This window comes from Pinus tabuliformis, chromosome 7 (genome assembly GCF_031772625.1).
Source record: "Pinus tabuliformis cultivar Carrire ecotype Pingquan chromosome 7, CPIR1, whole genome shotgun sequence".
NCBI classification, from domain to species: Eukaryota; Viridiplantae; Streptophyta; class Pinopsida; order Pinales; family Pinaceae; genus Pinus; species Pinus tabuliformis.
Window position 1 is genome coordinate 1,934,753,522 of NC_142293.1, and position 72,089 is coordinate 1,934,825,610.

Here is a 72,089-nt window from a genome sequence, read left to right on the forward strand (position 1 = left end):
GTCCAGTTGTGACTCCAACCCTCAAAAAGGCATCTTGTACACATTGAGTCTAATAGGTATGATTCCATATAGAATTCTGATGGTTGGTCTTGCTCCAGATTCTTTATTTCTTATATGTTTGTTTTCAGTGATGAAGTAAGGATGCTTGTCTAGTTAAAAATATTGTGCTTGGTAGCAACAATGTATATAACAGGTACCCAATTTTCAAGAAAGGTATCAATATCTGACCTGCCATACAACTGGTTCATCATCGCAACCATATGTTTGTAGACCTTCCTCAATCCCTCTGTCCTCAAGACTTGATCAGACTTAACCCAAAATTTAGAGGGTTATTGCCACCATGATTGTAGGATGTTCTTAGATTCACCACCAGAAACTATGACCTCCACCTAGCACTGAGGGTCTCCTCCTTCTCTGATAACTTGTAATAAGAAGCAATATATGTGGAAGAAATAGTGGAAAAGGCCTCTCCTGTGTGGCTCCTTATCACCCATCGAATTATATATGTATTCTTCAATATCTAGTCAATGGTCTTTGCACATGGGAAGATAGGATGATCCACGACCACTTTTTGAAGCCAGAACCTCTTGATGTTAATGTATACCCTCTAGTCTTCTTGATCTTGGGGAATGTTCTTCTTGGAGAACTTGGAATACATATCAAACCATGAACTTTTAGTGGCATTATTGATGTTGCATGTTGTGTCTCGGTAGATGGGTTGTGTCTCGGTAGATGGGTGGTGGTGGCCCTTTAGAGACTTCTTGGGCACTGCTCTTGACGTTCTTAAGGGAGGACTTATCCCTTGGAGGTGCCATATCTCCAGAGAAAGATGATATTGATATGCATTCTAGATTGAAGTCACCTAGCATTTCAAACAAATATTCATAAGATAAGAGTGATGACATGAATAATATAAATCAAGAGAAATATCATTTACCAAGCTTCGAAACACGGGAAATAAGATTAGAAGTCTTTGGCCTGGTTTTAGTTTTGAAGGACGTTATTGGTCACATAGCACAGGAGGTCATGAAATGTGAGACTATAAAATCAGTGACTTGGAAATTGGAGGTTACTAAGTCGTAGACCTGGGTAGGTTGCGAGGTCGTGAAGGTGTGGAGGTCGCAAGAGTGTGGAGGATGCATAGTTGCGAGGTTTGACAGGTCGCAATGTTGTAGGTATAGCCATATCATGATTTTTAATGGCACAACCTGGTCCTCTTTGGTAGCTTGGAAAAGAAAAACACATGGCTCGTGTTGTCCTCTAAGATAATTCTAGGCTAGGTAATTATGCCAGGGCATCTAAAATATTTTGGTTGTTTTTAAATTTGTGGAAGACCAATGTTTTAAGATTATGTAAATAGATACTGTGTCCTAATTTCTCACAACATAATAAAAGGGTTTCTTCTTCACTTCTAAACAGTGATTTATCTGTAAAAGATTTGGAATGAAGATTTCAGATAAATATGAGTTTTAAGTATTCATATAGAATATTTAAAATAATCAAAAGATGGATGTTAGTAAGCTATGTTCCCTAACCAACAAAAATGAATCTAAATTCACGAAGAATTGGAAATTAATTGATGTAGAGGAGTTTATTTAGACAAATAGCCTAATAAACTAATCTCTATAATTGATTATAACTTTGTAGGAGATTTAAGATAGACTGATATTCAGTTTATATCTTACTCATATTTCTTCATAAAACTAAGTACATGTTGAAGTAACATAATGGAATGAATAACATGAAGAAAAATCACAAAGATAACAAGTTGGTTGAAACAAATTCAAAACCCTTTTATTGATATGAGACAACTTCAGGTACATGTAATTATGCTTCAAATAAACTTAGCCCACGGGTGCAATCCCTTTACAATTCGAATTGGGAATTATTTATACAAAATGTTCCCAAATTATCTAAAGTAAAATATCAAGATAGATTGGAAAAATATCTAGATCTGTTTCTAAAAAAATAGTACATAAATATAGAGAAATTAAACTGATGAAGTTGTTGTCTCTAGGTTCGAGGATTCTGGTGCTGATGTGGCTAATAAACTATCTATTCTTCTGTGGAATCTGATGATGACTGTTGTTGACTCATTACTTCAGTAATTTGCATAATTCTTCCCATCTTTATTCTTCTGGAATATGGTATTAGATTAATCGTCTATAAGTTTCATCTACCTCAGTATATTTTTGAAAAGTTGGTTTTACCACAAATAAATGATTTATCTCATGATTGATGAGTAAATCATAACTAAGGCCTTCACTAAACGCTTTACCTGTGATTGTGCCTTTGATCTTTGCAAACCTGGATTTATCATTGGCAATTGAACATAATTTTGTTTGATGTTATTCTAAATCAATTAATTTATTTGCCACTCCCTGTAATCCAAGCAATCACTTTTGGTGTAAAATTGAAAATTTCCCCTGAAACCTTTGGATACTTGATTCGAGGTTATCACACTTATTTTCCAACTAAAACATCAAATTATTCTTAGTGAGAACTCTTCTCACTTCTAGTATGGTCTCTGTCTTGTCCTCTATATCATATTCCTCCACTTCATCTTTGGTTTTGGAATTCAAAACCCTTATCAATGAATGTGCTCTTCCTAGCTTTGAACCCAACTCTTTCTTTACATCTGCTATGACTTGGTTGGCCCTTTGTACTAGTTCCTCTTGCTCAAAGATTATTTCACTTAAAGGCCATATCTCAGTGATGGATTCATTTATCTGGATCCAGATACATTCTCTAGTGTGATAGTATAAATCGTAACAAACTGGCCTTCTATGAATTGAACTCTTTGTGTTAGCTTGTATGATTTCTGTGACTCGGCTAGATAAGCATTATCAATATTTATTTTTTGTTCCTGAAAATTGTCGAGATGGCTCCTTGTTTTTTCAACCTCTTTCCCCTAAGTGACAAATCTTCCATATCCTCTTCCAATTCTATTGCTAGATCAGTAGATGTAGTCCCCTTTGTTGTTGTAGTGGCTGATGTAGATGCTAGTGTTGTATCAGGTGTTGGGGTTCGTTGTTGTTATTTTTCCTTCAGGAGCTTTTCATAAGCAGTCTCCATCTTCTCAATCTGCACATTTTTTTTAATTATGAGAACATATTTTCTTTCTCTATTTCTAGCTGACCTATATCTTTTTCCTATGGATCTTCTCTATATGGCAGCTTAAGTTGTTTTCTTAGAGCAGTTATGTTTGCATTTTTAGTCTTGATAAGTTCTTTTGCTACTTTTACATATGTGGGATCGTATGCCAATTTTATCACTGAATCCTCTATGGATTTGATCTTGGTATCTTTTGCTGAAGAAGGAACTTTTTCTAACTTTAATTGAGATTGTACATTGTCTAATTACTTTGAAGTTTTGATGCTTTCATAGTTGAACTTGTAAGGGAAGAATAGATCATTTTACCACATTTCTCATGTAGGTCCATTGGTTAATAGGATGAATCAAATTTGTATCAAAAGTAAAAATAGACTTGGTCTAATCATCAAAACTCCTAGGATGAGTGACTTTGGGCTTTAGAAAGGTTATTTTCATCTTTCCCTTCTTATTGTTGAAGGTAGAAAGTAGCATGTGTTGAGTACAGGACTTTTGCTTCCAAAACTATGTGTAAGTGGAAGCCTTCATAGCTTTATTCCTCTGCTTGATTTCTTTGTAAACTGTGAAGATACTCTTCTCTTTCTATTGCAATTGTCATGTCTGAGATGATGACACATTTGCACTGGATGAATATAAGGGAGAGATTATAACTATTTCTGCTCTTCTAGAAGATGATGATATGAATGGGCCTGCTATAATAACTGGGTGCTACTATGTAGTGTCTTCTGAATGTGTATCACTTGTACTAGTCATCTTCTGCCTTTTACTGTAAATTTAAATTCCTATGTTGAATTGTTGTTTCCATAGGAGAAGCACTATCTCTGGGCATTTTATCCTATTTTTCTTCTCTTAGGGGATTTTGTGATGGTGCAAATGTTATAACCTGTCCCTTTGCTTCCTGAAGTGTGTTTTCCTTCCATTCATCCTAGTTCATAATTTTTTCTATCTTAGGCGTATGAGTTTGAGTATATGGGGTAGTTTTTTGTTCTACCCTTAGTTTTGAAATTACTCTTGGGGGATCATAAGACCAAGTGAAGCTAAGATTAAATTTCATCTATCTGACGAGATCTTCTGCTTCCTTTCCTGCTACTCTAGCATTACAAATAAAGCGCCCTACTTGAGTTTTAATCTTAGATTGAGAATTTTTCTTTGTTGAAACAAAATGTAGTTGATCCATGTTGATTATTTATCTGATATACTCTAATGAAAATGTATGAATAGGAACAAATTTAGGTAATTTGAATGGAGGTAGCTCACATCCATATATCCTAATATCTATACAATTTTGATATAAATGCCAATCTCCCATTTTGGTCTATTCACTAAGATGAAGGATTTTCCTTATCTCTCTCCCAATTCTTGGTTTTGCATAACTATTGAATAAATATGTAGCAACACATAGGAATTGATATACAAAATCACTGAATGTGAATTTAGTTGTGTTCTTCCTCACTAGGGAATTCCAATGGATGACTGAGTGTGGATTCCCTTGGTTGTCCATCTTCTGTAGGGGAAAATAAGACCTCTCTAACTGATTAAACAAAAAAAATATACTAAAATAGAGGCATACTTGAAAACTCCTTATTTAGGAAATTTCATGAACTGATCATGAATTGACTCTGCTAAGTATCCAATGTAATTGAAAATCAAAGAAGGCTTTTCATTTGTGGAGAAAATTGATAGAGAACCTATTAAGACCTCATTGACCCACTAATCAAAATGATAACCTAACAGACATGAGGAAATGGATATAATATTCTTGGTCATTTCTGGAAACATAGATAATTGATAAGGTGGCTTCGTTTTAGGTAACTCGACATCTTCTGGTGAAAAGGTTTCAAAATTTTTGGCTCTCTGGGGAAAGTCAAGATTTTTGTAAATGTCCATGAGGGATTCTAGAGAAAATGGATGCAAAGGTTCAGCATTTTGAATCTCCAACATTAGGTTGATTGACTCAGTAGTAATGGTAAAGAGAACTTCATTGTTTTTACAAACTACTGCTCTTTTAGTGGGAATATACCTATCATGAAACCATACAACAAAATATCAGAAACGATGGGTCTGTGGAATACTGAACTGGGGTAAGGAGGATTGCCAAAGGTTTATTTCCTCACTTTGGTCAATGAATTTATGTTTTAACCAACTATGGAGTTCATAGAGATCGAACTCATAGTTGGTTTCAATAATTTTAAAGTATTGGTTGATTAAAGGTTGATGATCTAAATCAATGGAGGGGGTAGCATGGGGTGTTCCATAACATTTGTTTCTTTTTAGATGCCATGAATGCAAAAAGAAGGGTGAAAACAATTATTTGGAAAGTTGATGGTTTTGCTATTGACTGATAGGTAGCAATGTGTTTAAATATTCATTGATAAGTTGGGAAACAGTTCGGCCTTGTATTGGTTACAATTGATTGATTTCTAGTTCATCAGGGTAGGGGATGATAGTCATCTAGTCAGCTTCAAATAAAACAAATAAGAAGATCCTTCGGTTTGTTAAATCTTTTTATTGGGTAATACCCGTTAAATGGCACAGGAGGAGAATTTATTTGCAACGATATTTTTTTAACAGGTTTCAGAATCGGCGTATGAGGGAGTGACAAGTGGCGGAATAGGAGTGGATGATGTTTAGTTTGAAAACAATGGGAGAAGAAGAGTAACAGTTGTTTGAATGTAGAAAGGTGGATTTTGGGGGGGTGGTAGTCGGCTGTATATGGTTTTGGAGTGGGGGGGTGCGAAGTGGTTGAGCGAAAGGCACATGGAGAGGGTGGTTTTGGGCTGGACCACTTCCCCTCCCCCCTGTCCCCCCACTGATTAAGAGTCGGAGGTTATACGGGGGTGCGGAGTGGTTTTTGTAGAAATTCCCACTGTAGATCAATAGGTTATGTAATAAACTAAATACAAGATCTACTTCTACAACACTTTGCGGAAGCTTAATCACATAATCAAAGGCCTCTCTCAAACCTTCTCCTCTGCCCTCCAAGTGTCCTATTTCTTTGCACAATTTTTCTTGGGGTCCAGTGAAGCCACATGTGTGAATTGGCCTCTTCACACACTCACTAACCTCTGATCTAACTGCGCAGTCCTAAAGGAGATAAATCATCATCATGGATGAGCTTCCTTTATAGGAAAAATATTCATCCAACTGATAGTACACTGTCCCTTCTCTGATCTCAATTGGGTCTTTGTCTGAATTGACATGCATAAGTTATTCATGAGAGAATCTTCAGTTATCTGAAGTGCAGCAGTTATAGGCAAGCATGCATTAACTAACTGAACTTACTTAATTTAAACAAACTGTTTAAATCAATTATAATTGGACTTGACTAAGTTAACTGAGCCAACTAATTACTACTAAAACTAGAACTCATCCTTATCTCTTTAACTGATGGATAAATTCCTCAATTAATAGATAAATTGTTGCATGTCCTCACATAGACTTCATGTTTGATTTTTCACAACTAATTAACTCATGGAGAATTAATTTATTTATTTTCAAATAGTTGTTAAGTTCAAATTCGAATTTTACTTCCTATTTTTAGTCCAAGGACTGACTAAAATAGGAATCCATCCTAAACTACTAAAAATAGAATGTTATTTTTAACACTTCCATTTTTCATTCCCTGTTGCTCAATCCAACACTGGTACCCAAACTGCTATTTTTAGCACTTCTATTTTTAGCATTTTCTTTTGTCACTTTTCAACACTCCCTCTCAACAATAAAGGCTTCAACTCGAACCCAATCCATACCTATGGAATGTTCTGCATGCAACACTCCTACTAAGTGTGGTTGCTCCAGCAACTCTTGAAACAAAAAAAAACTCCCAACTGACCTCTCTGTTGGGATAGAAACATACTTTGATGCTGAAGCTCTACCTGCTACTGACAAGTGCTCCTTCTCTGACATCTGAGCTACTGCAACACTCCATGCATCTCACACCATTTCACACCTCTCTGTGCCACATGCACTAGTGCAACACTCCTGTGCCTCTCGCATTGTTGCAACCTGCTAGCTACAGACAGTCCTGGGACTCCTGCACTGTAGCTCTCTTTGCCGCCCCATCCGCATATGTCTCTACCAACTTAGCTAGTCCTGCTACTCCTCGTCGGGGCTCCTATAGCAAAGTCGAATCAAAGAGGTTGGGTACCTCAAAGATCCTGCCCCTATATCAGCCTCTATGGGATGATCACTCCACATCGCCCCACTTCCTACCTGGAGGTATGGTTGTATGTGATCCCTCTACCCACCTAGCTCGAAATCCCCTACTGGAGGTCTCTGCATGAGTGGATGCCTCCACTCGGTCTCCTCTCGGCTTCTCCAATTGTGGCTGCTCCACAACCTCCTGAAGCTGCTTCACCAATCGTGGCTCCTCCACAATCGTCTGAGACTTCTTTTGACGTTGCATGTTGAGAGGTAATGTACTCTTCCTCTCAACCACCAAGTATATAACCTTTTCCTTGTTCCTCAAGGCTTTGCATGCATCTTGTACCTCAAGTGCATACAGGTTCTTGGCTAGCACACCAATTTGTTTCATCTTTTCCGCTGTCACGAAATTTTCTGGAAAAAGAGCTAATTTTAAATCAACGATATCTCCCTCATCCGAACTTCGATTCAGCCGATTTTTTTTTGAATTTGGGTATTTTTTTTGCAAGGAATCCAGATATACTATTTGTTTCTGAAATTTTTTCACAAAAGTTTTTAGATCTTCTCTGAAAACTTGGGGCCCAAATTTTTTTTTTATTTTTATTTTTTTTTATTTTTTACTTTGAATTCTCTTCTTCGTGTATATTGTTCTCTGCTTTGATCACCTTTGCTTTGATACAATGTAGAAATTCCCACTGTAGATCAACAGATTATGTAATAAACTAAAACACAATACAAGATCTACTTCTACAACACTTTGCGGAAGCTTAATGACATATGAGCAGTATCAACCAAGAACATATATAATTGAGAATGAGAAGCAATCACACATAGCACAGAAGAAATAACCCGGGGAAAGCCTCAGCCTAAAACCCCAACTCTGTATTATCATACAAGAGGAAATATAGTCTGGATTACAAAAAGAATCAGTCCACAAGATATCCTTCTCTCTCTGCAATCCATCTGCTGCTCATAGACAGTCAAAGGCCTCTCTCAAACCTTCTCCTCTGCCCTCCAAGCCTCTTATTTCTTTGCGCAATTTTTCTTGGGCTCCAGTGAAGCCACATGTGTGAAATGAGCTCTTCACACACTCACTAACCTCTGATCTAATTGCGCAGTCCTAAAGGAGATAAATCCTCATCATGGATGAGCTTCCTTTATAGGAAAAACATTCATCCAACTGATAGTACACTGTCCTTTCTCTGATCTCAACCGGGTCTCTATCTGAACTAACATGCATGAATTATTCATGAGAGAATCCTCAGTTATCTGAAGTGCAACAGTTATATGCAAGCATGCATTAACTAACCAAACTTACTTAATTTAAACAAACTGTTGAAATCAATTATAACTGGACTTGACTCAGTTAACTGAGCCAACTAATTACTACTCAAATTAGAACTCATCCTTATCTCTTTAACTGATGGATAATTTCCTCAATTAATAGATAAACTGTTGCATGTCCTCACATAGACTTCATGTTTGATTTTTCACAACTAATTAACTCATGGAGAATTAATTAATTTATTTTCAAACAGATGTTAAGTTCAAATTCGAATTATACTTCTATTTTTAGTCTAGGGACTAACTAAAATAGGAATCCATCGTGAACTGCTAAAAATAGAATGCTATTTTTAGCACTTTCATTTTTCATTCCCTGTTGCTCAATCCAGCAATGGTACCCAAACTGCTATTTTTAGCACTTCTATTTTTAGCATTTCTTGTTGCCATTTTTCAATAGTTGTGGAGCTGTTGATCTCCACGCTCGAGATCTTCAACCGCCAAAAACCTCGTGAACTTTAACGAGAAACAACAAAGACATGTCATTATTTATTTACACATAAAAATTAGTTTAGGTTTAATCAAATCGTGCTTAAAATAAATTAAACATAATTAATAAATAAATGAGTGACATTTAAACTAGCATGCTTTATTCTTTGGGATTTTGATTATTTTCTCTTTTTTCTCTTTTCTCTCTTTCTATTTTTCTTTTCCATTTTTGTATTTTTTCTTTTATTCCTTTTTTTACACTATCTTTTATATGTATTTTTTTATATATCAAAACAAATAATGTTACAACATTGGTCCAACTGGGGACTGCTTCCTCCTGTAGGATGTAGAGAACATGCAGATCCAAGTGCCTTCTCCTCAGGCTAATGGAGTCTTTGTTGAAAAAATAATCACACTTGCAGAAAAATGTAACAAACCGGTAATGTACAAATGATGAATGATTAAAGCAATCTCAGTACTGAATGTAGTGTTTCAAATATTTTCCATTGACTGGAAATGAAGAATATTGACCTTCTAAGTTCTGCAAAACAAAAGTATTGTTTCCTTTAACCTGTGCAATGTTGAAAGGTCTCAACTAGAGATTGTCAAACTTTCCATGCTTTCCCTTTTCTTCTCTTCTAGCATCCCATTTTAGTACTAAATCTCCTTCCTTGAAGTCCCTTTCTCTAGCCTTTCTGTCAAATAAGCTTTTCATTTTGTTCTGATATTTCCTAAGCTTATATTGGACTTCATCCCTGTCTTCATTAAGTTCTATGATCTAATTGATTCTCCTAGAAAAATCATCAGGCTCTTCATTTTCTTCTTGTAAGAATTTGACAATAAGAAAATCTAGTTGTGTAGGAAAAATTGCCTCGGTGCCATAAACAAGTTGAAAAGGTGATTTTCCTGTTGATCTTTTTGGTGAAATTCTATTTGCCCAGACTGCATACTTGAGATGGTTGTCCCAATTTATTTTGTGATTTGAAAGTACCTTTTTAATGACCTTGACTAGACATTTTTTTGATGACTCTGCTAATCCATTTCTTTGAGGACAATAAGGAGTAGAATGATGTAGAAGAATTTGATATTGGCGAAATTCAATCATTTTGACACCATTGAATGCCTGTGCATTGTCTGTAACTATTTATTGAGGATATCCAAATCTAGATAGAATGTTCTCTTCAATGAATTTAATAATAACAATATCAGTAGCATTCCTCGCTGGTATGGATTCTAGCCACTTTGTAAAATTTTCTGTGGCAGTCAAACTCCAACTATGCTAATTACTAGAGGCTGGGTGAATCTCCCCAATAAAGTCTAATCCCCACTGTAGGAAAGGTATTTCAACTAGAACTGGAGCTAGAGGAAGTGATGATAATGTTTTCTTTCTAGCAAAAAAATGACATGCTATGAAAACTATAACCTTTTATCCTAATTTTGAAAACAATTTGGGCCAATAAAACCCAACTCTTAAAATTTTGTATGGTGTTGCACTCCAAACATAATGACCCCCACAAATACCTAGATGAAACTAATCTATAACTCCTTCTGTCTCACTTTCTGTTAAGCATAATAAAAGGATGTTTAGTGGATCCTTCCAATCGAGATTTTCATTGATGATGCAATATTTTATGGCCCTTAACTTGAGGGTTTTGCATTGGTTTTTTGTGAATCCAGGTGGATACTCAAAATTTTGAAGAAAATGCACAATATCAGTGTACCATTCAGAAAGAAGGAATTTTTCATTGATGTGGAGTGGAAGGGTAATGTCATCGGCTAAAGATGGAGGTTCTTGTGGATTCTCCTCTATTGGAGAAGTTTCTTGTGGGTTCATCTCAGTTGGAGAAGGTTCATATGGATTCTTCTCTTCTCAAATCTGCATCACAAAATTTATCCACAAAACTTTACAATTTAATTCTGCTAATAGTTTGGCTAAACCCTAACCCTCTACAAACTTTGTAGTTTTGATAATGAGATAAAATTATAATATCTTGGAGATCCATCTTCCTCTTCGACCATCTATATCAGGTTGTGATAAGACAACTTTAAGAACACTGTTTGGAACATAGGCAATAATGGAAGAATGGAGAAAATATACTTTGAAAGCTTTGAAGGCTTGAACTAAGGCATAGGCTTGTTTTTCAATAATGTCATATTTTAATTCAGCATCTCTTATGACTTTACTGAAAAAGGCAATAGGTTGGTCATCTCCATTTTCATTTTTTTGCAAAAGGATAGAAACTAGGGTGTTTTTAGAAGCAAAGGAAATTATTTTAAAGGGTTTAGAATAGTCTGGACTAGCTAATACTAGGGCTTAAGAGATGGATTTTTTAATTTTGTTAAAAGAAAATCTTTCTTCACCTTTCCATTTTACGTCATGGCCCTTTCTGAGTATATTAGTAATATATTTAACTATTTCATCATAGTTAGGTATGAATCTCCTCAGAAAGGTGATTTTCCCAAGAAAAGCTTGAACTTCCTTTTTATTCCTTGGTAATGAAAGTGCTTGGATGGATGAAACTCTTTTTGGGTCAATGACTACTCCCTTTGAAATAATATGACCTAGTAATTGTCCTCTTTAATGGCATATAAGGACTTCTTTGGATTTAGTGATATCCCAAACTTTCTACACCTATCAAAAACCTTTCTCAAGTGTTCTAAATGTTTTTTTATCTAAATTTGAAAATACAGTTAAATCATCTAGATAAATGACAAAAAACTTGTTAATATTACCACAAATGCTAAATCCATGGCTCTTTGGAAATTATATCTAGCATTTGTTAGTCCAAAAGGCATCCTTGCATACATGAATGTACCCCAAGGAGTTATGAATGTTATCTTTCCTCTACCATCTGGGCTCACCATAATCTGTTTGTATCCAAAAAAACCATCTAACATAGAAATTCTATTAGAACCAGAAACCCTTTGAAGTAATTGATCCATCTTGGGTGATGGATAATTATCTTTTAAGGATGACTTGTTTAAGTTCCTGAAATCCACACACAATCTAATTTCACCATTTTTCTTTCTAACTGGAACTAAATTTGATATCCAATCAGAATATCTTAAGGGAACTATGATCTTCGAATCCAATAGCTTTTTAAGTTCCTTTTCAATTGTAGGTAGCAAGATTGGATTTATTCTCCTTAACTTTTGCTTAAAATATTTAATATTTGGTTTCAAAGGAGTTTTATGCTAGATGAGTGATGTATCATGGCTTTTTAACTCATCATAAGACCAAGTAAAAACATCTTTGTAACTCCTAAGGAGAGCTAGATATTTATCTTTTATTTCCTCTGGTAATGATGCACAAATTTTAACATTTCTGGTTTCTTCTTGAGATCCTATGTTGAATTCTTCTATATCTTGTTCAGATGAATCAAATAAGCGGTTTTTTGGAACATCATTATGGTCAAACAGTTTTTCAACAGGGATTAAGCCCTTTGGGATGAACTTGGTGGGTAATTGAATGATGTTATGATCAGCTATTTTTGAGTTTAATTGTAAATTTTCATTTTCATTATCTAGCTCTTTATCATCAAGTTGTTCTTCCTCGATTTGTAAGACTGAAAATTCATCAATTACTTGAAAAAATGACTTTAGTTGTTCATCATCTTCAAAAATTTTCCAATATTTAAGATTATTAGGAATTGATGGTCTGTATTTTACTTGAATCTAATATTGTAATTGTATTTGATCAGGAATTTTAAAAGAACTAGCTAAAACAACTAAAGAATCTACATGAATATTTTCATTTCTTGGAATAGTAGTGATGTTAAATGCCTGAAAGAAATTATCCACTGAGTCCCATACCTCATTTATGTATGATCTAAGTCTGGGATGTTTTTTTTGACAAAGATTCCTTGTTTAACAATGAGCTCTGAGTCACTAAATACACTTAAATTTTGTATTTTAAGACTTTTAGCTAATTCCAACCCTAGAAGTAAAGCTTAATATTCTCCTACATTATTTATAACATCAAATTCTAACTTATAGGATTGAGTTATGTTCTCTTTATCTAGTGAAATAAGTACAATACCAGCTCCAGCTCCTTCTTTTGAAAAAGCTCCATCAAAGTATAATTTCCAAATATCAGTTTTGACAGTCTCAGGTTTATCCACAATCTGTTCAATGGTAAGTTGAGTGTTTTGTAAATTATCTGATGATAGTGTGAAACATCCAAAATCTTGGTTAGCTGCATAAATAAGAATATTTCTTGCTTGATCAGCTCTACAAACAGTATTGATGAATCTAACCTCCCTGTATAATCTTAGTTGTTCACCTCCATATACATGAATAGTAGCATAAGACATGTCCATTTGCAGACATCCTCCTAATTTGGCACAACATGATCTAAACAATAATATGCCAAATTTAGGAGACATATATGTAACTACAATATCTGGTACTACACTCTTAACAAGGATTTGTGCTAGAGTGATAACTAAGTCTCTTATAAGTCCAAGGCAGGGTACCTTCTTTGAGTCAAAAGTATATAAATCATGATAGGCTGTGGTAACCTATAATTGAAGTTGATCCATGATTACCTTAGGCATCAGATTATGGGAAGCCCCAAAATCTAACATACAGTTGTATAACATAAAATCATGAACTTTTAAAGTGACATAAAAAGGTGGTACATTTTCATCAATCATATCTAAACTAGGACCAAATATTACTTAAGGTTTCTCATATTGCAAGCTTATAACATCTCCTTCAACATTGACACTTGAAGATTGAATCCATTTAGAAACTTGATTTTTATACCTTGGATTTTTGGAAAGTTCAGATAAGGGAATAAGTATTTTGACCTTTCAAGATCCCTTTCCACATTGAAAGTAGTTAAAATTGTTTTAGCAACTGAATTTGGTTCATTTGATTGATTCAATGGTTGAATTGTTGTTGTTTGAGTTTCAATGGTGTTAATTGGTGGTTCATTTACAGCGGAATTTTTAGGAGGTCTACCAAACCCTGGTCTTGGTCTTAAATCATATCTTCTATTTAATTCTGCAATTAAGAATTTAGAGAAGGCCTGATATTTTGACACTTGTGAATTTTCTTGATTTTGTTGTGGGAATTGATTTTGAGAGAGGGGGACAATGGCATTTTGAACTGATGAGTTATCAAAACTATTGATGTCATCTGTAATCAGAGGGCCAATGTCTTTATGTTACTGATCATTATTCATTAGTGGAGGTTCAATCTGTTGATCAATATTAGGTCTTTGCAAAATTTGAGGTTGAGTAGTTCTTCTAAATGGAGCTTGAGGTTTATTTGTTGTTTGTTGAACTGTTCTAGGTTGAGCCTCCATTTTTGAAATCCTATTTGAAAGGTTTCTAAGAAGTGAAGTGATTTCATCTATATTTTGATCTTCCTTTATACTTTTTGATGAAGAAGCTTCTTCCTTAGCTCATATTGTTTCAGCCTGTTCTGATTTAGCCCTAAGTTTATCTTATGCTGATATATTGGCTTCAACTTCTATGGCATTTGTTTGGATGTATTTTAAGGTGATGGATGTTCTTTCTATAAGCATGGATGCGAAATCATCATCAAAAGCTTTAGAAAATCTGACTTTAGCTATTGATATTGGTGGTTAGTAGTCATGTGGCATCTTATGATAAAATTTGTTAAATATTTTTATAAAGTCAACCATTGGTTCACCAGAATTTCTTTTTAGTTCTTCAATTCTGTAAAAAAAATGTATTGGATCATTTTTAACCCCCCATTTATTTTCAAAGATATTTGTTAACTTATTCCAAGATGGAATAGAATTTTCTCTTAGTTGCCTAAACCAAATTCTAACATTTCCTTCAAGTGATTGAACGAACAATGTCATATACATATATTCATGTTCAATATTCATGTTATCAGCAAAATATAAAAAGGAAGCTAAGTGATCTTCAACAAACAGACCAATTTCTCCGTTAAACCTAGGTAGACATTTTAAATACCCATCGGTAAAATTATTAAGTTGACGAGGGAGTTGTAAGGCAAAATACCTAGCTTGAATGATAGGATGAAAAGCCATATCTGAAGATGAGGATGAGTTTGTAGAAGATGAGGAAGATTCTGAAGAAGATGTTATAGATGAAGATGAATTTGAATTTGTGGAGGAAGATGGAGGTGTGGTTGTAGGAGGAAGTCCTCTTAAACCTTTTATTAATGGTGATTACATAACTAACTTCTGCTCTTATGGTTGAAATTTTCCTTCAATTTCAAATAAAGGATTTGTATAGACAGAAAAAGTGTCCTCGGCTTCGAACATAGTTACCAATCAAATGGGAACTATTACCTCAAAACAGGTACTCGAGCGCAAAAATACCAAAAAAACATGAAAAAACACCTTGTAATCGAAAAGTGTTGATGCTGGAATAATGTTTGTTTGTTTGTTTTGTTTTGTTTTGTTTTTTTTTTTTTGCAGAGTAAATTTTCAATATTTTTTAAAAATAACAGTAAAAAAACAATAAAAGCCATTTTGTTTGGTGCAGAAAACACCTTGAAATCGAAAAGTGTTGATGCCGAAATAACGTTTTTTTTTTCAAGGTAAATTTTCAACACTTTTTATTAATGATGTTAAAAACAAAATATCATGACTCTGGAAAAATTTAAATTTCCAATGATTTTCAAGCATGACATTAATGATAAAATATCACGTCTTTGAAAACCCTTAAAATTCCAACGATTTTTAAGCATGACATTAAATTTATAATATCACTTCTTTGAAAAACCTTAGAATTCCAACAATTTTCAAGCATGGTGCAAAGAAAAAATATTTATAATTTTTTTAGCCATAAAATTAAAGATAAAATATCACGACTTAGAAAAACATTAAAAATCTTCACAATTGTTCAACCATTGAATTAAAACCAAAGATTATGACTACAAAACAATCTTAGATTTTCAAAATATTTTAAGCATGACATTATGGAAAAAAATTATGACTAAAAAAACTTAAAAAATAAACACGTGAATGAAAGAGTTATTACGTCAAGAGTAATTTTTTTTTTATATGCTAAATTTATAGCGATTTTGAAATCTTAGCCTAAGACAACTTGATACATTATGAAAAAAATTTAAAAATCAACTATCAAATTACACATAATGGGATTGGGTTGCTAGACAAGCATCGACACATACCCTACAATATATATATATATATATATAACAAAACATAAAAAAAAAAAAACATGACAAAAAAATTAAATATAAAAAAATATAAAGTAATGACATAAAAAAAAACTATAAAATGTAAAAAAAAATAAACCATACAATGTAAAAAAGGAAAAAAAGAAAAAAGAAAAAAGAAAAAAAAAAGAGTAAAATAAAATAAAAACCAAATTATTATTTTTTTTTTTTTAAATTTTAAAATAAAAAATAAAAAATAAATTACAAAAATAAAATACAACATTAAAAAAATTAAAAACTTAAAAAAAAAATCTCCCAGTGAACCCAGGTCCCAACTGGCTAGGGGTGGCAAGGGCACGATTCATGAAAAAAAAAATAAATTTCATAAAATATATAAAAAAAAAAAAAAAAAAAAAAAAAAAAATCCATAAAAATGTAAAAAAAAAAAAAAAAAAAAAAAACTTGTAAAAATGAAAAATTTAAATAAAAAATAAAAATAAAAAAAATAAACAAAATGAACCAAAAAAAAAAATTAAATGTATATAATATAAGAAAATATAAATAAAAATTAAAAAAGACTATTTTTTAAGTTAAAAAAATTAAAATTTAAAATAAAAACATCATTTAAAAAAATGTTAAATAATTATCAAAATAATGAAAAAATAAAAAATTAAAAACTATTAAAAAAATTAATTTAAAAATAAAATTAAAAACATTTAAATTAATATATCTATATATATATATATATATATATATATATATATATATATATATTAAAATTAAAATTAAAAAAAGAAAATACAAAAAAAACAAAAAAAACTTAAATTAAAATAAATTAAAAAATTAAAAAGAATAAACAATTTAAAAAAACAACTTAAAAAAAAACAATTTAAAAAAATAAAAATAAAAACAATATAAAAAAAACTTTTTTAAAAAAATTAAATAAATAAACAATTAAATAAATTAAAAACATTTACAAAATTGGAACCTTGCCTCCCTCCCCTCTCCCCTCCCTCACCCGGCTCCCACCCCACCCCCCTCCGCTCCCGCTCACCCCCTTAACTTGCTCGCCTCCTGGCCTGGGCCCCCAACCAGAGGCCACGAGGCCGTTGGCTAGTGACACAAATGGGAGGGGAGGGGGGTAAGCGGATGAGGGGGAGTAGAGGGGGGTGAGGAGGGGTGGAGGGGGGTGAGGGAGAGGGGTGGTGTAAGGCCTTCGTATCCGCGGTGCGGTTGGGCGCCGGGTGACCGCGCGCACGCGCCCGGTGGGCGTGTGATAGGTGTGCGACGGGCGTGCGACGGGCGGGCGCGACATAACCAACGTGCGGAGGAAAAGCGACGAACAAACGAGCTAAGTGCGACGATACATGAGGAGCGTTGCAACACTTAGTGAAAAATGCGTGGAAGGCAAGGGAGTTTATACCTTGGCTTGAAGAGCCTTGCACGATGGCAAGGCCGACCACATATGTACGCACTTGGGGTGTGCGTTATAGCATGTTTGGGGGTCGGCTGGAGGGCCACCACCCATAGTAGCATGCGTATATATTTGCCATAGCGCAGGTTCATTTGGACATCCAACAACTCGCACTTGGAGAGCTCGCACTTCTAAGGAGGAGCAAGGGAAAAGGGCGCAGTCCAATAGTGGATGCGCATATCTCATGCGCAGTTCTAAGGTGCGCAAGTTGGGTGATATTTAGAGCTGGTTGTGGGTTGGGCGAGGTGCGCCCAAGGCCGTTCTAAAGTGCAGATTTGTGCCGGGTTTTGGTAGAGTGTCTCGGTGACTCGTGTGAGCACCCACTCTCGTGCAAGACGTGCACATGTTCTTTGTAAAGGCTGTTATGCCTGCTTTGTAAAAGAAACTAAGTATTGGCTTGGAGTCTGCCAAGCATTACTTGTATTGTATTATTGAAGAAAGACTGGTTATAATATATTGTCGGGCAGACTCACATTACGGGGAGTTGCCCCTCCCCTTTATACTTGTTGAAATTGTTGATGTTCTTGTTATAATTGCTATGGATAATGAATGAGTATGGGCTTCATTAAGTATAACGGATAATTGCATATTTACTTGGTTGCGAAACACAAGCTAAGTAATGTTAAATTGGAAGTAGGCGTAGTCCACAAATGTTAGTATTGGTGAAAAGAAAGCGTTCGGTGGTGCTGCACCTTGCTACAAGCGGTTGGAAGACTACTACAGGTGTAGGGGCGTGACAGGTGGGGTGGGGGCCGGGTGAGGGAGGGGGATGGAGTGGGGACCGGATGGGGGAGGCGAGAGGGGAGCGGAGGGAGTGGCTGGGTGAGGGAGGGGAGAAGGAGGGGGAGTGTAAGACCAACAAGTCATTGTTACAAGTTGGTGGGTTAGGCGCTCCAACCGAGTGCGTTTAACGGACGAGTCGGCACATGTTGGCATGGGCGCATGGAGGCGAGACGAGCTGGGTGGGTTTAACCGGTGAGACGAGCTGGGCGCGCTCGCACAAAACGACGAGCTGATCGAACGAGACAAGGACTAGCCGCATGAAAGTCATATGCGAAAATGGCTAAGTGTTGGTAGGTGGTGAGCTTATATGGAAGGGTGGTCCTACACATGGGTGCCCACACCATAGGCTGACGTTGGAGATTGGCAAATTAACCAAACGGTGGGTTGGCTTGGCAAGTCGGAGCCCCAATCGAAAGTTAGACCGCAATATATATTAGCGAAGGAATGGTGGATAAAGACATCAATAAATATGATCAAGTCTTCGAAGTGCGAGCTAAAGAAGACGAGTTGCAGACTTGGCAGACTTGGGTGAAGGGTGAAGTGCAGGCGGTGGCTAGGCTGAAGCACAGAGCTAAGGTGAAAGCATTTTGGGTGGAGTCGGAGGCAGCAAGGCCGTAGGGCGAGTTGACAGGTTAGAAAGCAGGTCGGCCAGCGGGCGAAACTGTAGGTCGGGTAGTGGTATAATCGTGAGTTGGGTCGCAGGGCAGGCACACACTGAAATGCGACGGGTTAACTGCAAGGCGGGTGCACACAATAACTCGATGAGCTCAGGTGGAGGGGGGTGAGGGAAGTGGATGGGGTGGGGGTCGGGTCAGGGAGGGGGTGGGGTGGGGGCCGGGTGAGGGAGGGGGGTGGGGTGGGGATAGGGTGGAGGAGGGGAGAGGGGAGGGAGTGGCTGGGTGAGGGAGGAGAGAGGGGGAGTGTAAGACCCACAAGTCATCGTTATGAGTTGGTGGGTCAAGTGCTCCAACCGAGTGCATTTAACCGACGAGTTGGAATGAGTCGGCATGGGTGCACGGAGGCGAGACGAGTTGGGTGTGTTTAATGGTGGGTCGAGGGCATGCCTGCACGACGTGACGAGTTGACCAAATGAGCCAAGGAATGGTAACACGAAATTCATACGAGAAAATGGCTAAGTGTTGGCAGGTGGTGAACTTATATGGAAGGGTGTTCTTGCAAATGGGTGGCCACACCATAGGCCGACGTTGGAGATTGGAAAATTAACCAAACGGTGGGTCGGCTTGGCAAGTCAGAGCCCCAACCGAAAGTTAGATTGCCATATATATTAGAGGAGGAATGGTGGAGAAAGACATCAAGAAAAATCATCAAGTCTTAGAAGCGCGAGCTAGAGAAGATGAGCAATAGACTTGGCGTACTTAGGTGAAGGGCGAAGTGCAGGTGGTGGCTAGGCCTGAAGCACGGAGCCAAGGCGAAATCATTTCAGGTGGAGCTGCAAGCAGTAAGGCCGTAGGGTGAGCTAACAGGTTAGAACGCAGGTTGGGCAGTGGATGAAACCGTAGGTTGGGCGGTGATATAACCATAGGTCTGGTCGAAAGCCGAACGTAGGGCGGGCGCACACGGAAGTGTGACGGGTTAACCGCAGGGCGGGCACACATGGAAGTGTGATGGGTTAAGCGCAAGGCAAGCGCACATGGTGACTCAGTGAGCTTGGGCATGGGCACCCCTGGTGACAGAAGGGGCGACTTGTGAGCTGGTCGACACGACCGTTTAGCGAGTTGGGTCGGAATGCCCAAGATGATAGAACGGGCGACCACGGGTGGTTGACACGTAGTTTGGGCGAGCTCGAGTAGGAGCGCCCGAGGTGACAGAACAGGCGACTTGCGAGCTAGGTAGGAGTGCCCCACGAGCTGAACGAAATGACGGTTGGCACGGTAGGTCGGGCAGGGTGTGTTTCGATTAACACGGTGTAGGCAAGTTGCGGGGTGTGCATCGGGTGGGTGACACGACTGGGCAGCGCTACACAAGGCAGCAGAATGATGGGTGGTCTGAAGAAAATTTGAACAACGTTGAATGGTGGAGGTGGTCCATGGGCACCTCTGCTCGGTGAAAGGCAAGGCTGCACAGTGGTGCAAGATGAGGTTGTAAGTTTGCTAATTTTAAGAGGTGGAGCCTAGGGTTCCTCTTTGGTTGTAAATTTGCAAGAATTCTGATATTGTCATTATTATTGGGTAGACTCATATTGCAGGGAGTTTCCCCTCCTATTTATTATCCATTGTGCACTTATGTTAAAATGATAATGATGATGAATTTTTTATGAATGTTTCTACTGTTCTAAACAAAGATAATACTTAGAAAGTTGAAAAATAAACAAAGTATGAAAGTTAGGCATAGTCCACACTTGTGAGTATTGTTAAAAAGAAAATGGGTGGTGGTGTTGCACCCCCCTCTGTGTAGTTGGAGGAGTACCACCAAGGTAGCGGCGTGACAGTTCGTATTAGAGCTTGATTCAGTGGAACCGGGTTTGCAGGTGAAGCTGATACACTTTCACTTTGTCACAAGTGGTATCAGAGGTCCTTATTTTCCTACAGGGCTTTAGTGAGATTGGTTTATGGTCTATACAACATCACAAAGAAGGCATATGGTAGAGATGGCAGAAGAACCTCATGTTGTGATAGGTGAATTTGGCAAGGATGCAAGTGAAGCTTTCTTTGATAGGGTATTGGATCGTATGGAGGAGTTGGCTTCTAATATGGCTTCGATGAAGGCTGAGAACACGCAGGTTCAGGAAGGATATGCTAAGGTGAAAGGGGAGCTTGAAGACCTCAAGGTTTGATACGATTATACTGAATGGAAATATACATAAACAGAAGAAGAAGTCAAGAAGATTGGTGAAGCAAGAGATCAAGGTTTGGTAGAAATATTGAAATTGCAAAAATATCTTGAGGATGCTCGAAATGAGATCGTGGTTTTGAAGAGGGTTGTTGGGCACAACTCAGGTGGAGGTGTGGCTCATGTGAAAGTCAAAGAGCCATATTATTATGATGGGACAAGGAGCGCGAAAAATCTTGGTAACTTTCTATGGGATATGGAACAGTACCTGGAGTGTTTGGGGATGTCCGATGAGGAAACCAAAGCGAAGGTAGCTCCTTAATTCTTGACGAAAGATGCTAATATGTGGTGGCGAAGGAGGATGGACCAAATTGCCAATGGCAATGTTGCAGAAATTACTTTGTGGGATGAAATGAAGAAGGCTTTGCAAACTCATTTTAGTCCACAAGATGAAACATGGGATGCAAGGATGAAGATAAAATACATAAAGCAAACAGGGACTCTACAAGCTTATCAGCGAGAGTTCTCAAGTGTAGTTTTGGAACCTCCAGGCATGGGGGAAAGGGACTAGGTGTTCAACTTTATCATAGGGCTGAAACCTTAGGCGTAAAACGAAGTGAAGAGGCAAAAGATAAAAACACTTGAAGAAGCATTTGCTGTTGTGGATCGCTTGGTAGAACACTATGATGAAGGATCTGATGAGAAGAAGAAAAATAATGACAAACTGAAAGAAAAGTCTACAAAAGATGAGTCTTCTAGATCATATGATAAGACAAAGACAAAGAAACCACTGAAGTGTTGGATATGTGAGGAACCAGACATGGTGAAGAATTATCCTTCAATACCAAAATTGGCTGCCTTAGCGCAAGCCAATGTGAAAAAGAAAGAAGAAACTTATGTAGGGGTTATGCAGGTTGTGGGAGCTACAGTGGCTACGAAGGTTGTCTCATGAAGAGACCCGGAAAGGGACAAGTTAGACTATGTCGAAATGAAAGTTGGGAGTGATGTTGTACTCACTATGGTGGATAGTGGGGCAACTCACAACTTTATGAGCAAGGATATTGTGAGAAGGGTTGGTCTAAAATTTGTACCAGTGTAGGCACAAATGAAGGCAGTGAATTCTCCTCCAGATTCGGTGATTGATGTAGCTGAGAAGGTGGATGTGACACTTTGTGAATGGACAGGAAGGTTGATTTGACTATAGTGTGGATAGATGACTATGAGGCTATACTGGGCTTGGAGTTTATGAAGCAATTTGAAGCTATGGTTGTTCCCCATTTGAAGAAACTATACATTTCCGACAGATGAGAGGATGTACCTATCGGTGTTTTGACCATAGGAGTGACTAAGGTTGAGTGTAAATTGACAGCAATGAAAGTGGAGAATAAGAAGCAAGATGAAGAGGTCTATAAGTGATTGTCTATTATAGAGGCAAAGCTTATGGAGAAGTCACAGGTTATCAGGACATTGTCAGAGAGCATCTTGGATCTATCTAGGAGGCTAGAGGTAGTGGAGAATGATGATGACGATGAGTATGTGAGACCGAATGTTTAGACGGAGGATCGGGAAGCATACTTGTAGAGATTAGAAGAGGAGGATCCAGATAGGTGGATTGAGTTGATCAGTGAGGGAGAGCCTTCAGGCTCTACCCCTCCTCATTTTCTTAGACTATCATGGAGAAGAGGCTCATTGTTAGTTGCTCATAGCAATGAGTCTCCAACATTTTGAGCAGGCATCTAAGGGTGAGATGACACAAATTGACAAGTAGCATGCAGTGGACAGTCATGATGATGTAGGGGCATGAGTTCTTTTGGAGGCGATGCATGGTTGGATTTGTTGGGTGTGGAGCCTGATTATCTTATGTATTCAAAGGTATTGCCACATTGGACCCCAGTTCAAAATGCCGCCTGTAAAATATTTGCTGCAAGGGGGGTTCGGGGGGGGCGGGCTGCGACCTTTTGGGAGCCCCCCCCTGGCGGGGGGTTTCGGGGGCAGTGCCCCTGAAGCTAAGAATAGATGTAAAATTGCCTTGTAAAAGTATAGTAATTTCTAGTCAATCTGGGTCGTTCATTAAGCGGAGATCTGACGGTAGAAGTTATGTTTAATTTAGGGTTTTTTGCCCTAGAAGGCAACCCCTTACTATATATGAGGGAATTGTATTATGTCTATGTAGATCTATATTCTGAGTGAGAAAGAGAGAGGAGATTGAAAGCGAAGAGGGTGTTACAACGGATTTGCTGTAGGTTGTATCTCTTCAGTTTGCTGGATAATATAAAAGGAAGGATTGGTTGTTTCTCCGTGGACATAGCCCAAACTGGGTGAACCATGTATATCTATGTCTCTCTTGTTTTATGCGTTTTCTATGTTTATATTTCTGTAATATTTTATGTGTTCCATTGCTCTATAATATATAATTTTCTAACAACTAGTATCAGAGCCGAAGATTTATTTGGCTGATAAACTCGCAGGAGAGAAGGGTTCCTGGTTCGAGTGGGAGCAATGGCAGAAGATGGTAGGTTTAGGGTCAAAAAATTTAACTGCCAAAACTACCAGTTGTGGAAGATGTAGATGGAAGATTATCTGTATCAGAGAGATCTGTACCTACCATTGAGGGGAAAGACAAGAAGCCGACGAGTATGACAGACACAGAATGGAACATTCTTGATAGAAATGCACTTGGAACAATTCGGCTGTGCCTAGCAGCATCAGTAGCGTTTAATATTTCAAAGGAAACGACAACAAAGGGTTTAATGTCAGCATTGGCCAAACTATATGAAAGACCCTCAGCCTCAAATAAGGTATTTCTTATGAAGCGTTTATTTAATATGAAGATGTCAGAAGGTGGATCTATTGCAGACCATTTAAATGATTTTAATGCAGTTACAAATCAGTTAAGTTCTGTAGGGGTAAATTTTGATGATGAAGTTAGGGCTCTGTTATTTCTGTGCTCATTGCCAGAAAGTTGGAATGGCTTAGTTATGGCCACTAGTAACTCTGTCTTTGGATCTAGTATTTTAAAGTTTGATGATGTTTTCGGTGCAATCCTTACTGAGGAAATGCGATGAAAAAGCTCCAGTGAGACATCAGGTAGTGCTTTGACTGCAGAGACTAGGGGAAGAAAAATGGAAAGAGGAAAGAGCCTAGGATATCGCAGTAAGTCAAGAAAAGGCAGATCCAAGTCCAGATCGGGGATAGTGTGCTAGAAATGCGGGAAGAAAGGACACCTAAAGAAAGACTGCAAGTCCCAGAAGGAAAGAGAAGGAGACGCGCAGCAAGAAACTAATCATGAAGCGAATGTAACAGGTGATGTGCTGCAAGATGCTTTGATTCTTTCATTAGAAAATATTATTGATGCCTGGGTGGTAGATTCAGAGGCCTCATTCCATGCCACACCTGATAAGAAACATTTTCATGATTATGTTCAAGGAGATTTTGGACAGGTTCGATTGGGTGATGATAAACCCTATAAAATCGTTGGAATGGGTACAGTTTTCATAAAACAATAGAATGGAAATCAATGGCTATTGAAGGAGGTAAGGCATGTTCCAGATCTGAAGAAAAATCTGATTTCAACAGGGCAGTTGGGAGGTGAAGGTTGCGTAAGTACTTTCACAGATAAAACTTGGAAGGTCACTAAAGGATCCTTGGTAATAGTGAAAGGAGGAAAGGTTGGTACATTGTATTTATGCAATGGTATTTCTAATTCTGTTAATGCTTTAACCTCTACAGGAGAAGATACGGCATTGTGGCATCATAGGCTTGGGCACATGAGTGAGAAGGGGATGCAGATTCTTCACTCAAGAAATTTGTTGCCAGGTTTGAAGCATGTTGATTTAAAATTCTGTGAAAATTGTGTTTATGGAAAATAGAAGAGAGTCAGATTCCTTAGAGTTGGGAAAGAAAAGAAGAGAAAAAAATTAGAGCTTGTGCATACAGATGTATGGGGACCTGCTCAGGTATCATCTCTTGGTGGCTCTCATTATTATGTTACTTTTATTGATGATGCAACTAGAAAAACCTGGATTTATTGTATTCGAAATAAATTTGATGTATTTGATACTTTCAAGAAATGGAAAGCTTTGGTTGAAAATGAGACAAGGAAAAGGTTGAAGTGTCTCGGATCAGATAATGGAGGTGAATATTGCAGTAAAGAGTTTGATAGGTACTGTTCAAAGAATGAAATTCGCAGAGAGAAGACAGTTCCAAGAACACCACAAGAAAATGGTGTGTCAGAAAGGATAAACAGGACAATCATGGAGCGTGCAAGGTGCATGAGATTGCATGCAGGATTGCCTTTACAATTTTGGGCAGATGCTATAGACACTGCTGTTTATCTATTAAATAGAGGGCCTTCAAGTTCCTTGGATGGTGGTATTCTAGAGGAGGCATGGATAGGTAAAAAGGTAAACTACTCTTTTTTAAAGATTTTTGGTTGTGAAGCCTTTGTCCACATTAATAAAGAAAATAGAACAAAGCTTGAGGAAAAATCAAAGAATGTACCTTTATTGGATATGGTGTTAATGATTTTGGTTATCGCTTATATTATTATGAAAAACACAAAATCATTAAGAGCAGAGATGTAATATTCAATGAAAAGGTATTGTATAAGAATCAGTTGCAGGAAAAGAAACAGGAAAAAGAAAACAGAGAAGACACAATGTTTGACGATATCACAGGAAAAGTGATGGTGCCTAAAAATCATAATGATCAATAGCTAGAACAAAAACCACAACAACAACAAGCACCTCAAACACCTGAAAGTGGTGTTAGAAGATCTACTAGGATAAGTAGACCCCCTAAACGATACTTTCCTTCATTCTATTATGTATTGTTGACTGATTTTGGTGAACCAGAATGTTATGAAGAAGCAGTGCAGGTAGAAACTAGGAAGAAGTGGGAGCAAGCCATGAAATAAGAGATGGACTCCTTAGCACATAACCAGACTTGGGACTTAGCCAGGTTGCCTGCAGGTAAAACAACATTGCAGAATAAATGGGTTTACAAGTTGAAGGAAGAAGATGGAGGTAGAAAAAGGTATAAAGCTAGACTTGTGGTGAAACGGTTTGCACAGAAAAAGGGTATAGACTTTGATGAGATATTTTCTCCTGTTGTTGAAATGACTTCAATCAGAACTATTCTAAGTCCAGTAGCTGCTGAAGATTTACATCTTGAGCAGTTACATGTAAAGACAACCTTTCTCCATGGGGATTTGGAGGAAGAGATATATATGCAGCAGCCACAAGGATATGAGGTAAAAGGGAAGGAGAAACTAATGTGTAGTTGAAGAAGAGCTTATATGGCTTAAAACAGGCTCCAAGGTAGTGGTATCTAAAATTTGACAGGTTTATGTCTTTACAAGGTTATACTAGGTGTCACTCTGATCAGTGTGTTTATCTCAAAAGGAAAAATGATGGAAACTATATTATATTGTTGTTGTATGTAGATGACATGCTTGTTGCAAGTTCTAACATGCAGGAAGTAAATGTGCTCAAAAGGAAATTGGCAAACTCATTTGCAATGAAGGATTTGGGTGCTACAAAACAAATCCTTGGTATGAGAATAACTAGAGACATGAAGAATCACAAATTAACATTGTCTCAAAGTGAGTACATAGAAAAGGTGTTGAAAAGGTTTAATATGCAGAATGCAAAACCAGTTGGTATACCTTTGGCTAGCCATTTCAAATTAAGTAAGGAGGCGTGTCCCAAGACATAGGAAAAAATGGATCATATGTCTAAAGTTCCATATGCATCAGTAGTTGGAAGCATAATGTATGCAATGGTCTGCACAAGGCGTGATATTGCACATGTAGTGGGAGTTGTAAGCAAGTACATGAACAATCCAGGAAAAGAACATTGGATGGCGGCGAAGTGGATTCTCAGGTATTTGAGAGGTACCACAAATCAAGCATTATGTTTTGGTGGTTCAAACATTGCTCTACAGGGATATGTTGATGCAGATATGGCAAGTGACAAGGATAATAGGAGGAGCACTACAGGATATGTATTTACTGTAGGTGGAACAACTGTCAGTTGGGTTTCAAAAATCCAAAGTGTTGTTGAACTTTTAACAACAGAAGTAGAGTATGTTGATGCTACAGAGGCTAGTAAAGAAATGATTTGGTTACAAAGGTTTATGGGTGAATTGGGTAAGGATCATGATATGGGCACGTTATATAGTGATAGCCAAATTGCCATTCATCTTGCAAAGAACTCAACATTTCATTCTAGGACTAAACACATACAGCTCAAGTACCATTTCATACGATCAATGTTGGAAGGTGGAGAGTTGAAGTTGGAAAAGATACACACTAGCTAGAATCCTGCAGATATGCTAACAAAAGTCGTAACTAGGGAGAAACTAAGAATATGCTCAGTTTCAATTAGTCTTCAAGTATGATGAATAAGATGAGAAACAACCAGGTCCAAAGAGGAGTCATTGTCTAGTAAATGAAGCAGCGGTGGAGTTGCTATAATCAGTCTCCAAGTGGGAGATTGTTGGGTGTGGAGCCTGATTATCTTCTGTATTCAAAGGTATTGCCACATTGGACCCCAGTTCGTTGCCGCCCATAAAATATTCGCTGCAGGGGGGTCCCCGGGGGGGGGGGGGGGGGGGGGGGGGGGGGGCTGTGACCTTTGGGGAGCCCTCCTCCTCGCGGGGGGGTTTCGGGGGCAGCGCCCCCGAAGCTAAGAATAGATGTAAAATTGCCTTGTAAAAGTATAGTAATTTCTAGTCAATCTGGGCCGTTCATTAGGTGGAGATCTGACGATAGAAGTTATGTTTAATTTAGGGTTTTTTGCCCTAGAAGGAAACCCCTCACTATATATGAGGGAATTTTATTGTGTCTATGTAGATATATATTCTGAGTGAGAAAGAGAGAGGATATTGAGAGTGAAGAGGGTGTTACAGCTGATCTGCTGTAGGTTGTATCTCTTCAGTTTGTTGGATAATATAAAAGGAAGGACTGGTTGTTTCTCCGTGGACGTAGCCCAAACTGGGTGAACCACGTATATCTGTGTCTCTCTTTTCTTATGCGTTTTCTGTGTTTATATTTCTGCAATATTTTATGTGTTCCATTGCTCTGTAATATTTCTAACAGGATTAGCTACCTAACTAATCACTGACATGAGGGGTACCAACACATGATTCCTTGCAGAGCAGTGGCATATCTATGGCGTAGGTCGAGAGGTGGACACATCTGGATTACCCATATACACAGTTCGTATGGTTTGATGATATTGGTGACAGATGGTTGTTGGGATGGAGAATTTCTGAGAACGACAATGACTTTAGGTGGGGGAGGATGTAAGACCCACGAGTCATCATTACGAGTTGGTGGGTCAGGTGCTCCAACCCAGCGCATTTAACCGACGAGTTGGCACGAGTCAGCGTGGGTGCACGGAGGCAAGACGAGCTGGGTGCGTTTAACCGACGAGTTGAGGGTGCACTCGCACGACACAACGAGTAGACCGAACAAGCCAAGGAACAACCGCAGAAAGTCATATGTGGAAATGGCTAAGTGTTGGAAGGTGGTGAACTTATATGGAAGGGCGGTCCTGCACATGGGCGCCCACACCATAGGCCGACATTGGAGATTGGAAAATTAACCAAATAGTGGGTCGTCTTGGCAAGTTGGAGCCCCAACCAAAAGTTAGACTGCCATATATATTAGTGGAGGAATGGTGGAGAAAGACATCAAGAAAAATCATCAAGTCTTGGAAGTGCGAGCTAGAGAAGATGAGTTGCAAACTTGGTGGACTTGGGTGAAGGGTGAAATGTAGGCAGTGGCTAGGCCAAAGCACGGAGCCAAGGTGAAAGCATTTCGAGTGGAGCCGTAGGCAACAAGGCCATAGGGCAAGCTAACAGGTTAGAAATCAGGTTGGGCAGCAGGCAAAACTATAGGTCGGGCGGCAGTATAAAAGAAGGTTGGGTCATGTCATGCCCCTACCCTGGCGGTAATATTCCAACCGCACAAAGGGGGGTGTGGCACCACCACCCATTTTCTTTTTAACAATACTCACAAGTGTGGACTACGCCTAACTTTCATACTTAGTTTATTTCTTAACTTTCTAAGTATTATCTTTGTTTAGCACATTGGAAACATTCGTAAAACATTCGTCATTATTATCATTTTAACATAAGTGCACAACGGATAATAAACAGGAGGGGCAACTTCCTGCAATATGAGACTGCCCAATAATAGTGACAATATCAAAATTTTCATAAATTTACAAATGGAAAGGAACCCTAGGTTCCAACTCTCAAAATCAGAAAACTTACAGCCTCGGCGTGCACCATCGTGTAGCCTTTCCTTTCATGGCAGAGGTGCCCATGGCCCACATCCACTGTTCACATTTCAAAAACTTTGTTCGGCTCGCACCCATCGTTCGGCTGCCTTGTGTAGCGCTGCCCGGTCGTGTCTCCCACTCGGTGCACACACCGCAGCTTGCCTACACCATGCCACCAACACACCACGTTCACCTTACTTCACCAAATCGTGGGTCGCTCGCCCGTTCCACTTGGCGGGCTCCTGCCCACTTGCTTGCACAACCGTGTCACCCAGCTCGTGGGTCGCCCAACTCGTGGGTCACCCAGCTCCTCACCTCGGGTGCTCCACCCATCCACCGAACTATCGTGTCAACCAACGTGTCACCTCCGCGCACGCCTGCCCACTGCAGCCAATTCGTCGCATCTCCGTGCGTGCCCGCCCTGTGGTTAACCCATCACACCTTCTTGTGCCTGCTCACTGTGGTCAGTTCATCACGCCTCCGACCTACAGTTACACCATTACCCAGCTTGCAATACCACCATCCGTGCACCCTGTGGTTCTATGCATTTGCATGTTTTTCCTTGGCTTCGTGCTTCGGCCCAGCCGCCGCTTGCACTTTGCCCTTCACCCAATTCTCACCAAGTTTGTAGCTCGCATCACCTTGCTAGCTTGTTCACTTGAATATTTCGCTTATTGCTTGATGTCTTTCTCCAGCATTCCTCCGTTAGTATATATGGTGGCCTAACCTTTGGTTGGGGCTCCAACTTGTGAAGCCAACCCACTATTTGGTGATTTCACTAATCTCTCATGTTGGCCTATGGTGTGGGTGCCCATTTGTGGGACCACCCTCCCATATAAACTCGCCAACATAGCCATTTTCACAAAAACACTTTCATGCGATCCTCCTTGGCTCGTTTGGTCATCTCATCGCGTCGTGTAGGCGCACCCTCGACTTGTTGGTTAAACGTGCCCAGCTCATCTCACCTTTGTGCGCCCACACTAACTTGTGCTGACTCGTTAGTTAAATGTGCTCGGTTGGAGCGCCCGAACCACTAACTCGTAACGATGACTCGTGGGCCTTACATCCACCCCCACTTAAAGTCATTGTCGTCCTCAACAATTCTCCATCCCAACAACCATCTTGTCACCAAGACTGTCAATCAACCACTGTCTCATAAACCATCGGTCTATGTACAAAGAAGAAGTCTACTTGATCCATGACTTTTGTCAGTCCATATATTCCAAAAATCCCTGCAACATATGTAATACGATGGTCTCCATCATGTGAATCTCTGCATAATACTCCAGCCAACATAACATATTTCAAAACCAAGACATCTATCTGACACAAACTTAGCGCACTGCATGCCCCCATGTCATCAAACTAGTTGGGTAGCTAATCCAACCATCATGCTCAACCCATGAGAATGTACCTTCTCCATGCCAGCACCAATTTTTTCTCAGCATATTGTTATAATCTCAACTTGATCAAGAATCTTTCCAAAATAAGCCATGCTCAGGTCCATGGTATGCCCATCCCATTTGCAACATGTTATCCATGATGCTAATGCCAATGTGCTGCTAAGCAGTCGCATACATCCCAGCATCATCAACCTGTCAAATAAAGAAGCCTCCTCCGAAGGCCCCTTGCCAAGGTGGTGCAACCCTTCTAAGTGTCAAGGTCATTCCACCAACCTCCCTCCAAGGTTGTCTATCAAGAAAGGAAGGCTAGGAAGTTCCCTCCTTGACTCTCATCCACCCATGTATTAAATTGATGTTGTGTCTTCAAGTACTTGTGCACAACTCCAACCTCTTCTTGTGTACAACCAAGCTTCTCAAGCTTGTCCTTCATCAACTAAAAATCATATATTCCCATGGCATATCTGCAAAAATCCACTATGCTAGTCGGATCTCTGCCTGTGTAATCTTCCCCAACCACTGCCACTGAAAAAGTATTCGAACTTCCTTCATCTGCAACTCCATTGTGAAGATCTTTGGTAGAAGATGCTCCTGTCAAGTGTCTCAAGATGTGTGAAATTGATTTTCCACCCTCATCTTTCCTTCTAGCTCTTGCAATGAAGTTTACTAACTTCCCTTCCTTCGTTGTTTGAGTCATACATCCAAGTCCTCTTTGCTCCACATCAACATGCTTCACATTTGGATCTTTTGGATACAAAGTCATAGAAGCAACTCCTTCTATTCATCAGAACCAACAAAGTTCTCCCTTCAGCTGTAATCAAGAGAATGTCCCAGTCCACCATTGGTATGGCTTGTGCAACCTTCAAAAAGTCTTGCCCCAACACCATAGAATGATCATCCAAGTCCACGATCCTCAAGTCCAACTTTCCAAACCAAGAGCCCACTCTCCCTTGAGTGTTCTCCATCACACCAATCACAACGTTCATTGTAGATTTTACTGCTTTGAAAGCACTCCACTCTCTTCCCATTTCATCTTTCTTTCCAAAAGACTTTGTTGCTTTCCTACTAAGGAAACTATGAGTAGCTTCTGTGTCTACTAAAGCTTGAAATCTCTTGCCACATACGGTCACCTACACAAAACTCAGCTTCAAGGCATCACCATCCTTTTTCAGCTTGATCTTGCATCTTACTTTAGCAACCTTCTTCAACAATTTGGCCTCAGAAGAGTCTATCGACTTGTGCTTCGACCTGACTTCCTTCTTAAGGTACTTCACCTCATTGCTTGGCTCATCTAAGCAATTTGATCGTGGTTCTTCTTGAATCCCTTCAATCTTGTCCTCCATCATTCCCTGCCTAAGTGCGCCAATCAAGCGCCCATTGACTCCTTCTATACGAAGTGAACTAAGCCTTCGAACATCTAACTAAATGTCTCGGTGATATTCCCCAAGTCTGTCAATGTAATCGAGCTCATCCTACTCTATCACAATGATCTTTCTACCAAGAAAGTCCTTCTTTATCTTGTCCTTGAGCTCCTTGACTTTTGCTTTCGCCATGGTGCTTTTCTTCCTCAACCGAACTCTCTCATTCATGAGTTCTTGGAGCTGAAGATCACCCTGCTGGATCTCTTCATCAAGTCCCTTGAGTTCATCAGTCTTCACATAAATATTATTCAAGTCTTCCTGCAAATTTGCTATCTTTCTCCCTAGATGTATCAAGGATTCCCACTCTTGTACAAAAGCCTAATAATGTTTCTGCGGTTCTTCTTTCCAATAATCACCCATGTATTTCAACTTTTGAAAAGCTCTTTTTACCATGTTCATCCATTCAACAAGCGTTCGATATCTTCTCACCTTCAATAGTCATCAACCTTCAAACAACACAAACTTCAACTGAATCAACCCGGATACCACCTATCACAATGTTCAGATTGTACCACTTCACCTGTAAACTTGAATCAACTGTCACGAATGTCAAGTATTTGAACTTCTTCGTAACGTATCAGTAATTGGCTCTGATACCACTTGTCATTCCCCTACCTTGGTGGTACTCTTCCAACCGCACGAAGGGGGGTGCGACACCACCACGCATTTTCCTTTTAACAATACTCACAAGTGTGGATTACGCCTAACTTTCATACTTAGTTTATTTCTCAACTTTCTAAGTATTATATTTGTTTCAGACAACAGAAACATTCATCTTCATTATCATTTTAACATAAGTGCACAAGGATAATAAACAAGAGGAGCAACTCCCTGCAATATGAGTCTGCCCAATAATAATGACAATATCATAATTTTCAAAAATTTACAACTAGAGAGGAACCCCAGGTTCCAACTCTCAAAATCAGCAAAATTAAAACCTCGGCCTACACCACTGTGCAACCTTTCCTTTCACTAGGCAGAGGTGCCCACGGGCCACCTCCAACATTCACCCTTCGTGCCTCGTGCAGTACTGCCTGGTCATGTTGCTCACTCGTCGCACACCCCGCGGCTTTCCTACACCATGCCACCAACACACCGCGCTCACTTTACTTCACTGACTCATGGGTTGCCCGTCCTTTCCACCTGGCACGCTCTTGCCCACTCGCCTACACAACTGAGTCACCCGGCTCCTGGGTCGCCCAACTCATGGGTCACCCAATTCGTCACCTCGGGCACTCTACCCATCCACCAAACCACCTTGTCAACGAACTCATCACCTCCACACGCGCCCACCCATTGCGACCAACTCATCGCACCTCTGTGCGTGCCCACCTGCTACGGCCAACTCGTCATGCCTCTGTATGCCCGCCCTACTGTTAACCTATCACACCTTCATGTGCCCACTCGCTACGACCAGTTTGTCACACCTCCGACCTGTGGTTACACCACCGCCCGACCTGTGATACCACCGTCTATCCGCTTTGTGGTTCTACACATCTTCACGTTTTTCCTTAGCTCCGTGCTTCCACCCAACTGCTGCCTGCACTTCGCCCTTCACCCGATTCTCGCTAAGTTTGCAGCTCACATCACCTTGCTAGCTCGTTCACTTGAAGATTTCGCTTATCGCCTAATGTCTTTCTCCACCATTCCTCTGTTACTATATATGGCGACCTAACCTTTGGTTTGGGTTCCGACTTGCCAATCCTACCCACCATTTGGTTATTTCGCCAATCTCTCATGTTGGCCTATGGTGTGGGCACCCATGTGCAGGACTACCCTCCCATATAAACTCACCAACACTTAGCCATTTTCACAAAATGACTTTCGTACGACGCTCCTTGGCTCGTTTGGTCAACTCGTCACGTCGTGTGGGACTGCCCTCGACTCGTCGATTAAATGCACACAACTCATCTTGCCTTCGTGTGCCCGCGCCGACTTGTGCTGACTCATCGGTTAAATGCACTCGGTTGGAGCACCTGACCCACTAACTCGTAATGATGACTCATGGGCCTTACAGGTCGCAGGCTGAACACGGGGCAGGCACACACGGATGTGTGATGGGTTAAACGCAGGGCCAATGCACACGGTAACTCGACAAGCTTGGGCGGAGGTGCCCCAGGTGACAGAATGGGCAAGTTGGTCAACACGATCATTTGTTGAGTTGGGGAGAAACATCCGAGGTGACAAAACGGGCGACCGCGGGTGATTGACACAGAGATTGAGCAAGCTCGGGTAGGAGTGCCGAGGTGACAGAATGGGCGACCCACGAGTTGGTTGACCCGGTAATTTGACGAGCTGGGCAGGAGTGCCCCAGGAGCTGAATGAAACGATGTTTGGCGCTGTGGTTTGGGCGGGGTGTGTTTCGGTTGGCATGGTATAGATGAGCTGCAGGGTGTGCGCTGGGTGGGCGACATGACTGGGCAGTGCTGTACGAGGCAGCTGAACGGCGGGCGGTCCGAACGAAAGTTGAATGACGGTCAATGGTGGAGGTGGTCTGTGGGCACCTTTGCCCGGTGAAAGGCAAGGCTGCACGATGGTGCAAGTTGAGGTTGTAAGTTTGCTAGTTTTAAGAGCTGGAACCTGGGGTTCCTCTCCGGTTGTAAATTTACAAGGATTCTTATATTATCATTATTATTGGGTAGACTCATATTGCAGGGAGTTGCCCCTCCTGTTTATTATCCGCTATGCACTTATATTAAAATGATAATGATGATGAATCTTTTATGAATGTTTCCATTGTGCTAAACAAAGATAATACTTAGAAAGTTGAAAAATAAACTAAGTATGAAAGTTAGGCATAGTCCACACTTGTGAGTATTGTTAAAAAGAAAACGGGTGGTGGTGCCGCACCCCCCTTCGTGCGGTTGGAAGAGTACCACCAGGGTAGGGGCGTGACAGGGAGTGGGGTGAGGGAGGGGTCGGGAGGCAGAATGCTTTTTTATTTTAATATTGTTTTTTTTAATGGTTCCTTTTTAATGGTTTTTATTTAAATTGAATTTAAATTATTTATTTTTTTAAATTGTTTTTATTTTTTATTTTTTTTAATTGTTTTTATTTTTTTAATTGTGTTTTTTTAATTGTTTTTTATTATTTATTTATTTTTTAATTTTTTTTTTAATATTATTTTTTTTAAATTGTTTTTTCTAATTATTTTTTTAAAGTTGTTTTTATTTTTTAATTGCTTTGAATTTTTTTTAGTGTTTTCTTTTAAAAAAATTTATAATTTAATTTCTTCTTTGTTAGTATATATATATATATATATAATATGTTATTTCTTTATTTTTATAATTTTAATTTAAAAAAATAATTCTTAAATTTTTATTTTATTTTTTGTTTTTTATTTTGTTTATTTAAATTATTTAATATATATATATATATATATATATTTCTTTTTTTAATTGAATTTTTTTTCTTATTTTTATTTATTTATTTATTTATTTTTATCTAAACTTCTTTTTTTGGTAATTGTTTTAAGCCTTTTTTTGTAATGAGTTATTATTATTATTATTATTATTATTTTTTAACTTAAAAAAATGTTTTTAGATTTTTTTTTTTTGTGTGGATTGATTTGTTTTTCTTTAAACTATGTTTTTTTTTTGAAAAAAAAAATTTTTTTATTTTTATTTTTTTACTTATTATTATTTTTTTCATTAATTTTTTATTCAATTTTTTTTATTTTTACGAGTTAATTTTGTTTTTGTTTTTTGACATTTTTATAGGTTTTTTTTTTTTTTAATTTTTTTTTTTTTTTATATATATATATATTTGTATTTGATTTTTTTTTTGGCATGTTTTTTTATTTTTATTTGTATGTTTTATTACTAACATGTTTTATGCTCTATGTTTTTTATTTTTTTTGTCAAGTTTTTATTATTATTATTAATTTTATGTTTTTTATTTTTGTTATATTTTTAAAATTTTTTTATATATTTTTATGTTTTATCACTAACATTTTTTTATTATTTTTATTTTTGTCATGCTTTATGTTTTATTTTTTTACGTTTTATGTTTTTTTTACATTTTTATAGGCTTTTTGTTTTTTTTTTTAATATATATTTTTTTGTATTTGATTTTTTTTTGTCATGTTTTTATTATTAATCTTTTTTCTTTTTTCTTTTTTTACTAACATGAAAATCACTAACATTTAAAAAAAAATTCACCCACAATTTATTAGAAAATTTAAAGTGTAAAAACTAAGCCCTCTAAACAAAAAGGGTTGATGCTGATCAACACTTTTGAAAATCAAGATAAAAAATACTAACAAAAAAAAAAAAATTGTTCACACTTGATACATAAAAAAAATTAAAGTGTCAAAAATAAGCCCTCTAAAAAAATATGTTGATGTTGCATCAAAACTTTTCAAAATCAGCATGAAAATCACTAACATCGAAAAAAATGTTCATACTTGATACATACGAAAATTTAAAGTGCCAAAAATATGCTAAAAAAAAAAGTGTATTTTGGCATCACCACTTTTCAAAATCAGGTGATTTTTTCCTACCTCAAAAATACGGGTACCAGTTCACCTTCTCGTTTGATCGGTAACTATGTTTTTGGCATAAGTAGATGCAAAAGTATGTACAGTAGGTGATATAAAATCGGTAGGTTTTAACTCAAGCGACTGTAAATATAATTCTCATTCTGACTTAGGTGTTTTTGAAAAAGTTTCAGGGATTTGATATGATTCCAATTGATGGACTAGCAGGGCTGACTATAAATCAACTCCTTTGGACAAAAGTTCTAATACCTTAGAGGGTAGATCAGACAATTCAGGGGGAATTGGAATTGGAACTGGCTCAAAAGGATTAGTAACTGAAATAGTTTCAGGTTGTATTACATAGAAAAAGAAGTGGAAGATTCTAATCTTCTTGTTAAAGAAGCTTCTCTTACAATTCTCTCTGGATATGATAATGAGGAATATAATTCAGGGTCATAGTGGGATTTGGTATGTCTGGAAGAAGCGAGTTTGGCTTGTGGAGTCTCCAAGTGAAAGATTTCAACAAGCTAATCCTTTATTCACCTTAAAGGAAAATCTTAATTGTTGTCCGAGGGAGAAAGATTCAAATTTCATTCCCCGACAATAGTGCCAAATTGATGTTGTCCTACGAGATAATTCTACGTTATGCAATTATGCGAAAGAATATAAAATATTTTGGTTGTTTTTAAATTTGTGGAAGACCAATGTTTTAAGATTATGTAAACAAATATTGTGTCCTAATTTCTCTCAACACAATGAAAGGGATGCTTCTTCACTTCTAAACAGTAATTTAGTTTTAGAATATTTGGAATGAAGAATTCAGAGAAATATGAGTTTTAAGTATTCAGATAGAATATTTAAAATAATCATAAGACAAATGTTAGTAAATTATGTTCACTAACCAATAAAAATGCATCTAAATTCACGAAGAATTGACAATTACTTGATGTAGAGGAGTTTATTTAGGCAAATAATATAATAAACTAATATTTCTAATTGATTATAACTTCATAATAGATTTAAGATAGACTGGTATTCAATTTATATCTTACTTAGATTTCTTCATAAAACTAAATACATGTTGAAATAACAGAATGGAATGAATAACACGAAGAAACTCACAGAGATAACAAGTTGTTTGAAACAAATTCATAATCCTTTTATTGGTATCAGACAACTTCAGATACATGTAATTTTTCTTCAAATAAAATTAGCCCAAGGGTGCAACCCTTTACAATTCTAATTGGGAATTATTTATACAAAATGTTCCCAAATTATCTGAAGTAAAATATCTAGATACATTGGAAAAATATCTAGATCTATTTCTACAAAAAAAGTACATAAATATAGAGAAATGAAATTGTTGAAGTTGTTGTCTCTAGGTTTGAGGATTCTGGTGCTGATGTGGTTCATAAACCTACTATTCTATTGTTGAATCTACTGATGACTGTTGTTGACTCATTACTTCAGCAATTTGCATGATTCTTCCCATCTTTCTTCATCTAGAATTTGGTATTTGATTAATCTTCTATAAGTTTTATCTACCTTAGTATATTTTCGAAAAGTTGGTTTTACCACAAATAAATGATTTATCTCATGCTTGATGAGTAAATCATAACTGAGGCCTTCAATAAACGCTTTAATTGTGATTGTGCCTTTGATCTTTGCAAACCTGGATTTATCATTTGCAATTGAACATAATTTTGTTTTATATTCTTCTAAATCAATTAATTTATCTGCCACTCCCTATAATCCAGGCAATCCCTTTTGGTGTAAAACTAAAAAATTTCCTGTGAAACCTCTGGATACTTGATTCGAGGTTATGGCACTTATTTTCCATTTGCATCATCAAATTATTATTAGTGAGAACTCTCCTCACTTCCAGTATGGTCTCTGTGTTGTCCTCTATATCATATTCCTCCAATTCATCTTTGGTTTTGGAATTCAAAACCCTTATCAATGCATGTGCTCTTCCTAGCTTTGAACCCAACTCTTTCTTTACATCTTCTATGACTTTCTTGGCCCTCTGTACTAGTTCATCCTTCTCAAAGATTATTTCAATTGAAGGCCATATCTCAGTGATGGATTCATTTATCTGGATCTAGATACATTCTCTAGCATGTGTGATCGTATCAATCATAACAGATTGGCCTTCTAGGAATTGAACTCTTTGTGTCAGCTTGTATGAATTCTACAACTCAGCTAGATAAGCATTATCAATCTTTAGTTTCTGTTCCTATAAATTATCAAGTTGACTCCTTAGTTTTTCAAGTTATATCAGGTGTTGGGGTTCCCTTCTGTTCCTTTTCCTTTAGGATCTTTTCAATCTCAGTCTCCATTTCTCAATCTGCACATTTTGTTCAATTATGATCTTGAACATATTTTCTTTCTCTATTTCTAGTTGACCTATCTCTTTTTCTTGTATACCTTCTGTAGATGACAACTTAAGCTATTTTCTTAGAGAAGTTATGTCTACATTTTTAGTCTTGATAAGTTCTTCTACTACTTTTACATCTGTGGGATCATATCCCAATTTCTACATTAAATCCTCTAAGGATTTGATCTTGGTATCTTTTGCTGAAGAAGAAAAATTGTCTAACTTTAACTGAGATTGTACATTGTCTAATGATTGTTTAAGTTTTGATGATACCATAGCAGAACTTGTAAGGAAAGAATAGATCATTTTACCATATTGTTCATGTAGGTCAATCTGGTTAATAAGATGAATCAAATTTGTATCAAAAGTAAAAATAGACTTGGTATAATCATCATCATTCCTCGAAAGAGTGACTTTGGGCTCTAGAAAGGCTATTTACATCTTTCCCTTCTCAGTGTCGAAGGAAAAAAGTAACCCATGTTAGGTAGAGGATGTCTGCTTCCAAAACTGTGTGTAGGTGGAAGCCATCAAAGCTTCATTCCTCTACTTTATTAACTATGAAGATACTCTTCTCTTTCTGCTGCAATTCTCTTGTCTGAGATGATGACACATTTGGACTAGATGAAGATAAAGGAGAGCTTATAACCATTTCTTCTATGTTAGAAGATGATGATATGAATGGGCCTGTTAGGATAATTAGGCTTTGTTGGGTAGAGTCTTCTAAATGTGTATTGCTTGTACTAGTTGTCTTTTGCCTTTTACTCTAAATTTTAAATTCCTTTGCTGAAGTTGTTGTTTCCATAGGAGAAGCACTATCTCTGGGACTTTTATATTGTTTTTCTTCTCTTAGGGGAGTCTGTGATGGTGTATATGTTATAACCTATCCCTCTACTTCCTGAAGTGTGTTTTCCTACCATTCATTCTGGTTTATAAATTGTTCTATCTCAGGCCTAAGCATATGAGTATATGGGGTAGTTTTTTGTTCTACCGTTAGTTTTGAAATTACTCATAGGGAATCATAAGGCTAGGTGAAACTAAGCTTAAAGTTCATCTGTCTCAGGAGATCTTCTGCTTCCTTTCTTGCTACTCTAGCATTACAAATAAAGGGCCCTACTTGAGTTTTAAACTTAAATTAAGCCTTTTTCTTTGCTACAACAAAATGCAGTTGATCCATGTTGATCATTTGTCTGATATACTCTAATGCAAATATACGAATAGGAACAAATTTAGGTAATTTGAATGGAGGAAGCTCACATCCATATATCCTAATATCTATATAATTTTGGTATAAATACCAATCTCCCATTTTGGTATGTACACTGAGATGAAGTATTTTCCTTATCTCTGTCCCATTTCTTGGTTCTACATTAATGTGGAATAAAGATGTAGCAACATATAGGAATTGATATACAAAATCATTGAATGTGAATTTAGTGGTGTTCTTCCTCACCAGGGAAGTCCAATGGATGACTGAGTGTGGATTCCCTTGGTTTTCCATCTTCTGTAGGGGAAAAGAAAACCTCTCTGACTGATTAAACAAAAACAAGTATACTAAAACAGAGGCATACTTGAACACTCCTTCTGTAGGAAATTTCATGAACTAATCATGAATTGACTCTGCTAAGTATCCACTGTAATTGAAAATCAAAGAAGGCTTTTCATTTGTGGAGAAAACTGACATAAAACCCATTAAGACCTCATCAATCCACTAATCAAAATGATAACCTAGCATATATGAGGCAATGGATATAATCTACTTAGTCATTTCTTGAAACATAGATGACTGATAAGGTGGGTTGGTTTTAGGTAACTGGACATCTTCTGGTAAAATTGTTTCAAAAATTCTGGTTCTCTGGGGAAATTCAATATTTTTGCAAATGTCCATGAGGGATTCTAGAGAAAATGGATGCAAAGGTTTAGTGTTTTGAATTTGCAGCATTTGGTTGATTGACTCAACAATAATTGTAAATAGAACTTCATTGTTTTTAAAAACTATTGTTCTTTGAGTAGGAATATACCTATCATGACACCATACAACAAAATCTCGGAAATGATGGATCTATGGAATACTGAACTATGGTAAGGATGACTGCGAGAAGTTTATTTCATCACTTTGGTCAATGATTTATGTTTTAACCAACTTTGGAGTTCATAGAGAGAAAACTCATAGTTGGTTTTAGCAATTTTAAAGTATTGATTGAATAAAGGTTGATGATCTAAATCAATGGTAGGGGGCAGCATGGGGCTTTCCATAACATTTGATTTCTTTTTAGAAGCCATGACTACAAAAAGAAGTGTGAGAATGACTACAATTACCTGAAAAGTTGATGGTTTTGCTATTGGCTGATAGGTAGCAAAGTGTTGAAATCTTCGTTGATAAGTTGGGCAACAGTTCGGCCTAGTATTTGTCGCAATTGATTGATTTCTGGTTGGCATGGTAGGGGATGATAGTAAGCTAGTCAACTTCAAAGAAAACAAATAAGAAGAGCCTTTGGTTGGCTAAATCTTTGTATTGGGTAATACTTGTTAAATGGCATGGGAGGAGAATTTATTTGCAACATAATTTTTTTAACGAGATTCAGAATCAACGTATGAGGGAGTGACAAGTGATGGAATATGAGTGGACGAGGTTTAGATTGAAAATGGGGGGAGCGGAGGTGTAACAATTGGTTGAATGTAGAAAGGTCAATTTCGCGGGGGGTGGGGGTAGTGGGCGGTCTATGGTTTTGGAGTGAGGCGGTGCAAAGTGGTTGAGAAAAAGGCATGTGGTGAGGGTGGTTTCGGGGTGGATGACTTTTTTGCATCCCTCCCATTGATTAAACGTCGCATGGGCTAGGGGGGTGTAGAGTGGATATAGAGTTGTTGATCTTTGCAGTTAGGATATTCAACCACCGAAAATTTCTTGAACTTTAACGAGAAATGACAAAGACATGTCGTTATTTATTTACACATAAAATTTAGTTTAGGTTTAATGAAATCATTCTTACAATAAATTTAACATAATTAATAAATACATGAGTGGAGTTTAAACTAGCATGCTTTATTCTTTGGGATTTTGATTATTTTCTATTTTTTCTCTTTTCTCTTTTTCTATTTTTCGTTTCCATTTGTGTATTTTTTCTTTTATCCCTTTTTTACGGTGTATATATATATATATATATATATATATCTCAAAATATAACTTATCAAAACAAATAATGTTACAATAGCTTGAAACGGGAAATTTGACCTTAATGGACCCTGGATACCTAAGTGACTGAGAGCAGGGGGAATGGGGCTTGGGTTAGGCTTATTGCTTGGGAAACAAAGATTTAAATTGATATAACACAAGTATGGAGGGATTTAGGGTGGAAATGGGTTTGAGAATGGCCAAAACGCGAATAAAATCCTACCAGAAGGGAAGCTGCATGGTTGGAGGTCAAAAAAGGACAAATGGAAAAAGAAATGATTACCAAGGAAGGGGAAGAGGCATCTACTTGGACAGGAGTCATGCACCTTGCCCAGTTGTCAAGTCTCTCTGTTGTGTGATATCTCTATCCAAATGTACAAATGTGTGATAGGGAGGGTAGTTATATATAGGAAAAGGTCACACATGTGGTGTTTGGAGAGGTCGCCAGGTCCCAGGCTAGTCTTAGTCAAAAATTTGGCATTCAAGTGACTTGTGACCTAGTGACCTAGCGACCTCAAGGATTTAGGTAGTAGAGTTGCAAGGTATAAGGGGTCATAAAATCTGAGGTCAAGTCCACGCCTATGGTGCAGCATGGAAACCTCAGAGATAAAGGTCACAGAATCATAAGTCAGTCTCAGTAACAAATTTGGAGGTCAGGTAGATTGTTGGACACCTAATCCTCTATGGGTTGGTGTAGAATGTGAATAGCCATGAAAGTCCAAGAGACCTTGGGATGTGGAACCCAACGGTCACATGAATGTACTATAAATGTATATCATTGTCAAATAATAGATGTACACTCTTGCTTATCTTTAATATTCTATTGTTTCCATGTGTGTGTTTGACATGGTATTAGAGTGGGTGATTGTTGGTCCTGCTCCAATTTGAGCCATTGGTTTTGTGGTCTCCACCAGGTATGCATGTTCTGAATTTCATTCTTGCCATTTTGATCCTAATTCTCTGCCATATTTTCTACACATTTAATGCCCTCTTCTATTGTTATAAGGCTCACTGACCTGTGAAAGTCTCAATTCGGTATTCCTATGCCCTATTTGTAAATCCTTTGACTGTAAAAAAAAAACCAGAACCTCTACCAAACACTGCTTCTCTCTTGTGTACCTATCTGTTGACACCTAATCCGAAACGGATGGGTGAAGCTGGACAGTCATCTAGAAGATGAACTGATCCATTTTATGTATGTATAAATAATAGTTGGCTAATGAATAAAATCATCAGTTCTTTCTTGCGCTCATTAATTTCTGGAGTTAACCTGGCCTGACATGGTATCAGAGCACAGGTCCCAAAATAGTGTAACTCCTGCTGAGCGCTGCATCATCCTGAGCGATTCCTTGACACTGAGCGCCCTCTGTCCTGAGACTGAGCACCTCTGTCCTGAGACTGCGTGCTTCTGGCTGTGTCCTGAGCGCCTCTGGCATGACAGAATATGGTGCGGTGAGTGTGGAATGCACTGTTGAATGTAAGCTCCGTTACCTTATGCGTTGATGCGTTTCTGCTGTCATAACCATGACTGTGTTTTTGGTGAAAATGCAACTGCGTTTTTGTAATGGTGATTGCGTTTGTGGTATCGTTTTATTGTAAGAACTATGGTATCGCTCAGTTTTTTAAGAAGAGACCTCAGTTTTTTGCTCAGTTTTATTGTAAGAACTGCTCCAATTGATATAGATTCTCCTCTCTCTGCTATTCAAATTGAATAACATCACCTTCTGCTCCATTCTCCTGTTATAAGGAATTTTACCGACCAATTGTTGATTTGTATGATTTAATGGATGCGAAAAGATCATTCGTCGATAGAGCCCAATTGAGGCGAAGGTAAATATCATGACCTGTTTATATAGAAGCAGGAACATTCACATCTTGAAAACATCTTGTGGTTTGTCCTGAGGTTCTCATTTACCATCACCAGGTTTCCATGCAATCAACTCACGGCGCGGTACACGTATTTTCCCTACTTGCTCCTCATCGTCCATATTGACAATTCCGCGACATCTTGGGAACCCACAGTAGCAAGCTAACTGTTCATCTATTGAGAAAAACCTGTAATCATATGTTAGCTCTTCCCATTTCTCTATATCCCTTTTGGCATATATAATGATATGATCTTCTCCACTGGAAATTGCGAGGTACTGTTGTATGAGCCAGAGGTCTTGTTGAATTTGCTATATTACTGCTTGGTGTAGGGCTTCTTGAGTTTGCTAAGTTATCAGTCGTTGAAGGATCTCTTGTCCACTGGAAATTGGCAGAAGTTTGAATATGTTCTCGTCCTGTTGTTATCTGAGACAGGGATTTTGGCGCAACCTGACAACATAATTTGTTGGAATCATTTTATACGAAGTTTTGACTGAATTCATCCAATTTATGTTGCAAAAGCATTATGACATATTAAAGTATGTGACTCATATTACAGTATGCAATATCATGCTTATACTTGGAGCGGAGTTTTATATATTGTGCTGTTTTCTTAACAGTTTTTACATTGATATATATTGAAGTGATATATGTTGAAGAGATCCCTTAGCACCTTTTTTTCTCAAAACATAGTAATATTACTGATATAAGAAATGCTGATATGCTGATGCAAATGTTAGAAGAAAATAGAGTGCATAAGGCTGTGGCATAAGAAATTTTTTTTCTCCAGCAGAAGTCTTTTATCAACAGAAGTTTTTTAGCAGAGATATTTTTTACAGAATGCATTCAATCATTTCTATGGTCGGAATAGTTCTCACTGGCAAGGAGAACTATTCTGAATGGTCTCGGATGGTGAAACACACCCTCATCTACAATGAGCTGTGGAAAGGAGTGTGTGTCGGAGAAGAAGACAGAGACCCTGTGCAGCCCACATCAGACAAAGAACTCGCCATTTGGGAAAACAAGAACAGCAAAGCCTATGCATTGATCGCAGCACCTGTAAATGAGGAAGTAAGTCGTCATATTTCATCCTATTCCACTGCCTTTGAAGCTTTACAAAAGCTGAAAGAACTCTATGATACACATTCTGCACTTGAAGTTGTTCAACTCATGATTAAACTCTTCACTCTTGAACTGAAAAATAAGGATCCTCTTGCTCTTGCATCTGAAATAAAGTCTATAATGCATGATATTAAATCCACTAAGGTTGAGCTGGATATCTCTCTTATTGCCTTTCTCAAAGCACTCTATCCTACCTACTCCAATTATCTTGAGTCTTTACAAGCAAATGGAAACCTTAAAGATATAACCTTTGACTCTCTTGTGAAAAAGTTTGCTGAAAGAGAAAAAGCCTTTGGAAAGAAAACAGTCCCTGAATATTCTGAAGAGACTGTTTGCCTTGCTCACAAAGAAAAGCATCCTGCTCAAGATTCTACAAGAGGAAGAGGTGGACGAAGAGGAAGAGGAAGATACTTCAGAGGCAGGGGGGGCAGACATTCTCAAGCAGAAAAGGCAAATCTGCATTGCATTCGCTGCAAACGAAATGGATCACATGATGCTTCTACATGCAAGCTACCATGGGACAAGGTTGAGCAGAGAAGAAACCAGCCGAAAGGTAAAACTGATGACACAGACAAAGGTAAAGCACCTAAATCCGCTCACTATATTGAGGCACAATGTAACATTGGAGTAAATGAAGACTTGTTTAATGCTTCACTTGCTTCTTCGAAAAATGACTGGTTGCTTGATTCAGGAGCAACCTGTCATATGACTCATAGGAAAGAATTTTTTGAATATTTCACTGACAATGTTGATGGAGCAGTATACTTTGCAGATCAGTCAAAAATCAAGCCATCAGGGCTTGGCACAATCAGGCTTAAACTGCCTGGTCTTCCAGATTTTCTTCTGGATCATGTTCTATATCTCCCACAGCTCAAGAGAAACTTGCTGTCCCTGGTCCACATCCGCTAGCAAGGTCACTCCATTCATATGTTTGATGGAAAGCTTGAGGTAAGAAAGGCATCTGACCATTCACTTGTCATGAGAGGTATAGAAGAAGAAAGACTTCTTAAACTGCAAGGAACCTCTGCTCATGCACAACATTTTTCATATAGTTCTCATCATGATGAAGGTACACTTCCATCAAGTTTATTATGGCATGCTAGATTTGGACATTTAAACTATGATAGTCTTCGCTTGTTGAAGAAAAATGGTGTTGCTGGTTTGCCTACAATTCCTAGAAAACATAAACAATGTGATGCTTGCATTCTAGGAAAGCATAGCAAACAGTCTTTTCAAGATTCACATTCAAGAGCACATAGGAAGCTTGAACTTATTCATTTAGATTTATGTGGTCCAATGCCTGTTCCTTCTGCAAATGGAAATAAATATATCATGACATTTATTGATGATTACACCAGAATGTGTTGGGTTTACTTATTGAAGAACAAATCTGATGCTTTTCAAACATTCAAGAATTTTCATAAGTGGATTGAAAATGATGCACAATCTCATATTGGGTCTATTCGCACTGATAATGGAAAAGAATATACATCAAATGAATTTGAACACTATCTTCGCCAACATGGGATTAAACATCAAACAACTGTACCTTATAATCCTCAACAGAATGGTGTAGCTGAAAGAATGAACAGAACAATTTTGAATATGGTACGATCCATGCTTTTCTTCAAAAATGTAAAGACAATGTTTTGGGTTGATGCTGTTCTATGTGCTGCATATATAAAGAATAGATGTCCATCTAGTGCTATAAGAAACAAGACTCCTTATGAATTGTGGTATGGACATGTTCCTTCGGTAAAACATCTCAGGATATTTGGTTCCACCTGTTATGCTTTAATACCAAAGGTACATAGAAACAAACTTGGTGCTAGAAGTCGTAAGTGTATCTTCCTGGGGTATTCAAACACATCTAAAGCATACCGCCTTTATGATGAAGTAAATAAAAAGTTTGTTTTATCTAGAGATGTCATTTTTCTTGAATCATCCAAATCTGACAGTGTTGTTGAGCGGCAACTTGATCGCTTGGATAGATTCACAAAACCGAAATCATTCCAAGAGTTTGATAATCAGATTCCACATCTTGAAGGGGGGATTCCTATACTAGATCAACATGTGGAATCTCCTTCTGAAGAACAATCTCCCCTGCATGACACTCCAACAACGGATGATGCTTTAAGTGATGTAATTGATAGAATTTGGAGACTCAATCTTGATTCAGACCCAACTCAATCAATAGAACAGCCTGGACCATCTCAGAAAGGTCCCCCAAAGTGGCTGACAAAGACACTTGAAAGTGTTCATCTTGATGAAATTGGAAAAACAGGAACCAGAAATTCAAACCGACAAGATGGAGGTGATGTAGATAACTCTAATTCACCTGTTGATATGGATGTTACTTATGATTGTGAATTGAACTTGTCTACAGATTTTGAACCAACTTCCTTCAAAGAAGCTGCTTCTCATGATAAATGGAAAGAAGCGATGCAGAAGGAGTATGATGCCCTCATAAAGAATGGCACTTGGAAGCTGGTTGATCCTCCATTTGGAACCAAACCAATTGACTGCAAGTGGGTCTACAAGAACAAGTACAAAGCTGATGGCTCACTTGACAAGCACAAAGCTAGGCTTGTGGAAAAAGGTTTTGCACAGAAGGAAGGGGTCGATTATGAGGAAACTTTTTCTCCCATAGCAAAATGGGCCACCATCCGGACACTCTTTGCACTAGCTGCTCAGAACGGTTGGAAAGTCCATCAAATGGATGTAAAAAATGCATTCTTGAATGGAGATCTAAAAGAGAATGTTTTTATGTCCCAGCCTCAAGGATTTGCTGTGAAAGGACATGAACATAAAGTATGCAAACTTGTGAAGTCCTTGTATGGCCTCAAACAAGCACCACGAGCCTGGTATGAAAAACTAACTGAGCATCTTCTGAAACTCAACTTCAATCATTTTGATCTTGATGATGCAACTTTATTTGTCAAGAAAGTTGGCAAAACAGTTGTATATCTTGTGGTATATGTAGATGATCTTTTAATGACAGGGAACAATGAAAGCTATATTGCATCCATAAAGAAAGAATTAGGAAAATTTTTTGAAATGACTGATTTGGGCTATGTTCATTACTATCTTGGCATTGAAGTAACCCAACACCCAAAGTCCATATTTCTTTCTCAAAAGAAATACATTGGAGATTTGTTAAACAGATTTGGCATGACAGAGTGCAATCCCCTTTCTAATCCAATGGAACAAAACTTGAAGCTCACATCTATTGAAGGAAAGGAATTTGAGGATGCAACAAAGTATAGACAGCTTGTAGGAAGTCTCATCTACCTCAATACTACCAGACCAGACATTTCATTTGCTGTTGGAATCCTCTCCAGGTTTATGCAAAAGCCTTGTGAGGGACATTGGTCTGCTGCAAAAAGAGTTCTAAGGTACTTGAAGGGAACTCAAGACCTTGGAATCAAGTATACACAGGTGGACGACTTCAACTTGATTGGATACTCTGATTCAGACTTCGATGGAGACAAAGAAACTGGGGTATCTACTTCAGGATATGCTATGAGTCTTGGATCAGGAGCTGTCTCCTGGAGATCACGCAAACAATCAGTACCAGCAGATTCCACAACAGAAGCATAATATGTGGCAGCAGCTGAAGCAACGAAAGAAATTGTGTGGCTCAGGAAAATTCTTGAAGATTTGCAGGTAAAACAAATACAATCAACTCCACTCATGATTGATAACACCTCTGCAATAAAGTTGGCCAAGAACCCAAAGTTCCATGATCGTACTAAGCACATCAACACTAAATATCATCTGATCCGACATCATGTTGAGGCCAAAACAATCCATCTCCGTCATTGTTCCACAAACGAGCAAATTGCAGACATCTTCACCAAAGCGCTTGGAAGAGAAAATCTTGAAAGATTCAGAACGATGCTTGGACTCACCAACATCCCTTCAGATTAAGGGGGGGAATGTTGACACCTAATCCGAAATGGATGGGTGAAGCTGGACAGTCATCTAGAAGATGAATTGATCCGTTTTATGTATGTATAAATAATAGTTGGCTAATGAATAAAATCATCAGTTCTTTCTTGCGCTCATTAATTTCTGGAGTTAACCTGGCCTGACACTATCTGGCAACACAAAAAAAGAAATCACCTGTCTTACCTATCTTCACAAGAACCACTGTAAAATTTCCAAACCTTAGTTGTGTTACCACACCCACCCAACCGAGCTTCCGAATGGGATCTAAGGGTTGAACCACAATGGAACCATAGTGGAAGTGGGTGCCCATGAAACCACCTTTCGTTCAGGTATTACGACCAAAACTAATCTAGCATCAACTCTCATGCCACACTTGACATATCTGATCACAAGCTTAGTACCGAAAGCTAAATCTCGCTTAAATCCAGTTTGAATAATGTGGGCATGGACTAATCTTCTTTCTCTTAGAGCCTTTAATTTGAGGAAAACCTGTAAAAGAGATTCGTAGGTGTAGGGATCCACCCAAATACCATTATGGTCCTTATAATGTAGAATTCGAAGCACCTCGGTCAATCAACTCTGCTTGCATAGTTTTCTCACACTTTTAGCAAGGTTAGGGTTTTCATGCACTTCTTATGAAGTGCTCCTGTTGGAATTTGTGGTGAAAGGGAAGTTGATAGGCAAATAATTACATATGGGCTAGAGAAGGGTAGCCATTTTTTCTATTGTTTCTCTTGAATCCGTAAGTATATCGATATTTCCATTGTTGTGTTTATTGTCTCTGTGTTAAAATTGGTTGAACGCCATGAGCCTTAGTTGATTGCATTGGGTCTCGTGAATGCGATGAAGATCCTACTTTAAAATCCTGGAATTTTGAACGTTCCATGCACATTCCTTGGTATTTTTTGGTATATATGCTGGGTTCATATCCATTGGAATGGTGAGTCGGGGCATCTAGTGTGCGTAACTCATGAAATATGTGTTGTTCAAAACCAATTATTGTTTTATGCGTTGGTTAAGAAATATAAGCATTTGGAATGAGATATTAAATTGAACAATGGCTTCAAGTCCATTGGATTCATCTTATATATAACACCTCCAATCGACCATTTCCAAGTAACAAACAAGAATCTCCTCACCTTCCCACCAGTGCAAAGCCTCAGTCGACCTATCATAAATCTCATCTTTGTTGAGTGCGTGGAGGAGGCGATATTGGAGATGTGATTCCCATAACCACACAACTATACACATTTTCTGTGGAAATCCCCTTCCAATTATATGTGTTGAACTATTTGAATGCAACAGTGTGATGCATATGGTACAATGCTTGAATGTTGTGTGGGATGATGCTTATTGAACTATAAAAGGAAACAACAAATTCAAGTCATTTGCTCCAGTTGTGAATATTATTACGACTATTGAAGTGAGTTCATTGACTGGCTTTGTGCGTTAAAATGTATTGGAGCTAATTTTGGTGCATCCCTTGGTGCGTTGACATTTTGAGGACATAAAGCACTCAAAGATATGCTGGTGAAACAAGTTGTTAATAGAACATAAGAAGTTGATTACATAGATTGTGATTGGCAAAGACAAGGAATTGATTTATAGTTGAAACAATTTCTTTATACTTGAGAGCAGCATGGAGTGAAAGTCTGGTAGTTGGATTTATGAAAAAAAAGGAGGCTCGTGGGAGAAGGCAAGAAACAAAGTCAGAGACACTGCACACATAAATAACATTGTGAAGGAAAGTGAAGGGAGAATTATAAGAGCTTGGAATTGCTACCTCACACATTTGAGCTTGGCCTTGCAGTTCATAATATCATAGCTGATTGCAGTGGCAAAGTGTTGGTCCTCAGAGTCGGTGTCTTTGGTCGTGCTTCCAAGGTGTGTTGAGAGCGAGATCTATAAACGGTATATGTTGCTTGTGTGTTGATATTTTTCTAGCCTGATGTGAACTGCTTGCGTTGAATAAAAGACGGTGTATAGATCTATATATATATATATATCTATATATATATTATCCATTGTTTGAGGTTGATATATGCATTAGAATTTAACTTGAATTCAATAATTTTGTGAACCTTGTTATAGAGGAAATATACAACTATTAAATAACCTGGAACTGCCTAGGGTATTGGTGCATTGGCATGAGCATTTGAATGTTGAGTGTTGAGCATTAAATAAGGCAATCTCTTTGGCATTGTATTGTTCAAAATTGAATGGGGGCTGTTGAAATTCCACGACCCGGAACTACTGTATGCTGCTTTGAATACATTGAAGGCCTGCATATTTCATATGTTCAATCATATTCAATTATGATTTTGAACTGATTATATATCTTTACAACTTGGCTTATTTATATATGGCTTGAGATCAAGAATCTGTATTTGTGAAATTCACCTTATTTTTTCAATGAAAATGGCCAGAATCAATGAAGTATTAGAGTTCCTCAAAACTCTGATATTGTCTACTATTCATGATACATTAAAAGTCAGTAAAGTTTCCCTCACAGACATTCAAGCCTGCCTACAAGATGCACAAGATAAAATTGACTTTTTGTAGCTTGAATCTTAGCTACAGTGAGCAGAATTACAACAACGGAGTCATCATTCTGAACCTGTTTCTATTTAGAACAATGAAACAGACTCCCATAAGTAGCAAGTCAATATTGTTGAAGTTGATTTAGATCCAGTTCCAAATAAAGCAGCAAAGTTACATGCAGATGCAGAAGTTCAGTTTGCACTTCCCAAGCCCATCATCAGACCTTGGGAAGAACTTGTCAGCAACAAGCATAGAATTGGTATTGGATATGACAAGGATGTGTCCTTTCATATTCAAGATTAATTAAAGCCTATCTAGTTTCAGAGTGTTGGATTCCTTCATGACATTTCACCTTCAGCTGTTCCAGACTCTACCCCTCTTCCACAGCAACAGATTGTGAAATTCCAACACTGTGACCGAGTTGGCCATATGAAAGATCATTGTTTTGATCTTCATCCATGTAAGCACAGTCATAAAACCACCCATTCTTCAAATAGATGCTTTAGAAACAAACCTCCTGCAATAACAAGGATTCATCTTGGATGGATCACTTCTTGGCAATGAGCTTCAACAACCAAGAAAATATTTCACTCATACAACAGGAATTGTTCTCGAATATTGAAAAGTCTTGCAGTCCAGATCTCTTCATCTTCTCACCTTGTATCTAACAGGGGGGAAATGATGGTCATCTACAAGCTTCAAAGCCACATCAAGTGATCCTGAGCCTCAGCCTGCCACACCAGATTCAGAGTTGTAGCTAGAGACAAAGATGACCCTAAGCATGCCTTCAGTTGGTGATACCTCTTCAAAGAATTGGGGAAACTTCCTCTAGCAAAAGACTTCAACTTCTTGCCATTTTCGGAAGAGTTCTAGGAATTTCATTAAGCATTCCATAGTTGTTGCTAATCCTTAAACCATCACAGGTTGAGACCTCCCTTTTGTAGGAATTTACAGGGTAAGTTCCTCAGAAAGAATACCAAAAGGACACCGCTCACAACCAGATCACAGATCAATACACCAGTATTTTTGACGTGGTTAAAACCCTCAAAGAAGGAAACAGTCCACGGCCTGTCCCAACGTGGGTACTACAAGCAATTTATTAATCAAAGAATGAAAATTTACATAAGCTTCTCTCATGCACGGATTACCCGAACAATGACCCTCCATACGCTTTAAATAGAACTCATGGACCAATCGGGTGTCAAGCCACGGATCAAGTGTCGGTAATACCGAGGTGAGAGTGAACCGTCAGATCACTACATATCGTGACCGTCGGATTGTAAGTTACAAAATGTACAATGGTAAAGAAAGACACTTTACCTAACTCTATACCTAACTCTATACTAGACCAAGTTGAACTTAACTATATCCTATGTGTCGGAATATCCTAACATCCCCCCTTAAGAACAACTTGGGATAGGATTGAAGGATTTACAAATATGACACAATAGGAGAAGGAAGGAGGCACTAGAGCCTATCCCCCCTTAGTGACAACTTCCTGAACTCCAAGCATATATCGAAGTTTAGTGAACTTCGCCTCTGTGAGAGCCTTTGTGAAGATGTCTGCAACCTGATCATCTGTTGAACAATATTGCACTTCAAGAACATGGTCATGAATGAGCTTTCTGATGAAGTGCATGTGTAGTTCAATGTGTTTGCTGCGCTGATGCTGGAATGGATCTTTGCATAGCTGAATGGCACTTTGATTATCACACCAAAGTGTGGTTGGATGTTGCTGCTCAAAGCCAAACTCTGATAGGATCTGACGAAGCCACAAGGCTTCCTTACTAGCTTCCACGGCACCACGATACTCTGCTTCTGCTGACGAAAGAGAAATGGCAGCCTGTTTCTTACAAGCCCATGTAATAGGTCCTGAACCAAGAGTGAAGACATAACCGGCAGTAGACTTCCAATCATCAGGGTCACCAGCCCAATCAGAATCAGTGAAACCAACTAATAGAGGAGCTGCTTTGGCACTGTAATGAATCCCAAATTGTACTGTACCTCGAACATAACGAAGTATTCTTTTGGTTGCTTTCCAATGACTTTCACGGGGGTTTTGCATAAAACGAGCAACAAGGCCAACAGCAAAGGAAAGGTCAGGACGAGTATGGGTTAAATACAAGAGTTTTCCTACAAGTTGACGGTATAAGGTAGCATCAACTTCAGGAGAAGTACAAGAGACTGAAAGTTTGACTCCAGACTGAAAGGGAGAAGGGGCTGGCTTACAGTCTTCCATGTGAAAATGACGAAGAATATCACAAGCATACTTGGACTGGGAAAGGGAAATACCCTCCTTGGATTGCAAGACTTGAAGACCGAGAAAATAGTGTAAGTGTCCTAAGTCTGTCATTTCAAATTTCCTTTTGAGGCTAGACTTCACATGGTTTATAAGGTTGGGATCACTACCAGTAAGGATAAGATCATCAACATAAAGAACAAGGATGATAAGAGAGTTGCCCACTTTCTTGGTGTAGACAGTATTGTCAGAATGACACCTAGAAAAGCCAGATTCTAAAAGAAAGCTATCCATTTTGGCATACCAAGCTCGAGGAGCTTGCTTGAGACCATAAAGGGATTTCTTAAGTCGACAGACAAGGCTGGAGTCTGTTTGTATGAAGCCAATGGGTTGTTCCATATAGATTTCTTCCTGCAAGTCCCCATGCAAGAAGGCAGATTTAACATCCATCTGATGGACTTCCCATTTTAAAGAGGCAGCAAGGGAAAGAACAAGGCGGATAGAGTTCATTTTGGAAACAGGGGAGAAGGTTTTAGTGTAGTCAATGCCTTCAACCTGTGAAAAACCCTTAGCAACAAGACGAGCTTTATGTTTATCAACTTTCCCATCTGGTCCATACTTGGTTCTATAAACCCATTTACATCTAACAAGTTTGCGTCCCTTTGGTAGAGGAACAAGATCCCATGTATCATTTGTCATCAATGAATGATATTCTTCATTCATAGCTGCTTCCCAATGTGGATGGCTTGAAGCTTCTGCAAAAGTGTCAGGATCATGATTTACTGGAGCTTGAGCCAGTAAAGAAGAGGCTCTTTCAAACTGAGAACGTGTACGTCGCTGATCTGTAGGATCACCGGCAAGATCACCTGCTGCATCCCGAGTAGCACGAACCCATCTTGGAAGTTGAGGATCCTGAGAAGGTGGGGGAGGATTATCATCCTCACTTTCATCATCTGAAGAAGAAATGTTTTCAAAAGTAGAAGAGACAGGAAGAGGTGGCACATCCGCCGGACTAGGCTCGCAGGCCGATTTATTTTCATCAAATTTTACATCTCTTCTAATGATAACATTTTTGGACTTAAATGGAATAAGTCTATAACCTTTTACATCTTCAGAATATCCAACAAAAGTACATTTCTCACTCTTAGGTTCTAAAGCTTTATGCTTTTCATCTGGAATATGGGCCCATGCTTCACTTCCAAAAACACGAAAGTGACTTACATCTGGTTTAATGGAACTCCAAGCTTCTTCTGGAGTGATATTCTGTAGAACCTTAGTAGGAGTGCGATTGATTATATAATTTGCACAATTAATTGCTTCGGCCCAAAAACTAAGACTGAGTCCTTTAGATTGCAGCATACAATTAGCCATTTCATTTAAGGTGCGATTTTTCCTTTCAGCTACACCATTTTGTTGTGGAGTGTATGGAACAGTATGTTGCATTTGAATTCCATTTTCGGTGCAAAAGTTGATGAATGTGTTTTTAACATATTCTCCACCATTATCAGTTCTTAGCTTAAGAATTTGATGTCCAGATTGTTTTTCAACAAAGGCTTTGAAGGCCAAAAATGTGTTAAATACTTCACTCTTGAGTTTTAAGAAGTATACCCAAGTGCGTCTGGAGAAATCATCAATGAAAGTTAAGAAATACTTGCAGCCAGAGAATGAAGCAACAGGAAGTGGACCACATAAATCACTGTGCAAAAGCTGTAAAGGGGCGGAGGCGTGCCAAGAGGCACGTTTTTCAAAACTGTCCCGATGATGTTTTCCGAGTACACATCCGGAACAAACACCATCTCTGCAAGATACCATAGGAAGACCTGTCACCATATTTTCTTTACATAGATGCTGAAGGGAGCGATAGTTTAAGTGACCAAATCGCTCATGCCAAAGTTTGCTCACTTCATCATTATGAGCAACAAATACTGAGGGAAGATTTGATGACCCAAAGTTGTGAAACTTATACAACCTTGTGGAATCATCAGCAATACCAGTAGCTAGAATCTGTTTAGGATCTCTTAGATCCTTGATTACAACATCATGAGGTGAAAATTCAACAATTTTACCTTCACCTGAATGAGTTATCTGATATACAGATAGAAGGTTGCAGGATAAGGTTGGAACACATAATACATCATTAAACTGACCATTGTCTAGATGAACAGTTCCAGTCCCTACAACATTGAGAGATCTATCATCACCAACATATATATTTTTGGTGTTACAATCATTTAAAGAAGAAAACATGGCTTGGTTTTTGGCCATGTGATAAGAGGCTCCAGAATCAATGAGCCACTCATGAGAATGAGAAGAAGAAGATACATTTAAAGCATAACCAGACTGAGATGATTGACAACGACATGCAGAAAGTGCCATTCCTGAAGATGAAGTTGAAGTTGAAGTTGAAGAATGCTCCACATGGATGTTATGTTTCTTCATTGCGGCTTCCAAGGCTTCCATCTTCTTAAAGCATTTAGATTCTAAGTGGCCATCTCGATTACAAAAGTTACAATGTCTATCAGTTTTCTTCCATTTGTTTTTATTGGTCTTATCATTTTGCTGAAATGATCTTTCATTTTGAGGCTGAGGACCATTCTTTTTAGGATATGACTTCTTAGGATTCTTTGAATTTGGTTGCTGCTGGGCGGCTAACGCTTTCGTTGAAGAGTTTCCAAGATTAAGAAGACCAAGGTGTAAGAGTTTTTCTTGTTCTCTTATTAAGGAATCACAAAAGGAGTCAAAGGAAGGGGCCTTGTAGTCTTTTCCTTGACAAATGAAAGCTTCCCTTGTAGAATGGAAAGTGGAAACAAATACAGAGTAGGCTGGTCCCAACTTAGTAAGGATGGAATAAATAAGGTTACCATCTTCTTTCTTAACTTTAACACCTTCCAAGAGATATCTAAGGGTCTTGAATTTGGACAAGAAATCTTCAATGCAAGAAAAATTATTAGGATCCAAAGTAAGCAATTCATTTTCAAGTTGATGGGCTCTAATTTCATTTTTAATCCCAAAAACTTTAGCGAGTTTTTCCAATGCTTCATGAGGAGTCTCAAGTTCTGCAATATGGAATCTAAGATCAGGAGAAATAGACATCCCTATCAAACCACGTGCTTGATCTTGTCTATTTTCCCATTTTGCAGCCTTGTCTTCATCTTTTGGTTTCTTCTCTTGGTCTGTGGCTATTCTGAAGAGACCTTTACTTCTAAGTAAATCTTCCATGTAGGCTACCCATTGGAAGTAGTTAGTGCTGTCAAGAATGACTTGGCATGGACTTTCCATTTTTAAAAAAAACTGAAGCTGAATATGCTGAAAGTAAGTGTTCCAATGGATAGATCTCGAAAAAATAGGCGGTTTTAAAAAAAACGGCTCTGAAAAAGGCTTCCGGATGAAGAAGTTATGGCTTTTTGAAAAAAAATTGTTGAAGTTGCCGGCAAAGTGCGCGAATGTGCGGGAATGAAAAAATCCGCCCCCACAATGTTGGCATTATGATTCAAGTGTTGTCCTTGATGGAAACTCACTCAGAGGTTGGTACAGGTGCTCAGAGGTTGGTACAGGTGATGGCAACTTAATCAGAGGACAGATCTCAGTACATCAGGACAAGAAAGAGATATACGCAGGTTCATTAAGGAGAATCAGCGTGTACCCGCAGGTTGGCTTCAGTAAAAGCGCGTACATGTGAAAAGTACCTTTGGTCCGTGGCAGTTAGTCCTTGGAAGTTATGCCTATGGTTTTGGACCATGGTGTCTCGACGGGCGTGTCGATCACGAGTTTTTGAAGTTGATGGTATTGTGTTACTATGGTTTTGGCCCGTGGTTTTGAGAAGGGCCTAAGGCTATATAAGTAGAAGATCATTAGGCAAAGGAGGATGTATTGTGTGTCTGACGAAGTGAGAGGATCTGGTATTGCTGGTTATCTGTTCGGGACGTTTGGCAAGGGTCAGATCTGACAGCGAAGGCATAAGAATCTATTTCTAGATCTGCACGCGGGTTGCCTTTGGTGAAAGCGCGTATACACGCGGTTTTGGTACAGTGAAGTAGCGTATGCATAATAAGATTTGATAATTCAGGTTGCTGCTGATTCTGGTGGTTTTTGCAGAGTTCTGGGCTCTGGTTTTGGTTTTGTGTTCTTGATGACAGGGTTTCAGTGATTCAGTATTGGGTTGTTTAATGAATTATGATGCAAGTTTTAGTTGATGATTGTATTGTAGTAATGTTTGTTTTGTACTCTTGGATCCAGTCTGAAAATTGATGAAACGTGGTCCCTAAAGGTTGTAGGGTCAGCACCTACGTACTAGTAAATGGATCAGCTAGTACAAGAGCTGAGGGGGTTGTAGCTCCCTTCCAGAAGTAATTGGAAAACGAGAGAGGGTTGTAGCCCTCTGCAGGTTGTAGCATGCGTACTGGTAAAGGACTGCACCAGTACATTGTAAAAGAAGTTTCTCATTAAAGAAGAAAGAGACGAATTGCAGCAGGTGGTTTTCACCCACATTGGGTTTCCACCTTATATCATGGTGTTCATGTGTATGGCTCTTGTGTGATGTTCTGTTCTGTTATACTGCACCTGTTTACTGTTAATATGCTTAATAATGTTCTGATGCATTTACTGAAGATTAAGCTAACTGAATTATAAGATCTCTGGGTATACGCTAGTTGTATTAGACACAGTCATGTGTACACGCGGGTTCACTTAATTGAAGTCGCGTATATGTTTCTGAGCATGAAATTGGAAAGTTTTTACTGATCTGATAATACTGATTCACCCCCCCCCCTCTCAGTATTATTTCCAACAATTGGTATCAGAGCAGGTCCTTCAGAGGAAGCTTGATCGCTTGAAGGAAAAGATCCATCAGAATGGCTAATCCAGAAAGAGAGGCACACATCAGGCCACCAGTCTTTGACGGGAACAATTTTACTCACTGGAAGATAAGAACCACTGCATATCTACAATCACTTGGAGCAGAAATTTGGGGAATCGTAGAAGGAGGATACAAATTCCCATCAGCAACTCCTACAGATCCAGCAGAGAAAAAGCAATATGAGCTCAATGCCAAAGCTGTTACTGTCCTATTGAGCAGTTTGACACAATCAGAATTTATGAAGATCATGCATTTCAAATCAGCTAAGGAAATATGGGACAAAATCGTCACAAGCTACGAAGGAGATGATCAGGTAAAAAGAGCAAAGCTTCAAACTCTCAGAATCCGGTATGAAACTCTTAAGATGCATAATAATGAAAGCGTAGCTAATTATTTCCTGCGTATGGATGAGATTGTGAATTGTATGAGGGATCTGGGTGAAGAATTTGAGGAAGTTGTCTTAGTTGAAAAGGTTTTGAGATCTCTATCTGCTAAATTTGATTCTAAAGTATCTGCCATAGAAGAAAAGGAGAATGTGCAGAAAATCACCATGTCACAGCTTCACGGGATCTTAACTGCTTTTGAAATGCAACAAGAGGTACCACCAGAAGCCGCATTCGAAGTGTCAGAGGAAGAAGATGAGGTAAATTTTGTCAAGAATCTTGAACGGGGAACTGGACGGTTCAAAGGTAAGCTACCTTTCAAATGTTTTCTATGTGGTAGAGTTGGTCACTATGCTGCTAGATGCCCTCATAACAAAGGAAAGATATTTGAAGAAGATGGTAGAAGCTATTATACCCATATTACAAGTTCATTCAATGATAGTGAAGATATTAGAAGTCTCATGGCACGTGAAAAGAAGAATGCTTCATCCAATAATAGCAAAGATATTAAAAGTCTCATGGCACATGAAAAGAAGAATGCAGAAACTGAAGAAGTTACCAAATTGAATGAACAATTGGAGACAGTAACCAGGGTAAGGGAGCAATTGCAGGATGTAGTAAAGGATCAAAGCATAACTATTCAAAGGCTTGAATCAAAGATCCTCTCTCTAAAAGAAGATCTTAAAAAATCAAGAGAACAGAACAGAGAAGCTCTTGAAGATCAAGAACATGAAGTGATCAAACTAAAGCGACAAGTGGAAGAAGGAAGAAAAGCTGAAGAAGACCTAAGGAATCAGTATCTGATAAAGGAAGAACAACATCAAGTTGAGGTAAATATCTTGAAAGGTAAACTAGAAGAAAATGATAAGCTTTTACGATTTCAAGATAGTACTAAAGTCTTGGATGATATTCTTAATAGCCAAAGGTCTCCTGCTATCAAAATTGGTCTTGGTTTTCATGAATATGTTGAAGGTGAATCTAGTTCACAAGGTGAGGCAAGAAACTCTAATGAGAAATCTGAAATGCCCAACAAGGAACAACCAAGGAAAGAAATTCCTCAAGGAAGATTCTTTACTCCTAACTATGGACGTGATAGACGATTATTTCCTCCACTGAATAATGTTGAATGTTATGTATGTCATAATCTTGGACATGTTGCAGCCAGATGTAGAAATAGAATGGTGCAAGAAAGATCATCGCATCCCAGGTATTTCAGAGGATATTGCTTTGCCTGCAATGCATATGGACACAAAGCAATTGATTGTGTTAGAAGGAACATGAAAAATGTAAGGTGTTATACATGCAACAACTATGGACATAAAGCAAGGGAATGCAGGAGCAGATTTCAAAATTCAAAACAAGAGGACCATACATCATTACAGTTCCAGGAATTGAAGAAGACAGAGGCAACTCAGTCAGCTGACATAACAGACACAGGGGAATCTGAAAGTGATGAATTTCAGTATTCCTTGCATACGCTGATATAATGAAGACAAGTCACGTATATACGCGAGTTACAGGCTGAAAAGTCGCGTATATGAAGAAAGGGCAGCAAAACAGACCCAGGTTCAGTCATGGTTGGCTCAGGCTCAGGGGGAGCATAAAGGGCAGCAGAACAGACTCAGGAAATGGTTCAGACATGGTTGGCTCACACTCAGGGGGAGCATATTCTTCAAATAATTCATTGTTGGCATTATGGTTAGAAGTTGATGATACATCTTATTGTTTAAGGAATGGTTTTGCAGGCTTATGATAAATAGTTACTGCTGGTCTTAGAACCTGCATCTGCTCAGGGGGAGCATGGATGGATTGATACAACTTGGCATATACAAAGGGGGAGCCAAATCAGAAACTTCAGCATGTACTCAGGGGGAGTATGGACAGTAGAAGGTATACCAAAGAAGAGAATATCTTAGTACGCCCATTGCCCTTGATGTCAAAGGGGGAGAGTGACTTGGTGTGGTGGTTGCGATCAAGTCCAAAGGGGGAGATTGTTGGCATTATGATTCAAGTGTTGTCCTTGATGGAAACTCACTCAGAGGTTGGTACAGGTGCTCAGAGGTTGGTACAGGTGATGGCAACTTAATCAGAGGACAGATCTCAGTACAGCAGGACAAGAAAGAGATATACGCAGGTTCATTAAGGAGAATCAGCGTGTACCCGCAGGTTGGCTTCAGTAAAAGCGCGTACATGTGAAAAGTACCTTTGGTCCGTGGCAATTAGTCCTTGGAAGTTGTGCCTATGGTTTTGGACCATGGTGTCTCGACGGGCGTGTCGATCCCGAGTTTTTGAAGTTCATGGTATTGTGTTACTATGGTTTTGGCCCGTGGTTTTGAGAAGGGCCTAAGGCTATATAAGTAGAAGATCATTAGGCAAAGGAGGATGTATTGTGTGTCTGACGAAGTGAGAGGATCTGGTATTGCTGGTTATCTGTTCGGGACGTTTGGCAAGGGTCGGATCTGACAGCGAAGGCATAAGAATCTATTTCTAGATCTGCACGCGGGTTGCCTTTGGTGAAAGCGCATATACACGCAGTTTTGGTACAGTGAAGTAGCGTATGCATAATAAGATTTGATAATTCAGGTTGCTGCTGATTCTGGTGGTTGTTGCAAAGTTCTAGGCTCTGGTTTTGGTTATGTGTTCTTGATGACAGGGTTTCAGTGATTCAGTATTGGGTTGTTTAATGAATTATGATGCAAGTTTTAGTTGATGATTGTATTGCAGTAATGTTTGTTTTGTACTCTTGGATCCAGTCTGAAAATTGATGAAACGTGGTCCCTAAAGGTTGTAGGGTCAGCACCTACGTACTAGTAAATGGATTAGCTAGTACAAGAGCTGAGGGGGTTGTAGCTCCCTTCCAGAAGTAATTGGAAAATGAGAGAGGGTTGTAGCCCTCTGCAGGTTGTAGCCTACGTACTGGTAAAGGACTGCACCAGTACATTGTAAAAGAAGTTTCTCATTAAAGAAGAAAGAGACGAATTGCAGCAGGTGGTTTTCACCCACATTGGGTTTCCACCTTATATCATGGTGTTCATGTGTGTGGCTCTTGTGTGATGTTCTGTTCTGTTATACTGCACCTGTTTACTGTTAATATGCTTAATAATGTTCTGATGCATTTACTGAAGATTAAGCTAACTGAATTATAAGATCTCTGGGTATACGCTAGTTTCATTAGACACAGTCGCGTGTACACGCGGGTTCACTTAATTGAAATCGCGTATATGTTTCTGAGCATGAAATTGGAAAGTTTTTACTGATCTGATAATACTGATTCACCCCCCCCCCCCCCCCCCCCTCTCAGTATTATTTCCAACACACAAAATGGAGACTTGAACCCAAGGCCTCTACTCTCTTAAAATAGCTTTGAACCAATTGATCTTTACAAAAAATTTGAGAGAGAGAGAGAGAGAGAGAGAGAGAGAGAGGGGGGGGGCCTTGGTTTGCGTGCTTGCCTTGAGAAAGCTCTTTTTCCCTACAAAACACAAAACACAAAACCCAACACGAATATGCAAAGAAAAACGAACCTTGCGGCTCGAAGTTAGCTTTAGCCAAAAAACTAGATATTTAAAAAAAAAAAATCTCAAAGTTAGCTTTAGCCGAAAAACTAAATATTTTTCTCAATGTTTCTGATTTTCCGAGATCACACTAAGGTGCAGGGAAAAGAGCATACGCATGAGAAAAATCCTTCCTTTCTGTTTCTGATTTGCCCAGATCGCACAAAGTCGCAGGACAAAGAGCATACGCAAAAATGAAAGGTATAGATCCGGTTAAAAAAAAAGGCTAAATAAACCAAAACCGAAATAAGCAGAGAGAAAATAATAGTAAACTGCAAAAACACTGTATACCTCCCGATCTGAAAAATGACGCAGCTAGGGCTACCGGAAACCTTTTCGCGTGAAACGAAAGGGGTTCCTCACTGGAACAGATGCTCCGAACGCAACAAGGAAGTCCTCTCGGCCCGAAAGCAGTCAAAAATAGCAGATCTAGGAAACGATAGCCGCATGCAGTTCTACCGGCTTCAGATTTGGATCACCAACGAACGCGGCCCTCAACTTGGCTCCGATACCATGTAGGAATTTACAGGTTAAGTTCCTCAGAAAGAATACCAAAAGGACACCGCTCACAACCAGATCACAGATCAATACACCAGTATTTTTGACGTGGTTAAAACCCTCAAAGAGGGAAACAGTCCACGGCCTGTCCCAACGTGGGTACTACAGGCAATTTATTAATCAAAGAATGAAAATTTACATAAGCTTCTCTCATGCACGGATTACCCGAACAATGACCCTCCATGCGCTTTAAATAGAACTCATGGACCAATCGGGTGTCAAGCCACAGATCAAGTGTCGGTAATACCGAGGTGAGAGTGAACCGTCGGATCACTACATATCGTGACCGTCAGATTGTAAGTTACAAAATGTACAACGGTAAAGAAAGACACTTTACCTAACTCTATACCTAACTCTATACTAGACCAAGTTGAACTTAACTATATCCTATGTGTCGGAATATCCTAACACCTTTTTAGGCTGAGGTTCTCCATTTTATGCGGGGTGAGACCTCCCTTTCATGGTTGAAGGTTTCCCTCTTCAAAACATCAGGAGCACTTCCTCTAGCAGAAGACTTGAGCTTCATGCCAGAATTGGAAGAGTTTTGGGAACTGCACTAAGCGTTCCAGTGTTGGTGGTAATCCTTAAACCATCGCCCTTTATACCAACATTTCAGAGAGCATATTCAGCCTAGTGCCACCATGTTTTTTGCACATTATGTATTACAACTCTCTTCTTGGACTCATACATACCCCTTCGGATTAAGGGGGGGAATGTTAGACACCTAATCCTCTATGGGTTGGTGTAGAATGTGAACAACCATGAGAGTCCAAGAGACCTTGGGATGTGGAACCCAACGGCCACACAAATATACTATAAGTATATATCATTGTCAAATAATAGATGTACTCTCCTGCTTATCTTTAATATTCTGTTGCTGCCATGTGTGTGTTTGACATAGATAACTAAGGTGTGACCAAGTGACCTAGGCTGGTCAACATGTATTTTTCACAAGGGGTCACAGGTCACTATTTTTTACCTTAATCGAGATATGTTTTGCAACCTACAACTTTTGGGGAGAGATGAACTTTAAATCTTGCAAATGTATCCTTTTCCAAGGGGTTGAAGGGAACTTTCTCAACTGACAGGATGGGGAAAAAATTTAATATGTAGAGCAAGGATAAAATTTTAGTCAATGGGGCTCCAAAATGTTGAAATGGTAGAATTTTTAGGAGTTGTTGCAACTGCTACAACACCTCCCACAAATTTCCTTGAAATTTATCCACCAAAATTCCTTGTCCCTCTAAACACCAAACCCCAACTCTTGTTGCTCCCTAACCTATTCGTGGTTTTTCCAATGAGAGCCTACACAGGCCCCATTGTTGACTGTGTGTTATATTCTTTCCATGATTAGGCCCACATGCAAGGGGGGCGAAATCACCCTCTATTTTTTGCGCGGGACGTAGCAGGGGGTAGTAGCCCCCCTCTATGGGGTTCGGGGCAGTGCCCAGGGAATTTTTTTTTTTGACCTTGTATTAGGTGGGTGGACCTACCTATGGCTTTGTGCATGGTTTTCACACATGGTTTTTGGCATGATGGTTTTCTGCCCATGGTATTTTGTAGATCCGGTTAAGGAAACTATGGTTATGTTCTAATCCAAGGTTAATGGATTCTTTGGCATGTATATATATCTATTGTAACATTAAAAGGAATGGAATGAAAAATCAATCTCGTAGTCCCAGTTTTTGGATCCAAGGGAAAAATCTTTGTGTATATACATTTTATGTTTTATGCTCTCGCCATTATTTATTTTTTCTTTTAGAATTTGTATGTAGTGAATTTTTGTACGGCGTTAAAACCTACACCCATAAGACAAATTTTCGGCCTGCATCATTCCTTGAGTTTCTCCCATGCAAAGCATACAAAAACTCCAACAAATTACTTGCCCAAACTTCTGTGAATTACCCAGAATTTATCTTGCATCAAAACTACTCTCTCCCACTAGTGTGAATTTCACAAGCGTCTTGGTCACACACAGACCAGGGAGTTTAACTCTTGTCCTAGCTTTGGAATGGCTCCAAAATGCCCAATTTTTCCCCCAGAATGACACTTCTGGTCCATCAAAGAAAGAGTTGAGTTCTCCACCCAGAAATATCCTTGTGCTAAATAGAACAATGTTAACTTGGTTGAACATCTCAAGAAAACATAATATTCAATTTTAATCTTTTGAAAAAGTACCCAAATGGTGGGCTCCTTGCCTTATTTATAGAATTTGATCCTCTGTCCCTTGGTGGACACATTTTCCACTAACATTCACTCCTTTTTTTCTCTTTCTTCCTCCATAAGTGCAAGTTATCTCTAAGGGTTGAACTGGATCCTTTTTGTGGTCCCCACATGCCACTAAGGATGTAATTTCTCCTATTCTCCTAAGTCCTCATGTCTCCCATATCAAAATTTCCTCCAATGCCCAAATTGAAAAATTGTGCTACACTTAGCACCATCCCAAGGGTCACGTTGACCTCCTCAGATGAAAAATCAAAATTGGGTATATTACAACCCTCCCCACCAAAGATTAGTTGTCCTCAAGAAATGATTGAACAAGAGTTCTTCCTATTTATTGACCCAAGTTGTTAGTGCAAGAAATACTAGCATCGCAATTGTGCCACTCACCATCTCTTGATCCATGCACTAACCTATCATAAAGGAGTCCCCATATATTAAGGACCCAAGTCATCCCACTCAATGTGAAACACTCCTCACTCCATGTGCAGACCCAAGGTGTAGGGTTGTGAGATTCATCCCATCTCCTATTGATAAGAAGAGCACCTCGATGCTGGCAAGCCCTTGTCAATTCCTTCGAATGTTGTCCCATGAGACAATCAATCCTTAGTACCTGAAGGGGGAACTCCTAAAAATACAACCCAAGTCACATAAAATAGATATCTCGTCCTGACGTGTCAATCATGGACTCCTCTTGCCAGTAATATCACCATCCAAGTGAGGTGTTATCCTATATCGACTGATCCTTGGGAAGTGAATTTCTTGTTGTCGAATGAAGTCCCAATGGAATATATTGGTGACCTCCCCCTATGAGAACCCACTCTTCCTAATCTGTAACCCAACTACTCAACCCTATAGCTCTCGAGTCCCAAACTAATCTCAAAATGATCCCAATAATGTGGATGTTGTGTTGGTCTAGTCATAATTGTGACCCTCTCATGCTCCTATAGATTCATTCACTCTGGTAATCCCCTACCACAAATCCAATAAGGGGAAAATATACTACATGGAGGTTTATCTTTCTAGGGCACCTCACTAAGGACACATTCTACCAATCCACTTCCAGTCCCTTGTCAAAAATATAGTGATAAAGTCCTTCCTTGTCCCATACTGATCATCTTAATGATCCCTGACCTATTGTCCAAAGGAAGATGCAATCCTATCTCTGTCATCCCCATGATCCTCCAAAGACAAGGTAGTCCTCTAACCCAATGGATCATCAGACCCCATAGCCAGATTGGAAGCTCATAACTCCCAATTCCTACCGTCTACCATTGAGTAGTGTCAATGGCCACTAGGAACCACATGTGCTAATCATCCTTCCATATTGATGCAGTGCCCCATGTCATCTATTAGTGTCAGTATTTGAATCATGCCATCAGTGATCAAAACTCCTCTTTTCATATTCATATTAGGGTCTCGCTCAGAAATTTTTGTCATTCCACCTAGGTCATCATTTGAAAAATTACTCATTGATGGTAGCCCTAGTAAAAAAAAAAACCTCACTCAAGTACACTCCATCTACCTCCCTTGACCTTTTCCCATGCCCATTCCTCTCATTTCCCTCTCCTAGGGTTTTGAGGGCATTTTTCTTTGTTTCATGACCTTCATGGTTAAATCATCAACAAAACTTGTATCCTGATGCTCTTACACCTTCCCCTATCCTTAATATACCTTCCTAAACACTTCCCATCACTCCTATCCCTCAAAATCATCATTTTTCTACAAACCCTAGCCTATTGCTATGCTTTTTACACTTTTCTAGACTAGGCCTGTGTTTTGCCCTTTTTGACCCCTCTTTCTCACTCAATCCTTGAAATTCCAATTTCCCATACTTCCTAACATCCCTCCCTACCTCCCAAAATTTTCCTAATAATTTAGAAGCCCCCTATCCCCTTTATTTCCCTTCATTCCTATAAATTTCCCAAATCCTCTGTTTTGCCTACACTAAAACCTAATTTCCTCTCCCATTGAGCTAGGGTTTTCGATGGAATCAAAGAAATCTATGTAGAGGAGGCATAAGGAAGGCAATATCAGCAAGTATCAGGCCACTTCAACTCATAAGAATCATGTCTCCATCATTTTTTAAAAAAGTCATTCCAAGGGACAAAATGAGCTATCATGCACTCAATTTTGAGTTGATGAAGACCTCAAAAAGTTTTTGGAAAGATCACACTTCATTTTTGCACCCTCATTCTGCACTTTTTGACCAGCCTTGGAAAAATTGATATTTGAGGGGCTATATTTGATCATGTTCAGTACTTGATAGGTCCATTGTGTAGCCAAGAGATATATATTTCCAATGAGCTATCATGGGCTCAATTTTGACTTCGGGAAGGCACTCAAAAGATTATTTGAAGTCGGCTCTTCTCACTTCCTTCTCGCGCTACGCACTTGCCGAGAAATCAGCAACATGGTCAAACGTGCAACGCCCTAGGCGTTGCACACTTTTTTGGGGCACTTTTTGAAGAAATGGGGACCACCATGCGATTCATAAGGACAAATACATCTAATAAAACCATGTTTCCAGCCTTAGTTTGCAAAACTGGCAGGTGAAAAGGGTAAAAAACAAGCAAAAAATCATGTTTCTGCCTCATTTTTGGCCGAGGCACTGCGCGTTTGACTAGTCTTTGGAGAATGACATTTTGGAGGTCAAATCAGGTCCATTTTGAAAACTAAAAGAATATTTTGAAACTATACTGGATAATATTTCCAATGCACTATCCTAGGCTCAATTTGGACACAGCGAATGCAGGCAAAAGTGGGTCTGAAGATGGCACTGTGCGTTTGACAGTTGGCCTAGTTTTTCACTGTTCTTCTCCAAATTTGATTTTTACCTATGAGAAATCAATAGTTTACTATTTTAATGCATATGGTTGATGTAATTATCAATTTTTTACTATTACCTAGGGTAAGTACATTAGTTAAATGGCCTCCATGAGAAGTAATGAATTAGTTTACTTAAGTTAGGGATGAGTCACTTTGACCACCCTACACTCTAGCTATTAGTTCAGTTTTTGTTGTAATTACTCCTCCTCTCATGGATTCGACCCTTGAGGCTAGTATGAGTTGGTTTGAGGCCTATATCATGTAATTTCTTAGCCATTCTATAGGTTGGATTCCATTGGATGTTGTACTAATGTTCCAGACTTTGGCATGGGATATATTGGATGAGTTGCAATGATTTTTGTGGGATTCCTGTTGCATGGTATTTTGATATTATTTCCTATTCAATTACATATGTGTGAATGTTTTGTATCTTTCATGGTCGATTTCACTTTAAATATGTTTGATTTTCAAGGTGTGATAAGAAGAATTCATCTTCTGTGCTATGTTTTGGGAAAATCATCATAATTTGTTTTATTTCTTCAGTTTAAAAAGAATTCATGATTTTTCATGCTCTTTTTAGCATCCCATCAGTCTAAACCATTTCATCACTATACTACAAAGTGTTAAAGTAACTTTCCTACCTTACCCCCTCAGATGTCTGCAATTCTGATTCTCTTTTGCCTTGATCTAGTTCACTCTCTAACCTAAATCACTCATCCAGTGACTACCCCAATAAAATCAAATCAAACAAACCCTGAGCTACTATACCTAGCCTAAAACCCTAATCTATCCAGCCCTCTTGGCTATGATCCTTTGGATAGAGCCCTCTCCGGCTTGGTAGGGCTAGCTACCAAGTCAAAATATTGGTCTGTGGTTACCTCAGTTGGACTCTTCCTCAGCCTTGGAGATCTGGAGGAGTGCTAACATCATCAATGGATCTCTGGGGGGAAATACTCTTTGTGCAACTAAAACCCAATGGAAGACCTGTATGATATTCCGTTGTAGAAACTAACACACCCCTAAATGTGGCTCAAACTCCAAGCCTTTGTGTTGAGATATCATGCTAATCGAACAAAGGAAACTACCATGTTGACAATGCGAATCTCATATCATAACTGGTTGTCCATCATGCTCATATTGGTCCCTCCTCTTCTATAACTCTCTGCCACCATACAGGTAATGATTGAAGCTATTCCAAACCTACGAATACAATTCAGTAATGCTTGAACCTCCCACCCCATGGCTATCCATGAGCCTAAGAAACAACAAGGAACACCTACCTCACCACATGGATAAAGTGTTAGTTACCTCCGAGGTGTTAACCCAAGCATGAGCTAGATCACTCTCTGTGATCTCATCTCGAAGTAGGGTGATTCACTCATCAACTAAACCCCTGGATCCCATAGCCAAATCTGCGATGACATAGTTCAAACAACTGTTGGGATCCATTTGTGCCTCGTATTTGATCCCTACTAGTATAGGATCGATATATCAAGGAAAAATTTGATGTACACCCCACATACCTACTTCTACATGGTCACACAACAAACTCTACCATCCAATATTCAAATGGCATAGCCCAAAATTGCTAAGAGCCTACATGCCCTCTTGTAATAAAATTCCATCATCTTGTGCACCACATGCTCTTGAAACGCTTCAAAATTCCCTATCGAAAGTGTGTCACTCAGATCCCCAATAATGATATCCTCAAGTGGGGACTAGGGGGAAAAGCATATGTTATCTATGTGGTGGACCATCTCATCCCTGTTTCGAAACTTGCCAACTCATGCATCGTCCATCTGACTGAACAAGAAAACTCCTATCCTTTCAATGGTACTTTGGGTCACATCCAATAGCCTTAGGTGAGCCCCTTGGGCCCTGTTGCTCATGAAGAGGGCATATAGGGCCAAAAACCAGCTCCTCTGTGACGGTATGTGATTTCCTATGGGCATACTTAAGAGGTTTTCAACATTTCATAACTCTATACACCATAGAATGCCACGATCTGAGGTTGAGTTAGTGTGCAACATCCCACATCCAGTCGATATCGTCATCTCTATCACCTCACGTCCCTGACCTTCGATGGTTGAACCTCCCCTCCCAAACCTCCTTGAGAGAAATAAGGTGGAAATATCCCTATATGCCAGTGGTGATATCACTATAGCGTGGCTCCTCAATGATCCATGTACCACAAATGTCTGAGCGAAATCACCATCTCCACCCATGGCCCTATCTGGTGGCTTGTCAATGCCACCTCCACCAACCAACTCCTTCCTTAGTAAATTTTACACCTTACACTCCCATTTATTACCAACATTCCATGACAAGTCACTAACTCTAACTAATCCCCTGGCACTTAAACCTACCACTAGTGTTGAATGAAACTTTGATGGAGATGTAAAGGAAAGTGTGTGCTCAGTCATCAGATCCAACACCTAGCTACTATCATCCCCAAAAAAAATATAGATGTGGTGGTGGGAGGTTCCACCTAGATCCCAATAATAGTCTGTCTTTGGAGCACTTCTAGTAACCTAAGGCCCCTATTGAACTACAGCCATGGATATCTCCAGACACCTAGCCCGCTCTATTGGGTACCATCTCAATACCTCTCGCCATAAAACCCTGTGAGAGGGATCGAATGCAAGAATACCTGTACACGTAGCAACTCCACCATGCGAGTGTTTCACCCAGTGCAACTCATGTCAGCTCATCCCACTGCCATGATCAAAACATAAGACCTGTCTATATAACTCTACCTCTCTCTCTAATGGGCAAAGGTGATGTAATTGTGTCGCAAGTCCTATATATGTATGCCTGAAGAGGGCCATTATCTAAAAGCCCTACAAATGTACTATTTTTCGATGCATCTATCTGCTCCTCATCAATGGATGAATCCAATGGTGGTTTCTCATCCTCCCCCAACATGGGCTTAATAGGATTCCTAGATATCCCATCAAAGGTAGCTCATTGAGCATAGTGTTGTGAGGACAAATTACAAGTGCGGACACAAGAAATCTCCCTAGGTTTCAAAGAACCCTAGTAACAAACAAACAATCATGCTAATTCCTTCCCTGAATATATCTTTTCTTGAATCATAAGATAACAAGGTGAGAAAAGTAAATTCATACCTTATTACAACATGCTTGATGAAGATCCCCCTTTGTGCTTCAATGCAACTCCTCTATGCTTGAAACCAGACTTGCACACATGGAAACAACAAAGGATCAATGGCATATGAAACATAAATGATTCAATAATTCAAACTAGTGATCAAGAAGACTAGTAACAAACATCATTCCAATGGAAAAATAGAAATAGCATAAACCATCCATGAAATTCATCAATTAATCCATTAAACAATGAAGTGAGAAGAAACTATTGTTTGTATTAATTTCACAAACATAAAAGAGATACAAAACATGTGCCTTGATGTTGTGAAGCTCCTCCCATTTATCTCAATCCTCTCTAAGAATGATAAGCTCTCCAACCTAATTTCTCTAGCATAAACTTATTCTCAATAGCCTCTCTCAACTCCCCCACCTATGGCTTGATTAATAGGCCAAAACGAATTAGTTTGAGATCCTTAGCCCAAGGATGAGATCCACTAAAAAGGGATGAGGGCTCCTTGAGGAATGGGGATTAG